Here is a 72089-nt window from a genome sequence, read left to right as displayed (position 1 = left end):
ACTTATATTGTTATGCAAAGAGAACCGATCAGATCACACCTCGTGCTTCAGCTATGAGCGGGTGTGACAGGTTGGTATCAGAGCATCGATTGTAGTGAACCAGGATTCTTTCTCGAGTCTAAGTCTACAATCACTAGGGACCTCTCACGAAAATCTCTTGTTCATGTTGAACAGATTATAAATAAAATTGGACAGGTCAAAAGGTTTTCATTGCATAAACATTTTTCATGGTCCACTACAACAGAAATTTACTTCACACAAATCAAGCGAGGACATTTCCATGGGTGAATTCTATGAGAAATAGACGCATTACATTAGCAGACTACGTGCCTACAATACATTACATTATCAGTTTACGCATTATAAACGGTTTACAAGTTCAGCTTATGCAAGATAGAAATCCTTTTTAGATAGGATTTTATGTGATTATATATAAATGATTTATATATGTGTTCTAAGGAATATTGCGGCAAGAGCAAAATGCCTTCGACTTCGAATTCCATTGTCATCCTTGACACACATAACATGGTTAAGACACGACATCTTTTACACAAGATATGATACTCTATTTTCAAACATGACATATTTTACACAATACATATTCCATGAGAATATCGACCTCATGTCTATTGCGGAGCTTATGACGAACGTGGTTCCTAAGTGAGACAACAAAGTATTGATCCCGTGGAAGATGGTTGCTTTCTCGCGGATGCTGAGATGCCTGACTTCAGTGGTGACGATGAGGTGGAGGTGGCAGCCTTGGACAACAACTCCATTAGTGGGACGAGGTCCCTGTGGCTCATACAAATCATAATTGACGACACTCTTGTCCAGACAAGGAAGATGAAGTACTCATCTTAAAGGTGCCTCTCCAGTTGTTATTTTTAAAAATTCTCTCTATTCCTATTTCATCTAACGTCGTGTCGTTCTGCGAGTAATGACAACGGACGTTGACACGTGAACTATCACGAAGTTTCCTTCTATGTTGAAGGTATATAGACAATAGTGTCCTCTCTCTGACTTATCGCCTGCTCTGAACGAGAGAATGCTAGGGTGACCATGCAAGACAATTTATTATTACGGGGGCCCACGTAATAACAACTTGTAGTGCATCGAAATTCTGGTGGACTCTGCGGGTCAAGCTAATGATCACTATCCATTCAAAATTCTTAAGTGTTCAAGTTTCTATCCAGTAGAACACTAACCGAGATGGTTACTATAACACCCTACAATACAATACAATACAATAAAATACAATACGATACGATACGATACGATACGATACGATACGATACGATACGATACGATACGATACGATACGATACGATACGATACGATACGATACGATACGATACGATACGATACGATACCATACAATACAATACAATACAATACCATACCATACAATACAATACAATACAATACAATACAATACAATACAATACAATACAATACAATACAATACAATACAATACAATACAATACAATACAATACAATACAATACAATACAATACAATACAATACAATACAATACAATACAATACAATACAATACAATACAATACAATACAATACAATACAATACAATACAATACAATACAATACAATACAATACAATACAATACAATACAATACAATACAATACAATACAATACAATACAATACAATACAATACAATACAATACAATACAATACAATACAATACAATACAATACAATACAATACAATACAATACAATACAATACAATACAATACAATACAATACAATACAATACAATACAATACAATACAATACAATACAATACAATACAATACAATACAATACAATACAATACAATACAATACAATACAATACAATACAATACAATACAATACAATACAATACAATACAATACAATACAATACGATACGATACGATACGATACGATACGATACGATACGATACGATACGATACGATACGATACGATACGATACGATACGATACGATACGATACGATACGATACGATACGATACGATACGATACGATACGATACGATACGACGATACGATACGATACGATACGATACGATACGATACGATACGATACGATACGATACGATACGATACGATACGATACGATACGATACGATACGATACGATACGATACGATACGATACGATACGATACGATACGATACGATACGATACGATACGATACGATACGATACGATACGATACGATACGATACGATACGATACGATACGATACGATACGATACGATACGATACGATACGATACGATACGATACGATACGATACGATACGATACGATACGATACAATACAATACAATACAATACAATACAATACAATACAATACAATACAATACAATACCATACAATACAATACAATACAATACAATACAATACAATACAATACAATACAATACCATATTCGTCACAAGGACAAGAACAACAAAGGAATCTCTCTACTTCGGATGATCAAAGCCTATGGAGTATGGAATGCATACAATATGGACAGAGGCCACTGGTTGGTTTCCCCTCCTCAACGAATTATTTCATTTTCCACTTAGACATATTACCAATATACGTTAGAGGCACTGCACATTTTCGTTACGCTTATCCACATTATCATTTATTTGAACATGTATGAACAATGCGATCTTGAGGTTTCCATGACCGATTGCATCCTTCATTTTTTTTGGGCACATGATAGACTATATTATCCAAATATATGTCTAAGATTCTTTTAATAGTGTATATTAAAAAGATCATGGCGCCAGGAGGAAGGTCTACACCCAAAAAGGGGTTAACTAATCAACATCTCCCTGATTAAAGTCGAACAAGAGTTCTAATGGAACAACACGAGGGTGCAGGAATTGCACAACATGAGGTTAATCGAGGAGACACTAGTGACGGTACTGGTGGTACTGGTAGTTCAAGTGATTCAAATCCCAATGGATCGGGAACGAGTAGCAATGCCACACTAGAAGATGCGACCACACAAGGCCTTAATTTTAAGACTTTTCGGACTGTAAGCGGCAAGACCTCGTTAATACGAGAGGTGCGGTAGGTTCTGTCTGCCACGTAAAGACAATGAAGTCGGTTAGTCATACTAGGAAACGCATTCCTGAGTAGACAGTTAGATACACAGAGAGTCTCCTACTGAATGTAACATTTGTGCTTGTAATCATTATGAACAGTTCAATTATCAATAAAACAATGTTATTTTATCCCAATGAATTGTTTGATTTTGTTTTACATTTTTCGTATTTTAACTTTTGTTCAATTTCAAACTCTACATCGCCTTCTAGAGAATTATACGCAAACTAGTACGTAAACGTACTCACTTTAATGCGACAAATACTCCGGAACATCAACATATACTCAACATACCTTAAATAACCTTTACATAACTTAGAAATAAGTTTTGAAGGCTTTGGTATGGCAAAAACAAGTTAATTCGCTTACAGGGACTAAACTTGACAAACTGCGAAAGTATGCCAATTCAAACTGTAACGAACATTCCGGAACATGTCCATAAGTTAAACATACCATAAATATCCTTTACATAGCTTAGAAATAGGCTTTGAGGGGTTTGGTATGCTAAAACAAACTTTTGGATCATTCAGGGGCTAAAAGTGTCAAAAAGTGCACAAGTTTGCACTTTCGCGCATAACTTACGTTCTGAATACATCCGGACATCCAAAAATTTATGTAAGCATCCTAGTATTATGCCTTAGTGTTTGGCATGAGAAAAGTCCATTCGTCGCACAATTTGGATCGTCTTTCGCGCTTATGCGCATTCCGTCGTAATTAACCGAACATCGCGACCGTACGGCCAAACGAACCGACATCCGACATATTTTTGAGCACATTTTCAGTTCCCTATACTTTAACATCATTTTAGAGCTTTGAAATGGAGTTAACGGGGCTTAAACGTGCCAAAAACGCATCAAATACCAAGTTTTGGTGCTGCAGGGACTAAAATGGTAAATCTGCCAAACTAGGGGCTTACGGACCGTAAGCCAAAGCCCATACGGTCCGTAAGGGGTCCCCAGTACAGCAGAACCCACATTTAATGCTGATTGTCTCTTCAAATCGCGAAAGGTCCGATTGCCTTTTCACCCAATGAAAGGCCAAGGGCCATATTCAGTGAATCTAGCATTGTAACACATGTACGCACAAGATCATGGCACGATATTCGATAAAACGATCCTAACGGTTCCACTTTTCCTATAAATACCCCCCCTTTGTGTAAAAATCACAAGAATCAGATCTAAAAAGCTCTAAGTTGAAGTATTGCTTCATACCTGAGTTTCTCTGATCTCGATTAGCATTCGGGGACTCTCCGTAAGTATTCTTTCATTGTTTTATCGCTTTTCAAGTCCGAAAGTCGACGTTTTGTTGACTTTCTGCGTTGACCAGCTTATGGTCGATGCGAAGTTCGTTGGAACTTCATAACGTGAGCGTGATCACGATGGTTATGGTCCATAGTGACCATACCTACTGATTACCCCGTTATCTAGGCTCAGTGACGAGTCGTAGTTTCGGCCAAAATGCGCATTCTTGCGTGTTTTGTAACCAAACTACTCGTGAGCATCAAAGCCGTTTGTTTTGATGCCAAACCTATTTTCTAAACTTAGTTAAGCATGTTCTAACATGTTTAGCTCGTCACTTTTAGTATAGTGCTTATATAGGGTCGTAAGGTAAGCGATCTAAACCATCGCTTATACTTTCGAACCCGACCTACTTGGTCGATCATTAGGTTCCGACCAAACACATTAGGTGACCATAGCTATAACCTTCCGAGGTTATACCTTGTGGTCACGATGTTAGGCGTTCCATACGCGTTCTACGCGAACGACGCGTTAGGGTAGCATAAGCTATCTAAACGGGTCGTGATGGGTCGCAAGCACTTAGGTTAGGTTTCATTTTAGTATGTAGGCTTTGTTAAACCATATTACACGAGTCCCCATACTCGTTTGGTTTACGAACCCGCATACTATCCGATCCTTCCGATTTGGTCCGGTATATTAACATAGCTACCTATTAGGTGCCGTTTGATATCCCGTGATCTTTAGCATTATCTGGTTATATTACAAGGAAGTCAAAGCAGTCTCAGGTGAGTACATTGAACTCCTCTTTTACTGTTTTCTAAATTGTTTTGGGGTGAAACACATGTGCCTATCTGTTACATTCATGCTTTCCATGTTTTCACATCATATGCCTGCTATGTTGTTAGTATATTATAGTACACGATTTCATTACATTTCATGCTATGTATGCCCATTGTGTGCGTACTTAGTACATTGATTTACATTACGTTTCTGTTGCATATGTTTACTCAGCATATGGACACATTGATTTACATGAACATTTCTGCTTCGTATGTTTACTTAGCATACTTAGTACAATTGTTTACATCACATGCCTTCATTTTGTTATGACATTTGGTTTGTTTAACATGGGACAATACATTCATTAACATTGATCACGCCGTTCGTTAGTAGGTAGTGGTACCATAGGAATTGACAACTCCCATTCCTGAAGTCCTGGGTTTGATAGGACTGGAAGGAATGACCGAATTCGATATACATAACTTAGATAAACCTTTAATTTGTTTAAGGGTTTATCGCCACAGTCTCAAGGCTTGGATGTATGCATAGTTTACAATACCGCATAGATGTTAATATCAATAAAGCATGCATTTTTTCCACAGAACATAATGTTGATTTAAACCACGTGTTACTTCAACGACTTGTTTTGTGCATTTTACATATGGTTTAAGTTGATACATTTCGCTTACCATACCTGATACATTTTGGGATACACATTACATGATTTACATTGAACATAAACACGTTGACATTGACATACACATTTGGTGGTTTTCATTGCACATAAACATTTAACATGGTTTACACAATAACACTTGACATTTGGTTTATACATGAACAAATTACATGGTGGATTGGTTTGGGTAAATGGTTTGAGTAACGTGGAGTATGTAATATGATGCAAACATGGTGGATACGCCGCTGGTACTTCCTATATATAAATGTTTGTATAATATTACATATCTTAGCGTTATCTAAATCATTTCAGTTTAGACATATAACATTTTATACCAATAACATACCTTTCATAAAACATTGTCTTACGAAACAACTTATTATATTCAACTCATTTTACTTGGTTACTCGTTTAACCTTGCACTTATCTATATATATCATTTGATGTTATCGTTTTTCAAATGGTTTACAAAGCAAAACAAATTACAAGGTTCATGACTGACTGTTATTAAACATTTCTTTAAACTCAAGTCATGAATCCCATTTTCACAAAAACTATGTATCTCACAGGCATTTTTATGCTGACGTACCTACTTTCACATGTGTTTTGAGGAGCTATTCCATAGGATGATGATCATGACACTAGGGCGGACCTGTGCCTTAGAGAATAAAAATGAAGATAGAATTAGTTTAATTATGTTCTGAACTCTTTGTTTTCCTGTTTGAAACGATGTAGCACTCATGTTTATAAATAAAATACAGCTTTGTATGCCATGGTCATGAAACCATTTAATTTTGTCCACAACACTCCCCGGCGTTTCCGCCGCGGTTGCATGTTATACGCGGCCGGGGTGTGACAGAAGAGTTGGTATCAGAGCCAATGGTTATAGGGAATTAAGTTATTAGTAATGCTTTGACCTAGACTATAAATTTCAAGCACCCTAACACAAGTTATCTTGTGTTTAGAGTTTAAAACATGCACATCACCTATCCTTAGGTGATAACCACAACGGGAACTTCGGTTCCGAATCCGCTTTGAAAATTAATCATCTGTTCTAGGATGATTGATTACTAGGTTTTGAACCCTCTGTTATATGGTTTTGAACCCTTTGGATTCTCAAAAATCTCGTCAAAGTTTTGGGTTAATAGTGTGAACACGTGCGAACTGGAAGAGTGAATGCCTGTACCCTGGGTTTTCTGTCTAAGGCTAGAGTGTTCGTACAAATCCACATAATCGGACCAGTCACTCTTACCTGGGAACTCTTGGGGTGAGTGTTCACTTATAGGCGAGCATGTCTTCGCGATACACTAATTCTGACCCATTTACTTTGACTAGACATTTCATGTCGCTTGTTTGCTTTGCGATGCATAACCGCCATCTTTGCTTTTGTTGATTTTGCTTCATCTCATTCTCTTCATCCAATCATCTCACTCGTTTCATTTCATGTTTTTCTCTTCTAGAATGCCTCCTCGACGCGACAACCAGATAGCTACTGCCGAGCTGGCAGAAATTATTGTGCAGCAGATGGCTGCTCAATTCCCAAATCTCTTCGCTCAATGGAACCAGGCCAACAACAACAACAATGGTACATGCAAATACAAGGATTTTAACTCGGCTAAGCCACTCAAGTTCAGTGGTTCTGAAGGAGCACCTGGGCTTCTTCAGTGGTTCGAGAGCATCGAGAACACTTTTCGCCACGTGCAGTGTCCGGATAATCGCAAGGTCGAGTTTTCTTCAAGCGTGTTTCAGAAGAGGGCTCTTACATGGTGGAATGGGGTTATGAGAGATCAAGGTGCAGAAGTTGCTCTAGCTCAGACATGGGCTGAACTGAGAGCTCTTATGATGAGGGAGTTTTGTCCTCGTCATGAACAACGGGCGTTGGAGAAAGAATTTGATGTTTTGAAGCAAGATAGTGGCGAGCACAGGGCATATACTGATTGGTTTGAAGAGTTGAGTCTGCTTTGCCCGACTATGGTTACCCCACTCGATAAGGCCATCGAAAGGTACATCGACGGCCTACCTGACTCAGTACAAGACATCCTTACTGGTAGCAACCCTACCACACTCCGTCAGGCAATCGAGTTATCAGCGACACTGACTGAGTCGCAGATTCGAAAGAATAAGCTACACAGGAAGGGTGACAAGGGCAAGAAACAGTCGACTGACAAGGAGGATAGCAAGAAAGGTCAAAACAAGAAGGGAAAGGATTCTGGTTCCTCAAGGGGGTCAAGGAAGCGTAAGGCTTCCCAAAACTATGCTGTCACTGCCCAAGCTAACCAGGCAGCTCCCAACCAGCCTCCAGCAAAGAAGCCCTATTCAGGAAGTGCACCTTTGTGCAATCAATGCAACAGTCACCATCAGCCGCAATATCAGTGCCGTTTCTGTACTAACTGTGGGAAGTCGGGTCATCTTGCCGATGTTTGTCGGTTTGCTCAGAACCGCGCAGTTCAGAACCCTGCTCAACAAGTTGCTCAGCAACAGGGTCAGGCTGCACGACCAAACTACCCACCAGGTGCTTGTTATAACTGTGGGGATCTGACCCACTACAGAAATCGGTGTCCAAGGCTAGCCAACCAGAACCAGAATGCAAACCAGAATCAGGCACAGGCTCGAGTCTTTAACATGAATGCACAAGAAGCACAAGCAGACAACGAAGTGGTGAACAGTACGTTCTTTAATAATAATCAGCCAGCATCTGTTCTTTTTTATTCGGGTGCCGACAAGAGTTTTGTATCATTGTCTTTTGAGACAATGCTTCGCGTGTCTAGAACGAAACTAGGTAAACCTTTGACAGTAGAGGTTGCCAGTGGAGAACACATTGTTCTTAATTCTATTCTACGCAACTGCCAGTTGAACCTTAACGACCATATTTTTCCGATTGATCTCACGCCAATGCAACTTGGAAGCTTCGACGTTATAGTGGGCATGGATTGGTTATCTAAGCATCGCGCAGAGATAGTTTGTTCTGAGAAGATTGTTCGTGTGCCGCTGTCGACAGGCGAGATCCTACGGGTTCGTGGTGAGAAGCCTGCCGGTGGTCTCAAACTCATGTCTTGTTTTAAAGCTCGGAAATATCTGCGAAAGCACTATGTGGCTTTCTTAGCACATGTTACAGCAGATAAAGGCAAGGGTAAGTCTATTTCAGATATTCCTGTCGTTCGGGATTATTCTGAAGTTTTCCCTGAAGAGTTACCTGGTCTACCTCCAGCACGCCAAGTCGAGTTCCGTATTGATCTCGTACCTGGTGCAAATCCCATTGCCAGAGCTCCATACCGTCTTGCACCATCAGAGATGCAAGAATTATTTAAGCAGCTTCAGGAGCTCTCTGACAAAGGTTTTATCCGTCCTAGCTTTTCACCTTGGGGTGCTCCCGTTCTTTTTGTTAAGAAGAAGGATGGATCTTTTAGGATGTGTATCGATTATCGTGAGCTTAACAAGCTTACCATCAAGAATCGATATCCCCTACCTCGCATTGATGATCTCTTTGATCAATTCCAAGGCGCTTCTTATTTTTCAAAGATTGATCTACGATCTGGATATCATCAGCTTCGTGTGCATGAAGAAGACATTCCCAAGACAGCGTTCCGTACTCGTTATGGACATTATGAGTTCACAGTCATGCCATTCGGTTTAACTAATGCTCCTGCTGTTTTCATGGACTTGATGAATAGGGTCTGCAAACCTTATTTGGATAAGTTCATCATCGTTTTCATCGATGACATTTTGATATATTCTAAGACGCGAGCTGATCATGAACAACATCTTCGTCTTACATTGGAACTCCTAAAGAAAGAGCAACTTTTCGCCAAATTCTCCAAGTGTGAATTCTGGCTTAAAGAAGTTCAATTCTTAGGACACATTGTCAACGAACAAGGTATTCATGTAGATCCCTCCAAGATCAGTGCGATTAAGGATTGGGGTACACCTACTACCCCTACTGAGGTTCGCTCTTTTCTTGGTCTAGCGGGTTATTACCGTCGCTTCATTGAGAACTTCTCAAAGATTGCAGTTCCTCTAACTGCTCTAACTCAGAAGAACAAGCCATTTGATTGGGGAGTCAAACAAGAGGAAGCATTTCTGACTTTGAAACAAAAGCTTTGCGACGCGCCTGTCCTAACATTGCCTGAGGGCAATGATGATTTCGTCGTTTATTGTGACGCATCTAAATTAGGTCTTGGCTGCGTCCTGATGCAAAGAAACAAAGTCATAGCATACGCATCAAGGCAGTTGAAGATACATGAGAAAAACTACACCACTCATGATCTTGAGTTGGGTGCAGTTGTCTTCGCTCTTAAGATCTGGAGACACTATTTGTACGGTACAAAATGTGTGGTTTTCACTGACCACAAAAGTCTTCAACATATCTTCAATCAAAAGGAACTCAACATGAGGCAAAGACGTTGGGTTGAACTTCTAAACGACTATGACTGCGAAATTCGCTACCATCCCGGTAAGGCGAATGTCGTAGCCGATGCATTGAGTCGTAAGGAACGTACTAAGCTTCATTGTGTACGTGTCCAATCTGTTATTCAAACCGATATCCAAGCTCGTATTTCTCAGGCTCAACAAGCTTGTGTTTCACAAGGTTTGATGGATAAGGAATTTCCTTATCACATAACACCTGCTCTTGAACTGAAGGACAATGGATCATATTACTTCATGGACCGTTTGTGGGTCCCGAGCCAAGATAATCTTCGTACCCTGCTTATGGATGAAGCCCATAAGTCTCGTTATTCTATTCATCCTGGCTCAGATAAGATGTATAAGGATCTTCGTATACAGTATTGGTGGCCTGGTATGAAGAAAGACATTGCCTTATACGTATCCAAATGCCTTACTTGTCTTAAGGTTAAGGCTGAACATCAGCGTCCTTCCGGGTTATTGGAACAACCAGAGATCCCAGTTTGGAAATGGGAAAACATTACTATGGATCTCATTACTAAACTCCCGCGCACAAAGAAAGGTCACGATGCCATCTGGGTAGTCGTTGATCGTCTTACAAAGTCAGCGCATTTCTTGCCAATCCGTGAGGATTTTTCGGCTGACAAACTTGCTCAATTCTACGTGGATGAAATTGTAGCACGACATGGTGTTCCTTTGAACATCATTTCTGACAGAGATGCTCGTTTCACTTCTCATTTTTGGAGAACCATGCAATCTGCTATGGGGTCTCAACTCAATTTGAGCACAGCTTATCATCCGCAAACGGATGGTCAATCTGAAAGAACAATCCAGACACTGGAGGATATGCTTAGAGCTTGTGTGATCGATTTTGGTGGTAGTTGGGATTCACATCTTCCATTGATTGAATTCTCCTACAACAACAGTTATCACTCCAGCATCAACATGGCTCCTTTCGAGGCTCTCTATGGTCGAAAATGTCGTTCACCGGTCTGCTGGAATGAGATTGGCGAGGCTCAGCTTACTGGACATGCCCTCATTTTAGAGACAACAGATAAGGTTAAGAAAGTTCGTGATAACCTTCAGATAGCTAGAAGCCGTCAAAAGAGTTACGCGGACCTAAAACGCAAACCCTTGGATTTTCAAGTCGGTGATCGTGTATTACTTAAGGTCTCACCTTGGAAAGGTGTGATCAGATTTGGAAAGAAAGGAAAACTTGCACCTAGATACGTTGGACCATTCAAGATCGTCGAAAGAATCGGTAAGGTAGCCTACAGACTTGAGTTACCTCCTGAACTTGGAAATGTTCATCCAACCTTTCACGTGTCCAATCTCAAGAGGTGTTTAGCTGATGAGAACCTCCACATACCGCTTGACGAAATTCGTGTTGATAAAACACTAAAATTTGTTGAGAAACCGGTGGAAATCATGGAACGTGAAGTCAAGTGGCTTAAACGCAAGCGCATTCCTTTGGTCAAGGTTCGTTGGGAATCTAAGCGTGGACCCGAGTTTACTTGGGAACGTGAAGATCAAATGAAGGCAAAATATCCGCATCTTTTTCCACGAGTTTCCCCTAAATAAATTTCGGGACGAAATTTCCACAAGTAGGGGAGACTGTAACATTTGTGCTTGTAATCATTATAAACAGTTCAATTATCAATAAAACAATGTTATTTTATCCCAATGAATTGTTTGATTTTGTTTTACATTTTTCGTATTTTAACTTTTGTTCAATTTCAAACTCTACATCGCCTTCTGGAGAATTATACGCAAACTAGTACGTAAACGTACTCAGTTTAATGCGACAAATACTCCGGAACATCAACATATACTCAACATACCTTAAATAACCTTTACATAACTTAGAAATAAGTTTTGAAGGCTTTGGTATGGCAAAAACAAGTTAATTCGCTTACAGGGACTAAACTTGACAAACTGCGAAAGTATGCCAATTCAAACTGTAACGAACATTCCAGAACATGTCCATAAGTTAAACATACCATAAATATCCTTTACATAGCTTAGAAATAGGCTTTGAGGGGTTTGGTATGCTAAAACAAACTTTTGGATCATTCAGGGGCTAAAAGTGTCAAAAAGTGCACAAGTTTGCACTTTCGCGCATAACTTACGTTCTGAATATATCCGGACATCCAAAAATTTATGTAAGCATCCTAGTATTATGCCTTAGTGTTTGGCATGAGAAAAGTCCATTCGTCGCACAATTTGGATCGTCTTTCGCGCTTATGCGCATTCCGTCGTAATTAACCGAACATCGCGACCGTACGGCCAAACGAACCGACATCCGACATATTTTTGAGCACATTTTCAGTTCCCTATACTTTAACATCATTTTAGAGCTTTGAAATGGAGTTAACGGGGCTTAAACGTGCCAAAAACGCATCAAATACCAAGTTTTGGTGCTGCAGGGACTAAAATGGTAAATCTGCCAAACTAGGGGCTTACGGACCGTAAGCCAAAGCCCATACGGTCCGTAAGGGGTCCCCAGTACAGCAGAACCCACATTTAATGCAGATTGGCTCTTCAAATCGCGAAAGGTCCGATTGCCTTTTCACCCAATGAAAGGCCAAGGGCCATATTCAGTGAATCTAGCATTGTAACACATGTACGCACAAGATCATGGCACGATATTCGATAAAGCGATCCTAACGGTTCCAATTTTCCTATAAATACCCCCCCCCCTTTTGTGTAAAAATCACAAGAATCAGATCTAAAAGGCTCGAAGTTGAAGTATTGCTTCATACCAGAGTTTCTCTGATCTCGATTAGCATTCGGGGACTCTCCGTAAGTATTCTTTCATTGTTTTATCGCTTTTCAAGTCCGAAAGTCGACGTTTTGTTGACTTTCTGCGTTGACCAGCTTATGGTCGATGCGAAGTTCGTTGGAACTTCATAACGTGAGCGTGATCACGATGGTTATGGTCCATAGTGACCATACCTACTGATTACCCCGTTATCTAGGCTCAGTGACGAGTCGTAGTTTCGGCCAAAATGCGCATTCTTGCGTGTTTTGTAACCAAACTACTCGTGAGCATCAAAGCCGTTTGTTTTGATGCCAAACCTGTTTTCTAAACTTAGTTAAGCATGTTCTAACATGCTTAGCTCGTCACTTTTAGTATAGTGCTTATATAGGGTCGTAAGGTAAGCGATCTAAACCATCGCTTATACTTTCGAACCCGACCTATTTGGTCGATCATTAGGATCCGACCAAACACATTAGGTGACCATAGCTATAACCTTCCGAGGTTATACCTTGTGGTCACGATGTTAGGCGTTCCATACGCGTTCTACGCGAACGACGCGTTAGGGTAGCATAAGCTATCTAAACGGGTCGTGATGGGTCGCAAGCACTTAGGTTAGGTTTCATTTTAGTATGTAGGCTTTGTTAAACCATATTAGACGAGTCCCCATACTCGTTTGGTTTACGAACCCGCATACTATCCGATCCTTCCGATTTGGTCCGGTATATTAACATAGCTACCTATTAGGTGCCGTTTGATATCCCGTGATCTTTAGCATTATCTGGTTATATTACAAGGAAGTCAAAGCAGTCTCAGGTGAGTACATTGAACCCCTCTTTTACTGTTTTCTAAACTGTTTTGGGGTGAAACACATGTGCCTATCTGTTACATTCATGCTTTCCATGTTTTCACATCATATGCCTGCTATGTTGTTAGTACATTATAGTACACGATTTCATTACATTTCATGCTATGTATGCCCATTATGTGCGTACTTAGTACATTGATTTACATTACGTTTCTATTGCATATGTTTACTCAGCATATGGACACATTGATTTACATGAACATTTCTGCTTCGTATATTTACTTAGCATACTTAGTACAATTGTTTACATGACATGCCTTCATTTTGTTATGACATTTGGTTTGTTTAACATGGGACAATACATTCATTAACATTGATCACGCCGTTCGTTAGTAGGTAGTGGTACCATATGAATTGACAACTCCCATTCCTGAAGTCCTGGGTTTGATAGGACTGGAAGGAATGACCGAATTCGATATACATAACTTAGATAAACCTTTAATTTGTTTAAGGGTTTATCGCCGCAGTCTCAAGGTTTGGATGTATGCATAGTTTACAATACAATAAAGCATGCATTTTTCCACAGAACATAATATTGATTTAAACCACATGTTACTTCAACGACTTGTTTTGTGCATTTTACATATGGTTTAAGTTGATACATTTCGCTTACCATACCTGATACATTTTGGGATACACATTACATGATTTACATTGAACATAAACACGTTGACATTGACATACACATTTGGTGGTTTTCATTGCACATAAACATTTAACATGGTTTACACAATAACACTTGACATTTGGTTTATACATGAACAAATTACATGGTAGATTGGTTTGGGTAAATGGTTTGAGTAACGTGGAGTATGTAATATGATGCAAACATGGTGGATACGCCGCTGGTACTTCCTATATATAAATGTTTGTATAATATTACATATCTTAGCGTTATCTAAATCATTTCAGTTTAGACATATAACATTTTATACCAATAACATACCTTTCATAAAACATTGTCTTACGAAACAACTTATTATATTCAACTCATTTTACTTGGTTACTCGTTTAACCTTGCACTTATCTATATATATCATTTGATGTTATCGTTTTTCAAATGGTTTACAAAGCAAAACAAATTACAAGGTTCATGACTGACTGTTATTAAACATTTCTTTAAACTCAAGTCATGAATCCCATTTTCACAAAAACTATGTATCTCACAGGCATTTTTATGCTGACGTGCCTACTTTCACATGTGTTTTGAGGAGCTATTCCATAGGATGATGATCATGACACTAGGGCGGACCTGTGCCTTAGAGAATAAAAATGAAGATAGAATTAGTTTAATTATGTTCTGAACTCTTTGTTTTCCTGTTTGAAACGATGTAGCACTCATGTTTATAAATAAAATACAGCTTTGTATGCCATGGTCATGAAACCATTTAATTCTGTCCACAACACTCCCCGGCGTTTCCGCCGCGGTTGCATGTTATACGCGGCCGGGGTGTGACACTGAACGCAACCTTAACTTGGTGGAATCACCAGGTACAAACGCTAGGAAGTGATACAGTGAAGAGGTTAACATGGGGAGAACTCAAGGATCTTATGCAAGAAGAGTATTGCTCGCTAATTGAAATTCGAAGGTTGGAACAAAATTCTAGAACTCGATCATGATTAGAGCCAATGTTGTTGGTTACACTCGAGGCTTTCACGATCTCTCAAGGGTTGTTCCATACTGGTAACACCCGAATTCAAATGCATTAAGCCTTACATTTGGGATTTAGCCCCTGAGATCCGAGGCATGACCGCATCATCCCACCCTACCTCGATCACTCAAACAGTAGTTACCCGACACGTTTCTTACCAATCAAACTCATGCATGTGAAATGAGTTTCATGGCTAGTGACAGGATTGTCCTAGCTACAATTAGGGACTGGATTATCCTACAACTAAACATAGGGATTAGATTATCCCATAACTAAACATAGGGATTGGGCTATCCTACATCTAAACATATGGATTGGGTTATCCTACATCTAAACATACGGATTGGGTTACCCTACATCTAAACATATGGATTGGGTTATCCTACATTTAACATAGGGATTCCTAAAACTATACAGTGAAGTCCTCGCCACACATAGAATTCAAAGTGTACTTGGCCTAGAGTCAAGTAAGCTAGACGTCCCCTCATTCTATAGAATCGGCATACGATAAACTAGTAGAGTCAGGGAAAGTTTTTAGAGAATGTTCCTTGGAACTTGGCGAGCGGAAATTCAATACCGATCTCTTACCCGTTCAGTCGGGTAGTTTCAACATAGTGGTTGGCGTGGATTGGCTATCCTATAACCGAGCCGAGGTCGTCTGTCATGAGAAGACCATTCGCCTACCACTACCGAACGAAGAGACACTTGTTATACGTGGAGAAAAGCGCGACACACCATTGCGGATCATTGATTGCATGAAGGCACACAAGTGCTTACGGAAGGGTTGTATTGCCCCTCTAGCACATATTGTCGACAAGAAGGCCGTTGAGCCACAGCTGACAGATATTCCAGTGGTAAAAGAGTTTCTTGAAGTCTTTCCTGAAGACTTGTCGGGACTATAACCATATCGACAAGTCGAGTTTCATATCGACTTGGTACCGGGAACCGCACCCGTAGCCAAATCTCCATATCGATTAGCACCTTCTAAAAAGCAAGAGTTATCCACACAACTTCAAGAGTTGTTGGATAAAGTATTCACTAGGCCAAGCTACTCACCTTGGGGAGCTCTAGTCCTATTTGTGAAGGATAAGGACGGAACATTCAGAATGTGCATAGAGTATATAGAGTTGAATAACTCACCATCAAGGATCGGTATCCACTACCGAGGATTGATGACTTATTCGATCAACTGCAAAGTTCAAGCTTCTACTCCAAGATAGACTTATGATCGAGGTATCACAAGTTACGAATACAAGAGGAAAGCATAGCAAGGACAGCTTTTCAAACTCATTATGGTCATTACGAGTTTCTCGTAATGCCCTTTGGTTTAACGAACACACCAACGGTCTTCATGGATTTAATGAACCGCGTGTGACAGCCGTGGCTTGACAAGTTCATCATAGTGTTCATTGACGACATTTTAATATACTCACGATCAGCCGACGTGCACGAACAACATTTGAGAACCATTTTAGAACTACTTATGAAGGAGACACTATACGCAAAATTTTCCAAATACGAGTTTTGGATTCGTGAAGTACAATTTCTCAGGCATATAGTGAACGAGAAAGCCATTCAAGTAGACACCTCAAAGATTGAAGCAATTAAGAACTGGGAAGCGCCCAAGACTCCAACTGAAGTCTGACAATTCTTGGGATTAGTAAGGTACTATCGGATTTCTCAACTGCTAAAATCCCTTACCCAATTGAGAAACAACAAGAATCATTTCAACTTCTCAAGGATAAGTTGTGCGATGCACCAATCTTATCACTACCCGATGGTACCGATGACTTCGTAGTTTACTGTGATGCTTCGTGTGACACCTGTGTCACCACCACCATCAAACAAATACCAAGCCAATGAAATATTGTATTTCATACTTGGGATTTTGTGTAAATATGTGTATCGTTTGCACATATTAATTCTTGTTCGATTTCAGGCTCTAAATCGCTTTCTTGAGAGTTATAAGCGCACTGATGCGTAAATATAACCAGTTTAATGCAACAAACACTCCGGAATAGTTACATAGGCTTAGCATACCTAAAATAACCCTTACATAACTTAGAAATAAGTTTTGGATGGTTTGGTATGCCGAAATCAAGTTTATTCGCTTACAGGGACTAAATTCGACAAACTGCGAACGTATGTCAATTTGTACTGTAACAGACCTTCCGGAACTTGATCATAAGTTAAGTATGCCCTAAATATTCTTTACATAGCTTAGAAATAGGCTTTGAGGTGTTTGGTGCGCAAAAATAAACTTTATGCTCATTCAGGGACTAAAAGCGTCAAAAAGTGCATAAGTTTGCATTTTCGCACATATTTTACGTTCTGAATACTTCCGGACTTCCAAAAATTTATGTAAGAATTAAAATATTTTATTTTAGTGTTTCGTATGATAAATTCCATTCGTCGCTTAGTTTGGATCGTTTTTGCGTTCGTTACGACTCCCGTCGTAATTAAGCGAATAACGCAACCGTACGACCAAACGAACCGACATCTGTGATGTCTTTGAGCATATTTTAAGTTCCCTATACTTTAATATCATTTTAGAGCCTTGAAATGAGGCTAAAGGGGTTTAAAAGTGCCAAAAAAATCAAGTTTTACAAGTGTAGGGACCATTTTTGAAATTTCTGGCAGATTCAATGAACCTAGTCTATTTTGAAGTGTTAATGGTTTTCACCCATGGTTTTGCAAAACCATGGGATGGTATTCAATGAACATATTCCACATTAGGGGCTCTCATGGTTTTTGAAAACCATGTGCCCACATGTAAGGTCTAGATCAAAGCACGTTTTTCGACGAACGATCTTAACGGTACTTGAATTCCTATAAATACCCAAACCCATTTCACTCCCAAAGCATACTTGAATCTGATTTTGGCTCTCTAAGTTGAAGTTTATGCTTCATACCTGAGAGTAAATCAGATCAAGAGCTTGCGGGGACCTTCTGTAAGTATTCTTTCGCGTTTTTCATTCGTTTTAGCGTTAAAGTCAAACTGCGTTTGACTTTCTGCATTAACCAGTTTATGGTCAATGCGAAGTTCGTTTGAACTTTATAACGTGAGCGTAATCACGATGGTTATAGTCCCTAGTAACTATACCTACTGATTACCACGTTATCTAGGCTCAGTGACGAGTCGTAGTTTCGGCCAAAATGCGTTTTCTCGCGTATTTTGTAACCAAACTACTCTAGGGTATTAAAACCGTTTGTTTTAATACCAAATCTGTTTTCTAACTTTACAAAACATGTTCTAGCATGTTTAGCTCGTCGCTTTTAGATTTGTGCTTGTTTAGGGTCGTAAAGGTAAGCGATCTAATCAATCGCTTATGCTTACGAACCCGACCCATTGGTCGATCTTTAGGATCCGACCAAACACATTAGGTGACCATAGTTGTATAGGGAATAACCTTCCGAGGTTATACCTTATGGTCACGACGTTTAGTTAGTTATATGATAGGTAGTTTATATGCCTTAGCTAAATTACCAAAATGCCCTTTTTACGCATAAATTCATTTTAAGTCTATGTAACGAAATTTTTGACATCTAAACTGATTTAACAACAATATTAAACATGTTAAGGCATATCTTGCTTGTCATAGGACTAGTTAGGAATTCCAAACGCGTTTTACGCGAACGACGCGTTAAAGTGGCGTAAGCTACCTAAACGGGTCGTAATGGGTCAAAAGCACTTAGGATAGGTTTCGTTTTAGTACGTAGGCTTTGTTAAACCATATTACATAAGTACCCATACTTATTTGGTTTACGAACCCTCGTACTACCCAATCCTCCGATAGGTCCGGTTATTAATGTAGATACCTATATAGGTGCCGTTTGATTCCGTGATCTTCTAGCTTTGCTTGGTGGTTATCCTAAGACTTCTAAGCACCCTCAAGTGAGTACATAGACCCCTCTTTTACTTTTTTCCAAACATTTTGGGGTGAAACACATGTGCCTACTTGTTACTTTCATGATTTCATGCTTTTATATCATATACTTGCTATGATTCATTAGTACACTATTAGTACATGATTTCATTATGTTTTTGCTATGTATGCCCATTGTGTGCATACTTAGTACATCGTTTTACATAACATTTCATGCTATGTATGTTCATCATACTTAGTACATTTTACATCACATGCTATGTATGCCCATTGTGTGCATACTTAGTACATCGTTTTACATAACATGTCATGCTATGTATGTTCATCATACTTAGTATATTTTACATCACATGCTATGTATGCCTATTGTGTGCATACTTAGTACATCGTTTTACAAAGACATCTTATACTTGGTATCATGCTATGTATGTCCATCCGTCGCATACTTAGTACATTGTTTGTGCATTCTTACTTATGGTTTGGTTGTTACATATTTCACTTGCCATACATGACATTTTGTTTACACAATACTTGATTGACATTTGACAACAGTTTAGACATGGGCAATTTACATTGGTGGTTTATGTGGGTAAGTGATTTGAGTAACGAGACGTGTGTAATGTGATACAAGCATGGTGGATACGCCGCTGGTACTTCCTATATATAAGTGCTTGTATTATATTACATGGCGTAGCGTTATTTAAATCATTCATTTGGATTTATACATTTTTACACAAATAACATATTTTTCACAAGACATTGTTTTACAAAACAGTTTGTTTTATACAAACTCATTTTTACTTGGTTATTCATTTAACCTTACATCATTCTTTTAACTATACATATCTATCATCGATTTTCAAACGTTTTATAAAAGCAAACACTTAAACTGGATTCATGACAAGTTTTTGGTTAAACATTTTCTTAAACATATGTCATGGATCCTATTTTTTATAAAACCTATGTACTCGCCGGCATTTTTATGCTGACATATTTTCACATGTGTTTCAGGTACGATAGTTGATGATATTTGATGATGATATTGATGCATGCTCACATAGGATTGGACGAGGCCTTAGTGACATTGAAAGATGCAAGACTAGTTAATTTTTGTTATGTTTCTTTATTGTTAAGACATTGTAACTCATTTAATTCAATAAAACGAAATTTGTTTAATCCATGGTTGTGAAACAATGATTCTGTTACAACACTCCCTGACGTTTCCGCCACGTTTTGTTGTTTTAAGTGGTCGGGGTGTGACAGAAGAGTTGGTATCAGAGCCAATGGTTATAGAGAATTAGGTTATTAGTAATGCTTTGACCTAGACTATAACCTTCCTAGGACCCTAACGCGAGTTTACTTGCGTTTAGTCATAAAACAATACCGTCACTTATCCTTAGGTGACAACCACAACAAGAACATAAATTTGATCTGCCTTGAAAACTAATCATCTATTCTAGGATGATTTATTATAAGGTTTTGAACCCTTCCAGTTTGACTCATATTTGGCTTAGTGCCTTTTGAGTTTTCAAACTCGTCAAGGTTTGGGTCTAAATAATGTGAACACGTGCAAACTAGAAGAGTGGGTGCCTGTACCCTGGGTCTTCTGTCTAAGGCTAGAGTGTTCGTACAAATCCGCAGTATCGGACCAGTCACTCTTACCTGGGAACTCTTGGGGTGAGTGTCCACTTATAGGCGAGCATGTCTTCGCGATACATTATATTGACCCGCTTACTTTGATTAGTCACTATCTCATTTGTTTGCCTTTGGTAACAAACAAATGGTCACAATCTTCATGCGTTGTCATTCTCTTTTGACTATCTTTTGCTTGTTTCCTCCTATGCCTTCCATTGTCTTCAAGATGCCTCTTCATCGCAACAATACTCAAATGTCTAAACCTAGTGCTGCAATTACCCAGCGAATAGGCGTCGTACTCCAGAGGACCGTTGATTTAGCTATCACCATGACTCGCCTCAGGGATGAAGCTGTATAAGGGAACTGCTCCTTGGTGCAACCAATGCCACCGTCATCATCCGAATCGAATACCCTGTTTCAAATGTACCCACAGTAGACGATGGGGACATTTGGTTAACATGTGCCGCTTTGCAATCCAAAGCAAAGCTATTACAAACCTTGCTGCTGCTTAACCTTCAATTTCTGCTTCATATGTTGCCTTGGAATATCTAGCGCCTCAACCTCATGAACTTTCTACCTTGTGTATCGACGTAAGCACGCCTAGTGCAAGGTGTCGGAACACCTCTCGTTACACAAACTCCAAAATCCATATAGGATCTTTCTATCCTCATAATTTGATCCTTGTGGGTGAGTGACATTCATCGGAGTCCTTAATTGAATTCTCTGTATGATTCAATACGTACATTACAATTCAATAAGGACAAAGCCGAATTCCTATTAAGATTTCTCTATCTTCATAGATAGATTCTTGAAAATGATTAAAGTGCCAAATGAAATCCACATATTGGATTCCTGGTGTACTTTAAGTATCCGCGTCCAAAGATAACAAATTAATAACTGAGTTAAGCAACTATGTGATTATGTGCTTATGTGTTCCCTTTTATGTTTTTGGTGTAATCCAAGTTTTTGTTATCCAATTCCTCGTAGAATCTTCCATATCTTCGTATAAGGGATTCATAGTAGGATATCTAAAGGTACTATATTAAATCCTCAATGGGCTTTTACGTGATAGTAAAGACCCTTGGATTATATTGTACTATTCCATAATTAGACCCCTTGAGTGGTCTAGTTAAACAGATTGATCCACAAATCTAGTTAGGAATATCATGTGATGATATAGCTGAAAGGACTCCTTGGTGGCCTAGTTAAAAAGATCATCTGTCGATCTAATTAAAAGGACCCTATGGTAGTCTAGTCACCCTCATCACAAGTTTGATATTCTTCCCCAAAACATTACAAAACAAACTGTGCGGACTGTGCAAGGAATTACGTAATTATGGATGCATACATAATTATGGAACTTCGTGCACAGAAACCACAGCAAGTTTTGTCGTGTATCTAGAGTTAACCCTGTTCATTTTCGTACCTAAAGAAATTGTGGAAAATGACTCATTCCGTTCATTTTCGTATCTGAAGAAATTGTGGAAAATGACTCATTCCGTTCATTTTCGTATCTGAAGAAATTGTAGAAAATGACTCATTCCGTTCATTTTCGTTTCTAAAGAAATTATGGAAAATGACTCATTCCGTTCATTTTCGTTTCTGAAGAAATCGTAGAAAATGACTCATTCCGTTCATTTTCGTTTCTGAAGAAATTATGGAAAATGACTCATTCCGTGCATTTTCATTTATAAAGGATACCCATTAAGGAAAATGACTCATTCCGTGCATTTTCATTTCTAAAGGATACCCATTAACGAAAATGACTCATTCCGTGCATTTTCGTTTCTAAAGGATACCCATTAAGGAAAATGACTCATTCCGTACATTTTCGTTTCTGAAGGATACCCATTAAGGAAAATGACTCATTCTGTGCATTTTTCGTTTCTGAAAAATTTCCCTCGAAGGGAAATGAATATCCCTGATTTTTCCTTCATTTCCATTTCTGAAGAGTCTCCGTTAAGGAAATGACAGGATATTGCCTTGCATATCTTTTGTGGCTTTTTTACACAAAGTCACAGATAGACTCCTACGAATAAATTTCGGGACGAAATTTCCTAAAGTAGGGGAGACTGTGACACCTGTGTCACCACCACCATCAAACAAATACCAAGCCAATGAAATATTGTATTTCATACTTGGGATTTTGTGTAAATATGTGTATCGTTTGCACATATTAATTCTTGTTCGATTTCGGGCTCTAAATCGCTTTCTGGAGAGTTATAAGCGCACTGATGCGTAAATATAACCAGTTTAATGCAACAAACACTCCGGAATAGTGACATAGGCTTAGCATACCTAAAATAACCCTTACATAACTTAGAAATAAGTTTTGGATGGTTTGGTATGCCGAAATCAAGTTTATTCGCTTACAGGGATTAAATTCGACAAACTACGAAAGTATGTCAATTTGTACTGTAACAGACCTTCCGGAACTTGATCATAAGTTAAGCATGCCCTAAATATTCTTTACATAGCTTAGAAATAGGCTTTGAGGTGTTTGGTGCGCAAAAATAAACTTTATGCTCATTCAGGGACTAAAAGCGTCAAAAAGTGCATAAGTTTGCATTTTCGCGCATATTTTACGTTCTGAATACTTCCGGACTTCCAAAAATTTATGTAAGCATTAAAATATTTTATTTTAGTGTTTGGTATGATAAATTCCATTCGTCGCTTAATTTGGATCGTTTTTGCGTTCGTTACGACTCCCGTCGTAATTAAGCGAATAACGCAACCATAGGACCAAACGAACCGACATCCGTGATGTCTTTGAGCATATTTTAAGTTCCCTATACTTTAATATCATTTTAGAGCCTTGAAATGAGGTTAAAGGGGTTTAAAAGTGCCAAAAAAATCAAGTTTTACAAGTGTAGGGACCATTTTTGAAATTTCTGGCAGATTCAATGAACCTAGTCCATTTTGAAGTGTTAATGGTTTTCACCCATGGTTTTGCAAAACCATGGGATGGTATTCAATGAACATAGTCCATATTAGGGGCTCCCATGGTTTTTGAAAACCATGTGCCCACATGTAAGGTCTAGATCAAAGCACGTTTTTCGACGAACGATCTTAACGATACTTGAATTCCTATAAATACCCAAACCCATTTCACTCCCAAAGCATACTTGAATCTGATTTTGGCTCTCTAAGTTGAAGTTTATGCTTCATACCTGAGAGTAAATCGGATCAAGAGCTTGCGGGGACCTTCAGTAAGTATTCTTTCGCGTTTTTCATTCGTTTTAGCGTTAAAGTCAAACTGCGTTTGACTTTCTGCATTAACCAGTTTATGGTCAATGCGAAGTTCGTTTGAACTTCATAACGTGAGCGTAATCACGATGTCTATAGTCCCTAGTAACTATACCTACTGATTACCACGTTATCCAGGCTCAGTGACGAGTCGTAGTTTCGGCCAAAATGTGTTTTCTCGCGTATTTTGTAACCAACTACTCTAGGGTATTAAAATCGTTTGTTTTAATACCAAATCTGTTTTCTAACTTTACAAAACATGTTCTAGCATGTTTAGCTCGTCGCTTTTAGATTTGTGCTTGTTTAGGGTCGTAAAGGTAAGCGATCTAACCAATCGCTTATGCTTATGAACCCGACCCATTGGTCGATCTTTAGGATCCGACCAAACACATTAGGTGACCATAGTTGTATAGGGAATAACCTTCCGAGGTTTTACCTTATGGTCACGACGTTTAGTTAGTTATATGATAGGTAGTTTATATGCCTTAGCTAAATTACCAAAATGCCCTTTTTACGCATAAATTCATTTTAAGTCTATGTAACGAAATTTTTGGCATCTAAACTGATTTAACAACAATATTAAACATGTTAAGGCATATCTTGCTTGTCATAGGACTAGTTAGGCATTCCAAACGCGTTTTACGCAAACGACGCGTTAAAGTGGCGTAAGCTACCTAAACGGGTCGTAATGGGTCAAAAGCACTTAGGATAGGTTTCGTTTTAGTACGTAGGCTTTGTTAAACCATATTACATAAGTTCCCATACTTATTTGGTTTACGAACCCTCGTACTACCCAATCCTCCGATAGGTCCGGTTATTAATGTAGATACCTATATAGGTGTCGTTTGATTCCGTGAGCTTCTAGCTTTGCTTGGTGGTTATCCTAATACTTCTAAGCACCCTCAAGTGAGTACATAGACCCCTCTTTTACTGTTTTCCAAACATTTTGGGGTGAAACACATGTGCCTACTTGTTACTTTCATGATTTCATGCTTTTATATCATATACTTGCTATGATTCATTAGTACACTATTAGTACATGATTTCATTATGTTTTTGCTATGTATGCCCATTGTGTGCATACTTAGTACATCGTTTTACATAACATTTCATGCTATGTATGCCCATTGTGTGCATACTTAGTACATCGTTTTACATAACATTTCATGCTATGTATGTTCATCATACTTAGTACATTTTACATCACATGCTATGTATGCCCATTGTGTGCATACTTAGTACATCGTTTTACAAAGACATCTTATACTTGGTATCATGCTATGTATGTCCATCCGTCGCATACTTAGTACATTGTTTGTGCATTCTTACTTATGGTTTGTTTGTTACATATTTCACTTGCCATACATGACATTTTGTTTACACAATACTTGATTGACATTTGACAACGGTTTAGACATGGGCAATTTACATTGGTGGTTTATGTGGGTAAGTGATTTGAGTAACGAGACGTGTGTAATGTGATACAAGCATGGTGGATACGCCGCTGGTACTTCCTATATATAAGTGCTTGTATTATATTACATGGCGTAGCGTTATTTAAATCATTCATTTGGATTTATATATTTTTACACAAATAACATATTTTTCACAAGACATTGTTTTACAAAACAGTTTGTTTTATACAAACTCATTTTTACTTGGTTATTCATTTAACCTTACATCATTCTTTTAACTATACATATCTATCATCGATTTTCAAACGTTTTATAAAAGCAAACACTTAAACTGGATTAATGACAAGTTTTTGGTTAAACATTTTCTTAAACCTAAGTCATGGATCCTATTTTTTATAAAACCTATGTACTCGCCGGCATTTTTATGCTGACGTATTTTCACATGTGTTTCAGGTACGATAGTTGATGATATTTGATGATGATATTGATGCATGCTCACATAGGATTGGACGAGGCCTTAGTGACATTAAAAGATGCAAGACTAGTTAATTTTTGTTATGTTTCTTTATTGTTAAGACATTGTAACTCATTTAATTCAATAAAACGAAATTTGTTTAATCCATGGTTGTGAAACAATGATTTTGTTACAACACTCCCTGACGTTTCCGCCACGTTTTGTTGTTTTACGTGGTCGGGGTGTGACACTTCGCATCAAGGATTGGGTTGCGTACTTATGCAACGGGAGAAAGTTATCGCGTACGCATCACGTCAACTGAAAGTTCATGAAAGGAACTATACCACTCACGACCTCGAGTTAGGTACGGTGGTATTCGCTTTGAAAATATGGCGATGTTACTTATATGGTACTCAATGTACAATTTTCATGGATCATAAAACTCTTCAACATATATTCAATCAAAGAGAATTAAATATGCGTCAACGATATTGGATTGAATTGTTGAACGACTATGATTGTGAAATAAAGTACCATTCGGGCAAGGCGAACGTGTAGCAGACGCCTTGAGCCGCAAGGAACAAGTTAGAACTTTGAGAGTTCGAGCATTAGAGATGACGATTCACACGGATCTTACCACACGAATTCATGATGCACAACAAGAAGCGCTCAAGGAAGAGCATAGTCGAGCAGAAAACTTTGAGTCACAGAAAAACAATTAGTACCAAAAGAAGATGGAACTTTATACTATGTGGGTAGAATTTGAGTTCCACTCTTTGGCGGCCTTCGAGATGTTATTTTGAGGAAGCACATAGGCCCAAGACTTGAAAGAGTACTCTTGGTGGCCTAACCTCAAAAAGGATATCGCGACTTATGTCGGGAATGCTTGACCTGCGCAATGGTCAAGGCAGTATATCCGAAACCCTCGGGTTTTCTACAACAACCCGAGATTCCCGTCTGGAAATGGGAACAAATATCGATGGACATCGTTACGAAGTTACCCAGGACCTCAAGAGGCCACGACATGATATGGGTAATCGTCGATAGATTGACAAAGTACGCACACTTCTTGCTGATTCGGGAGAAGGATACCACAGAGAAACTAGCAGAACTCTATCTCAAAGAAATAGTGACTCGTCATGGAGTGCCTATTTCAATCATTTCAGACCGAGACGGTCGCTTTGTTTCAAGAATTTGAAAGTCATTCCAACAGGCCTTTGGATCTCATTTAAATCTAAGCACGACCTTTCATCCATAAAACTGACGGCCAGAGCGAACGGACAATCCAAACACTCGAAGATATGCTTCGTGCATGTGTTATGGAGTCGGGCGGCAACTGGGATACTCATTTTCCTTTGGTTGAGTTTTCCTACAACAACAGCTACCATACAAGTATACAAGTTGCACCATTTGAAGCTCTCTAAGGTCGAAAGTGTCGCTCTCCGCTATGTTGGGCGGAAGCGGGCGATAAACAACTAATCGGTCTAGTGTTAGTCCAAGAGACTACAGATAAAATCTTTCAGATCAGAGACCGTATCAAGGCGGCTCGCAATCAACAAAAGAGCTACGCAGACAAGAGACGGAAGCCGTTATCTTTTGAGGTCGGAGACAAAGTCTTATTGAAAGTCTCGACTTGGAAGGGCGTAGCAAGGTTCGGTAAGCGTGGAAAGCTTAACCCACGATATGTAGGACCATTTGAAATCTTAGAGAAGATTGGCACCGTTTCCTACAAACTGAAGTTACTAGAAGAACTAAGTAGTGTACACGACACATTTCATGTGTCGAATCTTAAGAAGAGTCCAACACAAGAAACGGTTATCATCCCGGCGGATGAAGTTCACATTGATGACAAACTCCAATTCATAAAGCACCTGTTAAGGTCATGGACCAGAAGGTCCAGAAAATACGAAGGAGTCGTAGCATATTAAGTAAAAATTCGTTGTAACTCTTGACACGGACCTGAATATACTTGGGAACGTGCAGATCAAATCAAAACTAAAATACCCCCGCCTGTTCAAGAATACTCCTGCAAAGGATGACTCAGCTTGAATTTCAGGACGAAATTCTCAATAACAGGGGGGAGAATGTGACAACTGCCACTTTTTGGTAACTTTCTTACACTTAAAGTACTCATTTTAGCTACATTTTTATGCATTTTGAACACCCGAACTGCGTATTTCGTGACATACACTTAGAATACTCATGGAATACTTACTTAGGGTGCATATGATTCATTTTTATTAAGTGCATTTGAAACAGTTTAAACAATGCATCGAAACTACTAGAAAAGCACCTAGTAAACTAGTATTCTGACGAAAACGCAGGATCCGCAGAAACCATCTAAACGACATCTTTATGACTCAGATAAAAGTCCAACATCTAATATACATTAAACCCTAACTAGGAATGCAAGGGTTTGATTTAAAACCTTCCTGAAGTCCGATAACACTAAAAACTACCCGAAAAGCAATAAAAGTTACGATTTCAACACTTTTTTACAGAAATTCTGCAGAAATCAGCCATTTAATATTTTTGCAACATGTAAAAGTGCTATTTAACATAGAATTCATATGAGGATACATTCGGGTATCATCCGAACCAATAACTACATCAATTCACACAAGTTACACAACTTAGCGTTCAAATAACGTCTAACCGAAACAATTCGAAACGAATATCCGAACAATATCAAATCTTTTTTTTAGTGACCATCTAACATTATTTGGATCATTTTGGTCTAGTAATGGTCACTTAACACATTGATACACTTAAATCCCTAATGCATCTAAGTTTCCTAATCAATTTCTACAAAAATCTAACATTAAATACTTAACAGTTTTTTCACCAAACAAGACCCCCCCCCCCATGTTGCAACCATCGCCAAGTGGGACCCACACAAGTTGGCCACTTGGTGAAATATCTAGATATTTCACCAAGCCTTTCAAGTGGATGGTGTTGGAGACTTTTAACAACTAGTTACTATGATTCACTAACCATTTCATCTCACATTTACACCATACATTTTAGACACTTAAGAACTCTCTCAACATTCATCATTTAGCCAAGAACACGCACCAAAAACCTTCACTTTTTAGCATTTCTTTAATGATCAAGATGGAGTTACATGGATCTTAGGAGGATCTAAAGCAACCACAAAATGAAGCAAGTCTTTCCTTCCATTCAATAGCTTTCAAGCATCAAGATCATCACTTTCCTTTTCTTTGATCATCATCTAGATCATCCCTAGCCACAAGTGCTAAAAGTGAGCCTTCTAAATCCCTTTTCATACTTATTTATGTATTTATTGTTTAAAGAACAAGTATTAACTAAACAATCATACAAAATAATATGAAAATACAAAGAAACAAACTAAAAAAAAATCATGATATAAAAGATTGTTTATGTTATGATTTAAAGCTTATTACTTGCATATTTGATCTAGTTATGACGAATATCATATGAATAACTTGTTAGATGATATCTAAAAACATGATCCAACAAGTGTACATGAAAATGTTAAAAGGGTTATGTTAAACATAATGTTTAATGGGTGATCATAATCTTTGATATTATTAAAGTGAATAAGGTTTTTTCACTAAAAATAATGTTTTTACAAGATTTATAAAAAGAAACATACAAGATGGGTTTTGTATAAAAGTTCAACAAACTAGAAGTAAAGTATGGTTTTTGAACTAGTAAACATATGTATAGCTCATACCAAAACCCTACATGATTATGAGTTCATCTTGTTAAGTTTATGTTATAAATCTCATGTGCTTTTTCTTAGAAATAAGATCAGTAAATTGTTGGTGATTTTGAAAAAAAAAAAGATATGTTTTATTAAACATGGAAAGCTTATATTCAAAGGAAATATTGCCAATTTTTCTTAGAAATCATATGTTATAAAAACTATCATTTTTGACAAAATCTTTACTACAATGAAAGATTTGAAAGAATAGTTTTTATACAAACAAAACTAGATATAAATATGTATTTTTGAGAAAAATATATATTTAGAGATCTTAACAACTTATGTGCTATGTGTTATTTGATTGTATTAGTTATATACATGAAAGTTAGGAACTTGAATACAATGATACAAATAAACACAAGACACATTACAACTAAAGTCTTACAAGACTACACATAAATACATCTTAAAAGCAAATTACGGACGATCCGGGTATTCGGACTCAACTTATGGACAAATCGGACTTACGGACAAATAAATGGACTATATAAATATTTCGGACTACAATTTATACCATATCAAAGACTTGGTAAACTAAGTTTTCTAAACCGAACATGTAACCATATATTTTCTACAATTATACAAAATATATTACTTATGGTTTAACTTAAAAAGGTATTGTTTTGAAATATATAAAGATATATATATATATATATATATATATATATATATATATATATATATATATATATATATATATTTCGTAACATCTAAAATATATTATTTTAGTGAAAGACTATAATTATATTTTTAGAACAAATCTTAAAAATAGATTATTTTTAAGATGATTTTTATACCTTTTTACCAAGTATAGATTATATATTCTTATGGAATATATCTTAGAATATATAGGTATATATATTCTAAGAATACAAGATCACGTATAATAAACACGAGAACAAACGTATTCCTATAAGTGCAACTATATATTCACTCACATCACCTAACACTAGGTGAAAGTACAATTATACAAGTATGAAACTTAATCAAAGGTACATAGTTATGTATACAAGTACTCATAATACAAGTATGCCCATACATGGGGATTATTCATACACATACAGTTCATTCATACGAGACACATTTATACACATACAATTCACCCATACGAGACACATTCATACATATACAATTTATTCATACGAGACACGAAGTCAAGAAGTATACACATACAATTTATTCATACGAAACACGAAGTCAAGAAGACTTGATCCGGTACTACAACTCACGAGATACAAGAATACATATATTTGGTGAAATATATATACACTAAACAGTTATCAGTTAATACATCTAAAACACAGTTCAACGAATAACAAAGACATAAAAGTCTTAACACATATTCAAGATAAAAGACTTGTACTTAAGTCATTACAAGACCGAAGTGTCTAACAAATATAGAACGTTTGTAGGTCGTGACACTATTCAAGATGACCGCATGTGATATCACAGTTACTTACAATTCACGGACGCAATTCTGTAAGTTCATGTCCCCTATTCATTTTAAATGTTTTACAACTTTACAACTATCGGGGAAAATACATTTTTATAGTAAGATAACTCATGGAATGAAACACCTTAGATCATGTGCGATTAGGGTTATACATCTAAGCACCATTAATCCAGTTTGGACCTAGGTACAGAGGGTTAGATCTAATAGGTATTGGCGAGCCCCACTCTTGGTCGTGGACCCATACAGAAGAGTGCGTTTGTGTCCCAGTCGATAGTAGTTGCCACGAAATCATCTAGGTTTGGATTGCTTCCTAATTCGTCACACATATTAATGTCCTCGCGAAACATTAATGATCAACGATTTCATTGACGCTTTACATACTACATCATTACATACAGATACATTTTATACAACTCACATTTTATGGATACATTTTATACAACTCCCATTTTATGGATACGTTATATACAACTCACATTTTACAGATACATTTTATACAACTCACATTTTACAGATACATCTCATACAACTAAACTGCATGAACTCGCCAACTTTTGTTGATGTTTTCAAACTTAACATGTATTTCAGGAAATTAGTGGATCATGCAGACATTTCAGTCAAGGAAAGCAAGTATCAAGACTCCATGCCACCATTTTAAGGGTTTGCCCGTTATATACCGCCTCTTTGCGGTGATATAGTGGTCAAAGCCTTGACATTTTAAGACTTACATTTTGATGTATAAAACAATGACAACTTATTTTCATTTTATAGTTTGTAACCAATACGTTTAACTTATGTTGCGTTCTTTTGAAACGATTATAACAATGTCATTGGAGCTTGTTTTTATTCATTTAGTATGTTCACTTATATTGTTATGCAATGAGAACCGATCAAATCACGCCTCGCGCTTCCGCTATGAGCGGGTGTGACATCGACCAGCTAAGAAGGCTCCTGTTATTGATGAGGATGGGTACATAGGGGTTTATGGTAAGAAGGTCGCGAGAAAGACTGGGATTCGGGTGAATAAAGAAAAAACGAAGTTCAAATGTAGACCAGTGGGGTCAAAGCCAAAGGGTGAGCTTAATAAGGTGTCGACTATAAAACTATCATGTCTTGTAATCCTTTTGATGTGCTGAACGAAGTTGATGTGGATAAGGGTAGGAGTAAAATTGGTTCGGATATTGGTCATGAGGATACGGATGAATAGGAGATTATGGAGGTATATAATGAAATGGATGATTTTATGGTTAAAGGTTCTCATAATACAAATAGCAAAAAAGGGGCAAGCACTCCTATCCAGGTGGTTACTGATGATTAGTCTGGCGGCCTGGAATATAAGGGGGTTGAACCGCCCTCTAAAACAAACGGAGGTTCGGCAGGTTGTGAAAGAAAATAGTCTTAGTTTTTGTGCTATTTTAGAATCTCATGTTGATGTAGGTAATCTTGGTAAAGTCTGTCAGTCTGTCTTTCGGAATTGGGATTGGGCGTCTAATGGAGGCCAATGTGATAAACTAGAATTATTATTGGTTAGAATCCAGCTGTGTTCGATGTTATGGTCTTGAACCAGACCTCTCAGATGATGCATATTCAGATTATATTTAAGATTGATAAGAGTATGTTCTTTTGTTCGATAGTGTATGCGGCTAATTATTATGTATCCAGAAGAGAGTTGTGGTAACAACTCTCTATGCATAAAGTGCTTGTAGGTAACCAACCTTGGGTCATTATGGGTGATTTCAATTCGGCCTTAAACCTTGAAGACAAATCTATGGGAGCTTCATCGATTTCGGTTGGCATGAGGGAGTTTCAGGCTTGTATTGATGACATTAAGATGTTTGACATTAACCGTTCGGGTTTTCACTTTAGGTGGAACCAAAAACCCAAGAAGGGTATTGGTTTGCTAAAGAAGATTGATCGGGTGTTGGGGAACACGCCGTTTGTGGTTAAGTATCCGAGCTCGGTTGCTATATTCCATCCATATAGGCTTTCGGATCACTGCCCATGCATTCTAAAATCCCGAAAGTTGGGGAGTTGGAGCACAGATCATTTAAATTCGCCAATTTTTGGTTCATAAACCAGAGTTTCTAGATATTGTCAAAAGGACATAGGAATCGAGTATAAATGGAGTGTATCAGTTCCGTGTTGTTAAAAGGCTCCGTATGTTAAAAGCTCCCCTCAGAGCTCTTCTTTTCCAACAAGGAAATCTTCATCGAAAGGTTGAGGATCTTCGAGCAAAGCTAGATGTTATTCAGAATAATATTGATGCGGACCCGCGGAATCTGGAGTTTCGGGCCGAAGAGTCGAATCTCACCCGTGCTTACCAGGAAGCTTGTTTAGACGAGGAACGTTTTCTTAAATAGAAGTCTAAGGTGGATTGGTTGCGAGTGGGGGATAGGCGGTTTTTCATTCGTCGTTAAAGAATAGGAATCATAGGAGTCGGATTGATGTAATCAAGGACTCCAATGGTATCATGTAGGAAGGGGACAAGGTTCATCTGGCGTTAGTTCAGCATTATGAGAAATTTTTTGGATGTCATGGTGATGTTTCGCTTGTTCCCTCACTTGAATTGTTTACTAACATTTTGAATCCGGATGTTGCTAGTCATATGGTTCGTCAGGTTACGATAGATGAGGTTAGAAAGGCTATGTTTTCGATTGGTATTGATAATGTCCTAGGTCCTGATGGGTATACATCAGCATTTTTCAAAAGTGCTTGGCCGATTATAGGGCAGGATGTGTCTAATGCTATTATTGATTTCTTTTCCACTGGTAGAATGTTGCATGAATTAAATCATACACTTATTGTTCTCGTGCCTAAGATCGCCAATCTGTCAAGTGTCATGGATTATCGTCCAATCATGTGTTGCAATGTTTTCTACAAGTGCATTAGTAAGATTATTGCGGATCGTATTAAAGTGGCTCTGAATGAGATCGTCAGTGTCAACCAGTCTGCATTTGTTTCGGGAAGGAAAATATCAGACAATATTCTTCTTACTCAAGAAATAATGCACAATTATCATAAGAATGTTGGCCCCCCTCGGTGTGCTTTTAAAGTGGACATCCAAAAAGCGTATGACACTGTTGACTGGAGATTTCTAAAAAGTGTGTTGCTTGGATCGGCTTTAATAGTAAGATGGTGGACTGGATTATGGTTTGCATGTCTACTCCGTCGTATTCAGTGTGTGTTAACGGAAATGTGCATGGGTCAGTCATATAGACTGAGGGGCCAATCTGAGAGATTGGGAAGGTCCTGGTCTGGGAGGCCAGGGAGTCAGTCTGGGAGGCTGGGAGGTTAGTCTAGTGGGACTAGGGAGTCAGTCTGGGAGGCTAGGAGGTTAATCTAGTAAGACTAGGAGGTTCAGTCTGGCAGGCTGGGAGGTTAATCTAGTGGGACTAGGAAGTTCAGTCTGAGAGACTGGGAGGGTAGTCTGAGAGACTAGGAGATTCAGTCTGAGAGGCTGGGAGGTTAGACTTGTGGGACTAGGAAGAAATGCTTGCTTATTTATTGGTGACTAACATGCTTATTTGATAATATGATTGATTATTTGTGCATGTATGTGTTTGTGTTACAAACATCATGCCTTCATCAGATACTGGAGAGTCGGACACTACAGACCCCATGGCCATAGTATCAGACGACATAGTTTCATCAGAGCACGAGGTGTATACTTCAGATACTACCAGCACGGACGATGACGACTTCCAGCCCTTTGCGCTGCCTGATGTCGTAGCAGAGCCTGCTGATGGCCATCTTGTCGGGGATTTGCCACTCGCGGTGATCCCTGCTCCTGTGCCCCTTGCCGCTTATCCTATTGTTGATATGCCCCTCGACGTAGTCTCTGACGATGATGTCGATCTATTTGAGGAGGATCCACTCGAGGGCGAGGCCCATATTGCTGCTGGTGATATTCTACTTCTTGCGGATGCCCCTGCAGGTGAGACTCCCGTTCATTCGCCAGTCCCAGACTCATTTGAGTCTGTGGCATCTGCACCTTCGCACACGCAGGGAGTGCAGCACCATTCGCACGACACAGACCCTGATATGGCGTCATCCGCTGCACCTGCACCTGCCCATAGTTTTGAGTTCGATCATGATATTGATGATGATTCAGATCCTATTTTCCCACCTGGTTTTGATCCAGACCATGATACTGAGTTCGTCCACTTAGACCAGCCCATGGAGGATACTGTCGCCCCTGTTGATCCCTTGTTTGCTGATTCAGCTGATTTTGAGATGGAGTTTGTTGATCTGGAGCCTGTTGTGGCCCCTGAGCCAGTTGTTGCTCCTGACCCCGCGTTAGAGCATGACCCTATTCATGCTGATGCACCTGCTGTTGCTCCTTTGGTTGATGATATACCTGTTGATGATCATCCTGTTGTTGCTCCACCATTGGTGGATAATCATGCTGTCGTGCTCATGTTGATGCTCCTCATGTTGCTGACATTCCTACTGATCCTGTTGTCGCACCACATCCAGATCCCATGCCAGTGATGTTCGACCGTGCACCTTTCGCGACCTATATTGATCCCAGATACGCGCACACCCGCAATGGGTGGATAGACGATGATGATGATTTCCCACCTTTCGTGGTACCTGTTACACCACCTGTAGCCCTATTGCAGCCCCTGTTTCAGCTCCCATCGATGTACCCTTGCTACCCACACATACTACGGATGTTCACCGCACCGACTTACCTGTCACATTTCTTCAGGACATACCTCCACCACGTCCTGGGGAGGGTTCATCCCGTCAGCCTTTTGGTCATATACCTTTCATGTCAGGAGGAGATCAGTTTGTACCCCAGATTTCTCATCCTACTTTTGTTCCCCCTGTTACACCATCTGTTGTACCATCCTTCGCTCCATCTAGTGAGCCGTTCCTCTGGACTTCGCCACCCATTATGCCACCATCAGATCCGTATCATCCATACCACGTGGGGTATTCTACAGAGGATATTTTCAGATCTTTCATGATACAGCAGGAGGCGCTGACCCGTCGCGTGCAGGAGCTGGAGAGAGCTCAGCGACTCCCGTGCAAGTGCCAGACTCCACCTGCAGTATCACACCCTCCTCGTCCGTTATCTCCTGATTTTGTCGCTCGTTTTTGGACTCCTGAGCAGCAGATAGCATATCTGATGCGCTCTCATCGCGCTATGGAGGAGGATTGGCTTCATATGCGACGTTTACTCTTTTCTCGTTTTCCCCCTCCTCCACCGCCATCAGCTTAGGCTATTTTGTACGACACGGGTAGACTGTTGATGAGAGGACTGCGATTGCACAAATTGCACAACTTTTGGAGACTGCATTTTGATTATGACTTTTGTTGTTTTGTATATTGGATGTTGTTGACTTTGATTAGATAGATTGGACTAGGGCGGTGTGGCCCTTAGTCATTGATGATGTACGATACAGTTATGTACTTGTAAACCTTACATTGTGGTCTTGATTTATGATAGTGCAATCGCAGTATTCTCATTGTATGTGATGTTTGATTGATTGTTTATGTTCTATAAAATGAGATGTTATGTGGTTGATTTATATATAACATGAGATGTTATGTGTTTGATTTATTTGTAACATGAGATGTTATGTGTTTGATAAAAGGCATACGTATGATCCTTTACTTACTATGACCTGACCAACGTGAACCATCTTTTAGAAGATGCCTCCAAGATGCCAGACACGCATGCCTACCAACGAGGCAGAACTTCAGCAGGTCATCGCTGCCGCCATTGCGCAGTATGCGGCCTCACAAGGAGGAACTAGCGGGAGTAATTCGAACAACAACGACAATAACAATCCACCTCATGGGTGCACTTACAAGCAGTTCCTCGACTACAAGCCTGTAAACTTTGACGGCACCTGAGGTGCTGTTGCTTTTGTAAGATGTGCGGAAAAGACGGAATCTGTTCTCAGAATGAGCAAGTGCGCTCCAGACCAACAAGTTACCTACATTTCTAGGCTATTCCTGGACGGAGCCCTGTCCTGGTGGAACTTACAAGTACAAACTCTTGGTGAAGCCGCAGCTTATGCGATGACATGGGCTGAGTTGAAAGAGCTCATGCGAAGAAAGTATTGTTCTCGTGCGGAGATTCAGAAGCTGGAAACGGAATTCTGGCACTTGAAAATGGAAGGACCCAAAATCGCGGAGTATGTTCAGAGATTCCACGACCTGTCTCATGTGGTACCTTATATGGTTACACCAGAATTCAAACGAATCGAGCGCTTTATTTGGGGTTTAGCTCCACAGATCATGAGTATGGTGACAACTTCCAAACCTGCAACAATCACAGAGGCCATCGATCTGAGTGTGGCCCTTACAGAGGAAGCCATCTGCCTGAACAAGTTTTCAAATGTTGAGCCAAAGAAGAAGGAGACTCACGTAGAGTCATCTGGCGAGAACAAAAGGAAGTTCTCGAACTTCAAACAAGGAACAAGCGGTGTTGGTAAGAAAGGAGAAGCAAGCACACCGGTCCAAGCTGCAACCGGTGCTGGAAAGAAAGGAAAAGGGTATATGGGTTCACATCCCAAGTGTAACACCTGCCAGCGTCACCATTCTGGCTGGTGTGGGCCAAAAGTATGTGAAGCTTGTGGAAAGGTTGGCCACTCGAAGGATTCATGCTGGGCTAATGCTGGCGGGGGAGGCCAAGGAGGTTTTGGTAATAGGAACAATAATCGTGGTGGTAATGGAAATCGTGCACAAGGAAACAATGGAGGAAATGGAAATCGAGGGAACAATGCAAATCAAGCTGGGGACGCGAATCGAAATCAAAACAACAATCAAGCTGGGAACGGAGGAGGTAATTGTCAAAAATTGGGTTGTTTTAACTGCGGTGACGTTGGGCATTTTAAAAGGAACTGCCCAGAATTGAATCAAGCACGTGGAAGAGTCTTTAACATTGAGGCGAGGGAAGCCCGCCAGGATCCCAATGTTGTTACTGGTACGTTCCCTATAAACCAACGCTTTGCATCCGTTTTATTTGATACTGGTGCCGATTATAGCTTCGTGTCGTTAGAATTTAAGAAGATGCTTGGGTTAGCCGCTAGTAAATTAGATATCCCGTACTCAATTGAGCTGGCTAATGGAAAGCTAGTTGAAGTAAATTAAGTTGTCAGAGGTTGTGTGATCGAGTTGGGAGAGCGTGAGTTCACTTTGGATCTACTACCAGTCAAGTTGGGAAGCTTCGACGTAGTAGTAGGGATGGATTGGTTGTCAAGAAACAAGGCTGAGATTATTTGTCGCGAAAAGATCATTCGCATCCCAACCGAAGATGGAGAAACGATCGTGGTTCACGGAGAGAAGCGTGATACGCCTTTGAGAATCATCAGCTGCCTAAAAGCTCGAAAGTGTTTACATAAGGGATGCGTTGCCTTCCTGGCACACATCATGGATAAAGAAGCTGCTGAGCCAAAGATCAAAGACATCCCTGTTGTGAGGGAATATCCTGAAGTCTTTCCAGAGGACTTGCCAGGATTGCCACCCCAAAGGCAAGTGGAGTTCCGTATTGACTTAGTTCCAGGCGCCGCGCCTGTGGCTAAGGCACCTTATCGACTTGCCCCATCTGAGATGTAGGAGTTGTCGACACAACTCCAGGAGCTACTAGACATAGGATTCATTAGACCAAGCTTCTCATCTTGGGGAGCTCCAGTTTTATTTGTCAAGAAGAAAGACGGTAGTTTCCGTATGCGCATTGATTACTGGGAGTTGAACAAGTTGACTGTCAAGAATAGGTATCCTCTGCCAAGGATTGATGATCTATTTGACCAGCTGCAAGGTTCAAGCTTTTACTGTAAGATCGAACTGCGAGATCAAGTACCATCCAGGGAAGGTGAATGTGGTCGCCGATGCCCTAAGTCGAAAAGAGAGGATCAAGCCTATAAGGGTTAGGGCTTTAGAGATGATTATTCAGACACATCTTTCCCTGCGCATTCGTGCCGCACAGAAAGAAGCACTTAAGGAGAGAAACATTGAAGAAGAATACCTCCGGGGGATGGCGAAGCAGTTAATACCAAACGAGGAAGGAACGTTATGCTTCATGAAAAGGATTTGGGTTCCTCTATTTGGTGGTTTGAGAAAAGTTATTTTTGATGAAGCTCATAAGTCACGGTACTCTATCCATCCAGGAGCGGATAAGATGTACCAGAACCTTAAAGATTATTATTGGTGGCCTAGGATGAAAGGCGATGTTGTTGTTTACATTAGCAAGTGTTTGACGTGCGCCAAATTAAAAGCGGAATACCAGAAGCCTTCGGGACTTCTGCAACAACATGAGATTCCCAAGTGGAAATGGGAACAAATTTCAATGGATTTTATAACGAAGTTGCCAAGAACGCCAAGAGGTCATGACACTGTTTGGGTAATAGTGGACCGATTAACGAAATCTGCGCACTTCTTTCCTATCAGAGAGAAAGATAACACGAGCAAATTAGCTGAAATTTACATGAGAGAAATCGTTGCACGCCATGGAGTGCCTCTCTCGATCATCTCTGATAGGGACGGAAGGTTTGTGTCACCGATTTAGCAGTCCTTCCAAGAAGCTTTTGGCTCACAATTGAATCTGAGCACTGCATTTCACCCACATACCGATGGACAAAGCGAACGGATGATACAGACTTTGGAAGATATGCTGAGAGCATGTGTTATGGATTTGGGTGGTAGCTAGGATAAACATTTACCAATGGTCGAGTTTTCATACAACAACAGCTACCACACCAGTATTGGTGCCGCGCCATTTGAAGCTCTATATGGCCGCAAGTGCAGATCACCGCTTTGTTGGTATGATGCAGGTGATAGGCAATTGGTTGGTCCTGATGTGGTACAGGAAACCACAGACAAAATTGCACAGATCCGAGATCGCATCAAGGCGGCTCGCGATCGACAAAAATGCTATGCGGACCGAAGAAGGAAACCTCTAGAGTTTGAGATAGGTGACATGGTATTGTTGAAAGTATCACCCTGGAAGGGTGTGGCACGCTTCGGGAAGCGTGGAAAGTTGAACCCGCGATATATTGGTCCATTCAAGATATTGGAGAGAATTGGGTTAGTAGCATACAAGTTGGATTTACCTGCCGAGCTGAATGGTGTTCACGATACATTTCATGTATCAAACCTGAAAAAGAGTCCAACGTAAGATACTGTTGTCATTCCCACAGACGAGATTCATATTGACGACACGCTCCATTTTGTTGAAGAACCCGTTGAGATTACGGATTGGAAGGTAAACAAAACCCGCAGGAGCAGTGTTAAACTCGTCAAGGTTCGTTGGAATGCAAAACATGGTCCAGAATACACCTGGGAGCGTGAGGACCGAATGAAAGAGAAGTACCCCCACTTATTTCCTAAGACCCCTGCAACTAGAAGCAGAGCCTAAAATTTCGGGACGAAATTTTCTTAACGGGGGGAGAATGTGACAACCCTCACCAAAACAGGTATCCGTACGAATTAGTTAATATTTAATTACTGCTTAATCACTGTTCTTGCTTACAATTGTGGTTAAACTGCTACATGATTTCTGATACATACATATCCATGCATCATGCATTATTACTGTCACTCCAGTTATTACAGAGAACTATAGTGACAAACTTGATGCACAATAGCACAGTGAACGGATAACCCAGTAAACATGCTGACATAGCCAACACTAAACAGACATTGTCTCTGAGGCAAGTACGAGCCGGGAATAGATAACTACACTAGTAGGGAGTGTAGGGAGGTGAGGATTGTAGAATTACACTTTAAACAAAAATTCAGCATTTAACTCAACTAGTAAAGTGCAAAAACATGGGAAAATAATACTAGACACTTTCCAAAGTGTCGGGAAATCATTGTGTCACTAAAAATAATATTAAAGACACTTTAAATGCTTATTAAGCACTTTTGTAGGATCGTGATCTGACCCGAATGAGTCGTTAAGAGGAGTTTTACTCTGTTTCAGGTGCGGAAAACAAGAAACAAAGCTAGAAACAGCTGATTCTTCACTTTAACCACTGATTGTATTGATCTGAAAGCAATTACATTCAGTCTTCACACCGGCAGCACTTCGGCGTGGAATACAAGGCAACAGTTACTTGATTTCGCTCAGGATGACCTATTTATAGGTTCCTGATTTCGCCCGAACATGCACAGACCATCAGGAGCGAAATCACCCCCATATGATTTCGCCCGAAATCACCTAACTGACACTTTGAGGCGAAATCACCTCTAAAACAACCCTAGGAGCGAAATTAGCATATAACTATCTAACAACTTCCTATTTTCTCGTAAAAATGTGCCCTAATCTATACAATGCAATCTAAGACTCGATACAAGATGAAGTCGACAGATGTAGTGCACCAACAGACTCCCCCTCAGATGTTGACGAGTCATCCATCGAGTCTTTGACAATGTCATGTCTTCACTTCTTCAGTCTTGATCAGTCTCTAGGCTTTTCTCTCTCTATCTTCACCAACAGACTCCCCTTTAGCAATATGCTGGCATTTCTTTGTTCTTCAACATCATCTGCTTCAGGATCGTTGTCTAGCTTTCATAGGACCAAGATTCTTGCCTGGCTCCAACTTTCCTCACAAGATCGAAACCTAGCTCTAGTTCTGCCTACAATCAATGGCCTGGTTCATGCTTTGACTTCAGAGTCTACAGGAATCAGAAACCTGGCTTTCTTCAATCAGAGTCCTCAGGTATCGTAACCTGGCTCTCGTTCAGCTTAGATCTCAGGATTGAATTGTGACACCTGTGTCACCGCGACCATCAAACAAATACCAAGCCGACGAAATATCGTATTTCATACTTGGGATCTTGTATAAATATGTGTATCTATTGCACATATCAATTCTTGTTCAATTTCAAACTTTACATCGCTTTCTAGAGAATTATACACAACCTGGTGCGTAAACGTACTCAGTTTAATGCGACAAATACTCCGGGACATCAACATATACTTAACATACCTTAAATAACCTTTACATAACCTAGGAATAAGCTTTGAAGGCTTTGGTATGGCAAAAACAAGTTAATTCGCTTACAGGGACTAAACTTGACAAACTGTGAAAGTATGCCAATTTGAACTGTAACGAACATTCCGGAACATGTCCATAAGTTAAACATACCATAAATATCCTTTACATAGCTTAGAAATAGGCTTTGAAGGGTTTGGTATGCTAAAACAAACTTTTGGATCATTCAGGGACTAAAAGTGTCAAAAAGTGCATAAGTTTGCACTTTCGCGCATAACTTACGTTCTGAATACATCCGGACATCCAAAAATTTTTGTAAGCATACTTATATTATGCCTTAGTGTTTGGCATGAGAAAAATCCGTTCGTTGCGTAATTTGGACCGTCTTTCGCGCTTATGCGCATTTCGTCGTAATTAAGCGAATATCGCGATCGTACGGCCAAACGAACCAACATCCGGCATATTTTTGAGCATGTTTCATGTCCAAAATGTTTAGGCATCATTTTAGGGCCTTAAAGTTGGCTTTACGGGCCTTAGAAGTGTCGGAAATGGCTTAAATACACAATAGGGACCAAAACTGCCATTTCTGAAAGTATGTGCAGATCAGAGAGGCCCAGGCGGCCCGCCTGAGTTTGTGCATATCCTGATGCGGGCCGCATGGCCCCTTCAGTAACAAAAAAGTTTTTTTCTTGCTAAGATTGGCCTTTCAAACACTCCAAAGGGCAATGCCCTTTCACCATCTCAGGAGCTAAGGGTCACATTAAGCCACCACAACATCTTGACAAGTGTAAGGCTTGGATCGTGGCACGATATTCAAGAAACGATCCTAACGGCTTTACTTTTCCTATAAATACCCCCCTCCCTTTAGGTGAATACCCACAAAAATCTGATCAAAAGCTCCAAGTTGGAACCTTTGTTTCATACCTGAGCCATTTTGATCTAGATTAGCATTCGGGGACCCTTCGTAAGTGTTCTTTCGTTCTTTTATTCGCTTTTCGAGTCCGAAAGTCAATGTTTTGTTGACTTTCTGCATTGACCAGCCTATGGTCAACACGAAGTTCATTGGAACTTCATAACGTGAGCGTGATCACGATGGTTATAGTCCATGGCGACTATACCTACTGATTACCACGTTATCTAAGCTCAGTGACGAGTCGTAGTTTCGGCCAAAATATTCTTACGTATTTTGTAACCAAACTACTCGTGAGAATCAAAGTCGTTTGTTTTGATGCCAAACCTGTTTTCTAAACTTAGTTAAGCATGTTCTAACATGCTTAGCTCGTCACTTTTAGTATAGTGCTTATATAGAGTCGTAAGGTAAGCGATCTAAACCATCGCTTATACTTTCAAACCCAACCCATTTGGTCGATCATTAGGATCCGACCAAACACATTAGGTGACCAAAGCTGTAACCTTCCGAGGTTATATCTTGTGGTCACGATGTTAGGCGTTCCAAACGCGTTATACACGAACGACGCGTTAAGGTAGCATAAGCTACCTAAACGGGTCGTAATGGGTCGCAAGCACTTAGGTTAGGTTTCATTTTAGTATGTAGGCTTTGTTAAACCATATTTCATGAGTCTCCATACTCGTTTGGTTTACGAACCCGCATACTATCCGATCCTTCCGATTTAGGTCCGGTATATTAACATAGCTACCTATTAGGTGCCGTTTGATATTCCGAGATCTCTAGCATTATTTGGTTATTATACAAGAACTTCAAAGCAATCTCAGGTGAGAACATTGAACCCCTCATTTACTATTTTCCAAACTGTTTTGGGGTGAAACGCATGTGCCTACTTGTTACTTTCATGCTTCCCGGTATTCACATCATATACTTGCTATGTTCGATAGTACATATATAGTACATGATTTCATTGTGTTTATGCTATGTATGTCCATTGTGTGCATACTTAGTACATCACTTTACAATACATTTCATGCTATGTATGCCCATTATGTGCGTACTTAGTACATTGCTTTACATTACATGCTATGTATGCCAATTGTGTGTGTACTTAGTACATTGCTTTACATTACATGCTATGTATGCCCATTGTGTGCGTACTTAGTACATTGCTTCACATTACATGCTATGTATGCCCATTGTGTGGGTACTTAGTACATTGCTTTACATTACATGCTATATATGCCCATTGTGTGCGTACTTAGTACATTGCTTCACATTACATGCTATGTATGCCCATTGCGTGCGTACTTAGTACATTGCTTTACCTTACATGCTATGTATGCCCATTGTGTGCGTACTTAGTACATTGTTTTACATTGCATTTCTGTTGCATATGCTCATCCAACATATGAACACATTATACTACATTTTGAACCGTTGTAACCATTTGACTATGTGAACCGTCTTAACCCTTCGATTATATGAACCGTTTGTAACCATTGAACTGTGCAAACTAGTTGTATCCGTTGACATGATTTACATTTGACAATAGACATTTGACTATACATAAACATTTCCACAATTGTTAAACATTTCATCTTGATGGTTTGGTTTGAGTAAGTGATTAAGAAACGAGGCGTGTGTAATAGGTTACAAGCATGGTGGATACGCCGCTGTTACTTCCTATATATAAGTGTTTGTGTGGTATTATATATCGTAGCGTTATTTGAATCATTTCCATTTGAGACATATGGCATTTTATACAAATAACACACTTTTCACGAGACATTGTTTTACAAACAACATATCTTATACAAACTCATTTTACAGGGTTATCCGTTTAACCATACAGTGTTCTGTTATTTATACATATCATCTGATCTTATCATTTTTCAAATGATTTATACAAGACAAAGCAAATTACAAGGTTCATGACTAAACATTTTCTCAAACATAAGTCATGAATTCCGTTTTCACAAAACCAATGTATCTCACAGGCATTTTTATGCTGACGTACCTATTTTCACATGTGTTTTCAGGAGATGATGCATAGGACTTATTAAGACATACTTAGGCGGACCTGTGCCTTAGTGACTTAAAACGAGACAAGAACTAGTTAAATTATGATATGTACTCTTTGGTTCTTGTTTAAAACAATGTAAACTTTCATGTTTGATTAATAAAACGAAACTTCAGTTGCCATGGATTTGAAACAATTGATTCTGGTACAACACTCCTCGACGTTTCCGCCACGTTTTGTATGTTCTACGTGGTCGGGGTGTGACAGAAAAGTTGGTATCAGAGCCAATGGTTATAGGGAATTAGGTTATTAGTAATGCTTTGACCTAGTCTATAACCTTCCTAGGACCCTAACGCGAGTTTACTTGCGTTTAGTCACAAAACAATACCGTCACCTATCCTTAGGCGACGACCACAACAAGAACATAAATTTCAAAACCACTTTGAAAACTAATCATCTGTTCTAGGATGATTGATTACTAGGTTTTGAACCCTCTGTTATAAGGTTTTGAACCCCTTTAAGTTTTCAAAACTCTCGTCAAAGTCTTGGGTCCTAAATAGTGTGAACACGTGCAAACTGGAAGAGTGAATGCCTGTACTCTGGGTTTTCTGTCTAAGGCAAGAGTGTTCGTACAAATCCACATAAACGGACCAGTCACTCTTACCTGGGAACTCTTGGGGTGAGTGTCCACTTATCGGCGAGCATGTCTTCGCGATACACTATGAGGATCTATTTGCCTTGATTCAGCCTTGGTGATGTTTGTTTGCTTCGTGGTTCAAACAAATGACCATCAACCATGATTATGGTAGGTAATTGTAACATCCTATTCTTACCCAATGCCATTACATTTGTTTTCTTTCTTGTTCCTCTTTTAGAATGCCTCCTCGACGCGAAAACCAGATAGCGACTGCCGAACTGGCAGAGATCATTGCGCAACAAATGGCTGCTCAATTCCCAAACCTCTTTGCTCAATGGAACCAAGCCAACAACAACAATAATGCCCACTGCAACTTCAAGACGTTCAACTCGGCTAAGCCATCAAAGTTAGACCCTCTTAAGGAGCGATTGCACTGCTACAATGGTTCGAGAGTTTAGAGAACACCTTCAGACATGTTCAATGTCCAAACGAGCGAAAGGTAGAATTCGCATCTAGCGTCTTTGAGAAACGAGCTTTGACATGGTGGAATGGTGTGATTAGAGATAGGGGTGCCGATGTGGCACTAGCTCAAACATGGCAAGAGCTTCGAGCTCTGATGATGAAGGAATTTTGTCCTCGTCACGAGATCAGGGCCTTGGAAACGGAGTTCGACAATCTTAAGCAAGTTAGCGGTGAGCATCGAGCCTACACGGATCGTTATGAGGAGTTAAGTTTGTTATGCCCGGATATGGTTACATCTTTGGATAAAGCAATCGAAAAGTACATTGATGGCCTCCCTGACTCAATACAAGACATTGTGACTGGTAGCAACCCTACTACAGTTAGACAGGCCATTGAGCTATCTGCAACCTTGACTGAATCAAAGATCAGGAAAGGTAAACTTTTATGAAAAGGTGACCAGAAACCGGTCAGGGAATCGAACCCAATCGAGGAATCAAAGACCATGGATGAACAGACTGAATCCCCTAAGAAGTCAAAGAAGCGAAAGGCTTCTTAGAACTTCGCCGTGGTCGCTCACAATAGTCAAGCCATCCCCAACCAACCAGCTCAGCCCCCTGCTAGAAAACCATACAATGGAACTGCACCCTTGTGCAACCAATGTAGCCTCCATCATCACGCCAACGTACAGTGCCGCAAATGCCAAACTTGTGGGCTTATAGGCCACACAGCAAGAGTCTGCCCAGCTGCAGCTGCACCAAATCAAGCTGGCAACAATCCTGCACACGGTCGTTTTCTACCAGGCTCTTGTTTGAATTGTGGCGAGATGGGTCATTTCCGAAGAAATTGCCCAAGGCTTGCTAATGCAAATCCAGCACAGGGATAAGCATCTGACTGACTAGAAGACAACATCGTTTAGAAATAATCACGTCTTATGTATTATTTTCTTTTGTTGTCAAGGTCCAAGAAACAGTTGTTATCGTTGTTTATAAATAAATTTTTGATTTACATTGCAATGTATTTCTGTGGTTGCATGTATAAACAACATATCCCTTACAATACCGACAATCAAAAGAAACCGTATTCCTTGAAGAACAAACTACCCCCAAATTTCTCCCATTCTATAATCGCTTGCGTCTTCCACGAAATTCCTAAGTACCCGTTTATTCTAAGGAAACGAAGTACAAGGCGCAGGTTACAACACAAGACGAATACCCAAAGTACCACTATAAATCCTTAATAGGGTACCTAAGGATTTCCCGTAAGTCCTTACTTGTTGTATACCTAAATTCGAATGTGATAATTCCTTGTAATCAAAAAAATCGAATTTTGGGAGATCTTTCTATCTTCTCAGATTGATTCCAGTGAACATTGAGACCCGTCGGTTGGTTTCCATATCCGTATTCAATCAATAACAAGTCAATAACAAATTATAATCAAGTTAAACAATTATGTGACTTTGTGCTTATGTGTTCCCTTATGTGTTGTTGTATGATCCAAATTATGTTATCCAAATCTTCGTAGAATCTTACATATCCTTGTACAAGAGATTCATAGTAGGATACCCAAAGGTATTACTTAAAATCCTCAATGGACTTCTATGTTATAGTTAAGTCCCTCGGATTATAAAGTACTACTTCATAATTAGACCCCTTGAGTGGTCTAGTTAAACAGATTGATCCACAAATCTGGCTAGGGATATCATGTGATGATATAGCTGAAAGGACTCCTTGGTGGCCTAACTAAGAAGATCCCCTATAGATCTAATTAAAAGGAACTGATGGAAGTCTAGTCACCCTCATCACAAGTTTGATATCCTTCCCCAAAACATTACAAAACAAACTATGCGGACTGTGTAAGGGATTACGTAATTATGGATGCATACATAATTATGGAATCTAGTGCACAGAAATCACAGCAAGTTTTGTCACGTGTCTAGAGTTAACCCTATTCATTTCCAACTTTGAGGAAGAAACCGTTGAAAATGACTCTGTTAGTTCATTTTTGTTTCTGAAGATTTACCCGTTGAGGAAATGAATATCCGTTGTATAATCCTTCATTTCCAACTCTGATGAAGCAACCGTTGAAAATGACTCCGTTAGTTCATTTTCGTTTCTAACGATTTATCCGTTGGGGAAATGAATATCCGTTGTGTAATCCTTCATTTCCAACTCTGATGAAGCAACCGTTGAAAATGACTCCGTTAGTTCATTTTTCGTTTCTGAAGATTTACCCATTGAGGAAATGAATATCCGTTGTGTAATCCTTCATTTCCAACTCTGATGAAGCAACCGTTGAAAATGACTCCGTTAATTCATTTTCGTTTCTAAAGATTTACCCATTGAGGAAATGAATATCCGTTGTGTAATCCCTCATTTCCAACTCTGAGGAAGCAACCATTGAAAATGACTCCGTTAGTTCATTTTCGTTTCTGAAGATTTACCCGTTGAGGAAATGAATATCCGTTGTGTAATCCTTCATTTCCAACTCTGATGAAGCAACCGTTGAAAATGACTCCGCTAGTTCATTTTCGTTTCTGAAGATTCACCCATTGAGGAAATGAATATCCGTTCTGTAATCCTTCATTTCCAACTCTGATGAAGCAACCGTTGAAAATGACTCCGTTAGTTCATTTTCGTTTCTGACGATTTATCCGTTGGGGAAATGAATATTCGTTGTGTAATCCTTCATTTCCAACTCTGATGAGGCAACCATTGAAAATGACTCCATTAGTTCATTTTCGTTTCTGACGATTTATCCGTTGGGGAAATGAATATCCGTTGTGTAATCCTTCATTTCCAACTAAGATGAAGCAACCGTTGAAAATGACTCCGTTAATTCATTTTCATTTCTAAAGATTTACCCATTGAGGAAATGAATATCCGTTGTGTAATCCCTCATTTCCAACTCTGAGGAAGCAACCATTGAAAATGACTCCGTTAGTTCGTTTTCGTTTATGAAGATTTACCCGTTAAGGAAACGAATATCCGTTGTGTAATCCCTCATTTCCAACTCTGAGGAAGCAACCATTGAAAATGACTCCGTTAGTTCATTTTCGTTTATGAAGATTTATCTGTTGAGGTAATGAATAACCGTTGTGTAATCCTTCATTTCCATTTCTGATGAAGCAACCATTGAAAATGACTTCGTCTGTTCATTTTGTTTCTGAAGAATGACCGTTAAGGAAATGACAGGACATTACTTTGCATATCGCTGATGGTTATTTGGCAGAGTCACAAATAGACTCCTACGAATAAATTTCGGGACGAAATTTCCTAAAGTAGGGGAGACTGTGACACCTGTGTCACCGCGACCATCAAACAAATACCAAGCCGATGAAATATCGTATTTCATACTTGGTATCTTGTATAAATATGTGTATCTATTGCACATATCAATTCTTGTTCAATTTCAAACTTTACATCGCTTTCTAGAGAATTATACGCAACCTGGTCCGTAAACGTACTCAGTTTAATGCGACAAATACTCCGGGACATCAACATATACTTAACATACCTTAAATAACCTTTACATAACTTAGGAATAAGTTTTGAAGGCTTTGGTATGGCAAAAACAAGTTAATTCGCTTACAGGGACTAAACTTGACAAACTGCGAAAGTATGCCAATTTGAACTGTAACGAACATTCCGGAACATGTCCATAAGTTAAACATACAATATCCTTTACATAGCTTAGAAATAGGCTTTGAAGGGTTTGGTATGCTAAAACAAACTTTTGGATCATTTAGGGACTAAAAGTGTCAAAAAGTGCATAAGTTTGCACTTTCGCGCATAACTTACGTTCTGAATACATCCGGACATCCAAAAATTTATGTAAGCATACTTATATTATGCCTTAGTGTTTGGCATGAGAAAAATCCGTTCGTCGCGTCATTTGGATCGTCTTTCGCGCTTATGCGCATTTCGTCGTAATTAAGCGAACATCGCGATCGTACGGCCAAACGAACCAACATCCGGCATATTTTTGAGCATGTTTCATGTCCACAATGTTTAGGCATCATTTTAGGGCCTTAAAGTTGGATTTACGGGCCTTAGAAGTGTCGGAAATGGCTTAAATACGCAATAGGGATATGTGCCGATCAGACAGGCCCAGGCGGCCCGCCTGAGTTTGTGCATATCCTGATGCGGGCCGCATGGCCCCTTCAGAAACAGAAAAGTTTTTTTCTTGCTAAGATTGGCCTTTCAAGCACTCCAAAGGGCAATGCCCTTTCACAATCTCAGGAGCTAAGGGTCACATTAAGCCACCACAACATCTTGACAAGTGTAAGGCTTGGATCGTGTCACGATATTCAAGAAACGATCCTAACGGCTTTACTTTTCCTATAAATACCCCCCCCCCTTTTGGTGAAAACCCACAAAAATCTGATCAAAAGCTCTAAGTTGGAACCTTTGTTTCATACCTGAGCCATTTTGATCTAGATTAGCATTCGGGGACCCTTCGTAAGTGTTCTTTCGTTCTTTTATTCGCTTTTCGAGTCCGATAGTCAATGTTTTGTTGACTTTCTGCATTGACCAGCCTATGGTCAACACGAAGTTCATTGGAACCTCAAAACGTGAGTGTGATCACGATGGTTATAGTCCATGGCGACTATACCTACTGATTACCACGTTATCTAGGCTCAGTGACGAGTCGTAGTTTCGGCCAAAATGCGCATTCTTGCGTGTTTTGTAACCAAACTACTCGTGAGCATCAAAGCCCTTTGTTTTGATACCAAACCTGTTTTCTAAACTTAGTTAAGCATGTTCTAACATGCTTAGCTCGTCACTTTTAGTATAGTGCTTATATAGAGTCGTAAGGTAAGCGATCTAAACCATCGCTTATACTTTCGAACCCGACCAATTTGGTCGATCATTAGGATCTGACCAAACACATTAGGTGACCATAGCTGTAACCTTCTGAGGTTATACCTTGTGGTCACGATGTTAGGCGTTCCAAACGCGTTATACGCGAACGACGCGTTAAGGTAGCGTAAGCTACCTAAACGGGTCGTAATGGGTCGCAAGCACTTAGGTTAGGTTTCATTTTAGTATGTAGGCTTTGTTAAACCATATTTCACGAGTCTCCATACTCGTTTGGTTTACGAACCCGCATACTATCCGATCCTTCCGATTTAGGTCCGGTATATTAACATAGCTACCTATTAGGTGCCGTTTGATATTCCGTGATCTCTAGCATTATTTGGTTATTATACAAGAACTTCAAAGCAATCTCAGGTGAGTACATTGAACCCCTCTTTTACTATTTTCCAAACTGTTTTGGGGTGAAACGCATGTGCCTACTTGTTACTTTCATGCTTTCCGGTTTTCACATCATATACTTGCTATGTTTGATAGTACATATATAGTACATGATTTCATTGTGTTTATGCTATGTATGTCCATTGTGTGCATACTTAGTACATCACTTTACAATACATTTCATGCTATGTATGCCCATTGTGTGCGTACTTAGTACATTGCTTTACATTACATGCTATGTATGCCCATTGTGTGCGTACTTAGTACATTGCTTTACATTACATGCTATGTATGCCCATTGTGTGCGTACTTAGTACATTGCTTCACATTACATGCTATGTATGCCCATTGTGTGCGTACTTAGTACATTGCTTTACATTACATGCTATGTATGCCCATTGTGTGCGTACTTAGTACATTGCTTCACATTACATGCTATGTATGCCCATTGCGTGCGTACTTAGTACATTGCTTTACCTTACATGCTATGTATGCCCATTGTGTGCGTACTTAGTACATTGTTTTACATTGCATTTCTGTTGCATATGCTCATCCAGCATATGAACACATTATACTACATTTTGAACCGTTGTAACCATTTGACTATGTGAACCGTCTGAACCCTTCGATTATATGAACCGTTTGTAACCATTGAACCGTGCAAACCAGTTGTATCCGTTGACATGATTTACATTTGACAATAGACATTTGACTATACATAAACATTTCCACAATTGTTAAACATTTCATCTTGATAGTTTGGTTTGAGTAAGTGATTAAGTAACGAGGCGTGTGTAATAGGATACAAGCATGGTGGATACGCCACTGGTACTTCCTATATATAAGTGTTTGTATGGTATTACATATCCTAGCGTTATTTGAATCATTTCCATTTGAGACATATGGCATTTTATACAAATAACACACTTTTCACGAGACATTATTTTACAAACAATTTATCTTATACAAACTCATTTTACAGGGTTATCCGTTTAACCATACAGTGTTCTCTTATTTATACATATCATCTGATCTTATCGTTTTTCAAATGATTTACAAGACAAAGCAAATTACAAGGTTCATGACTAAACATTTTCTCAAACATAAGTCATGAATTCCGTTTTCATAAAACCAATGTATCTCATAGGCATTTTTATGCTGACGTACCTATTTTCACATGTGTTTTCAGGAGATGATGCATAGGACTTATCAAGACATACTTAGGCGGACCTGTGCCTTAGTGACTTAAAACGAGACAAGAACTAGTTAAATTATGATATGTACTCTTTGGTTCTTGTTTAAAACAATGTAAACTTTCATGTTTAATTAATAAAACGAAACTTCAATTGCCATGGATTTGAAACAACTGATTCTGTTACAACACTCCCCGACGTTTCCGCCACGTTTTGTATGTTCTACGTGGTCGGGGTGTGACAGAAAAGTTGGTATCAGAGCCAATGGTTATAGGGAATTAGGTTATTAGTAATGCTTTGACCTAGTCTATAACCTTCCTAGGACCCTAACGCGAGTTTACTTGCGTTTAGTCACAAAACAATACCGTCACCTATCCTTAGGCGACGACCACAACAAGAACATAAATTTCAAAACCACTTTGAAAACTAATCATCTGTTCTAGGATGATTGATTACAAGGTTTTGAACCCTCTGTTATAAGGTTTTGAACCCCTTTAAGTTTTCAAAACTCTCGTCAAAGTCTTGGGTCCTAAATAGTGTGAACACGTGCAAACTGGAAGAGTGAATGCCTGTACGCTGGGTTTTCTGTCTAAGGCAAGAGTGTTCGTACAAATCCACATAATCGGACCAGTCACTCTTACCTGGGAACTCTTGGGGTGAGTGTCCACTTATAGGCGAGCATGTCTTCGCGATATACTATGAGGATCTATTTGCCTTGATTCAGCCTTGGTGTTGTTTGTTTGTTTCGTGGTTCAAACAAATGACCATCAACCATGATTGTTTGTTTGTTTGTTTGTAATCTAAGCATACCACGAGCAAAGTTCTATGTAGTTCTAGCAAGCAGGTAATAAACATAAACCTTATTACCTAGGATGTTGAGTCTTGCACGTGGAGCGAGGCGTCGTTGTGGATCGTTGAGAGCACTGTTCTGGTTATAGTCTGGTTTTAATAAAACGTTTTTCCCATATTAAAACCAAGTTCTCTATAACCAATGGCTCTGATACCAATCTGTCACACCCCCAAAATCCACCTGCGGAGTATCACCGCTTGGGAGCGTGACTGACCAGGATCAAGCCACCAATCATATTGAACATGTAATTAATATATAAAAGTAAATGCCATTCAACCACCAATATGAAAGGTGTTCAAAATATAAGTATGTTATCACTGTTTAGCAGAAGCGTATAAATAAAACCCAATATAATAAAGTATGAAATGTCATAAAGTGTTTAACAAAACATTCACGATCCGTACCCACAACGACCAGCTCCTCCCTGTGCAAGCTCCATGTACCTAACGACCTGCAAGGCATGTAACAGAGGATCAACAACTAGTTGAGCGAGTTCACAGAAAGTAAATGCGTAATAGTAAGTTCGTTTGTAACATGTGGCTCTACTGGGCCGATATTATGTTCTATTGGTGGGGGCTTCCCATGTTGTATATCCACTAGACTATTCGTAACCATAAGTGTTCTTCACAACCGAGAACAGTAGTACGTACAAGCATTACGTAGGTTTTACGTAAGTATCCTTCTTTACCCGAGGACAGTGGTACGCGTGGGGTTTACGTAGGTTTTACGTAAGTGTCCTTCCTGACTCCGGAAGACAGTAGCATGTTATTGTTTACGTAGGTTTTACGTAAGTGTCCTTCCTGACTCCGGAAGACAGTAGCATATTCCTGTTTACGTAGGTTTTACGTAAGTGTCCTGCTTAACCCGAGGACCATGGTAGATAGTCTAGTAACCGTGTATGTACGCGTAATTGTTCAATTCCATCATTCAACCCATTCCCTATCCCCGGGAAATCCCATGCCTTAGTAAGAGTGTGAACTTACCTTGGTTTGCTCGGTATGTTATTGCTTCTAGGGTTAATTAAATGTCTAAGTCGGTTACACACGACCTAGGATACATTGCACATGATTCGATGTAAGTGTTACATTCAAGTAGGGTTTACATGTCCTTGATATTCAAGCAATTGTGTTATGTGTGTTCATTGTGTACAGAATGATATGAAGAGATTGTTCACACATACAGGACATACAGTTGCATTCAGTAGCATACAATCATATATAACATCATACAGCAAGCTTTGATACACACAGCACTTGTAAAGTTCGGACTATTAGCATGCAATCAAGGTAACATCATGTTTAATTCACAAAGGTTAGACATAACAACACAATAGAAGGTCAGACAATGTTTCAAGGCCAGAAATTCAGACTCAGGGTTCCCTCCTTTAAAATTCGGACCCATGAAAGCCTCAACAAAACTCTGACAATTGTTCCCCCTTTAAAATTCGGACATCCTAGGGTTTCATTCACAAAATTCGGACAAAAGGGGAGGGGTTTGGGGCCATAAAACTCGGACAGGAACAAGGGGGCTTCCCCTTTCAAAAGTCGAACCAAGGGTGGGGGTTTTCCCCTTCAAAAAGTCAGACAAGGGGGGTAGACCCTTTCACAAACTCGGACCAAAAGGGAAGGGGGCTTCCCTGGCATAAAATTCGGACAAGGGTTTTTAAAACCCTGACTCCCATTCTTCCCTAGGATAAAACTTGGACTTTCTTCCCTTGGATAAAACTTGGACTTTCTTCCCTAGGATAAAACTTGGACTTTCTTCCCTAGGATAAAGCTTGGACTTTCTTCCCTAGGATAAAACTTGGACCTCATGCAACAACAAGAAAAACTCTGACAATCTTATTAATCCAAAACTCAGACAATCATGCGAATCAAAACTCTGACTTCATTCAATAGCAAAAGCTCTGACAAACACACAAATCAAAACTCTGACCTTTGTGACTTCACAAAGCCCTGACCTAATCCACGGACTATCAACATACGTAATTTCCAAGGCAAATTCACAGAATCAAAACAACAGTTACATTCTAACATTCATACGATCAAAACCCTAATTTCATTGCATCTGTATTGCAGTAATCCAATTATCAATCAATCATTCTACAATTCTTGTATCTTACATGTAACGCTCCGCTTTTTCGTAGATTTCCATTTTTAGAATGGCTGACCCAATTTATCTATATTTAACAAAAAAAAATCATTTAATTGTTTCAACTAAAAAGGTTAAGAAAACCTTATCAAGATTATAAATAATAAAATTACTATTTGTTTGAAAAAAAAAATCAATTCTTTCAACTAACGTTTTCAAAGACTAGAGTTATTTCAAAGACTAGAGTTATTAAATTCTTGAAAGATTCAGTACAGACAAGCAGATAGGATTTAATTTTTGTAAAATGCTATCTAAGGACATGTTAAATATATTCTTAAATGGTAGTCATTGAAAAAGGTTATTTCATCAATATTAATAAGGTGATTCACAGTATGCTTGGATCATATCCATTTTATGTGTCAACAAAAAAAAAATAATAAAATATAAATATAAATATAAAAAAAAGACTGATTACACAGCCCGATTGGACAACCTTTATGGCTTGTTTATGTAGGATCGTATTCTGACCTGAACGAGTCAATCAGAGGCTTTCTCCTTGGTTTCAGGTGCGGAATAACAAGAAACTAAGGTAGAAACAGCACAAATATCACTTTAACTACTTGTTGTATTGATTTGACGCTGGTTACAACTTAAATCTCGCACCGGCAGAACCTCGGCACGATTTCACCAAAACGTTACCCCCTCTTCAAGTCAGATCGCTCATAGGTATTTATAGACAGCTGAGACCGCTTATTGGACAGGCCCAATAAGCGGTCCATGTAGTTGACACATAAGCGGTCCAACTAACATGCAACTCGAGCGGTTCAGACCTTTGTCACTCGAGCGGACCAACATGTCCGTTCGAGCGGCCCATGTTCCTAAGAGCGATCCAATCATTATACAACTATACAATTTCACTTTCTCATATTTACAATCATTTACAATCATTCCTATTCTAAAACTCTAAGACTTGAACGAAGATGTAGTCGACAGACAACTGCACCAACAGACTCCCCCTTGAATGTTGACGGAATCTTCAGTGAGAGTCTTCAACAAGACATTCTCGGATATAGTTCGGTCTTCTTCAAGAATTCTGCCTGGATCTAACTTTCTTTGGCTATAACCTTCATCAGACTCCCCCTATTACTCTGCTAGGATAGTTGTCTGGGATTTTGTTACCACCATCGAAATTATCTCCTGGCTTCTCTCTGTTCAGTTCATCATCTCTGGTTCTGATATATCTCCTGGCTATCTATAGCAACAGGATCAGAAACCTGCAAAACTCAACCATACTATTACAAACTAATACAATTTGAAATTCAACTTAATGAATCAACAAATCATATAAGAAAAATTATGAAGATCAAACTGTAGGTTACCATTCAACTTATTCATCAAGTTAATGAACCAAATTTGCATTTCAAATCTTCATAATTTAACACTCTCTCCCAAACCAAACTGTCTGTTCATCAAGTTTAGCCTTTGAGATTTCGAAAATCAGCTCTTCACCATCAGTTGTCGAAAATCTTTTTGGATTTTTGAAAATATGAAACATAAATGCAAAGACAGAAATTAAGTGCAAAACAAACATATTTTTGTGAGTTTGTGCAAGAGGATCATATCAGTCTTTGAGACATAACACAAGCACCGTTAAGCTTTTAATCGTTTTAAGTTCTAAACGATTCACGTTGATTGACGATATTGTTGTCCACTTAAGCTCAATCTAAAAACTTTCGAAATGCTTACCGATACGTTAAGGTATATTAATTATGCACTAAGTTCTTATGGACCCCACGATCTCAGCATATCCCCTCATCATGCAATACACTAACTCAAGTAATGCCTTTAAACTTTCATCAACTGTGATATGTGCGAAAACAAAGCAGAATGTTTAAACATTAACAATCAGGTCGATACTTCCGTATACGCAGAGAAAGTCCAATGTTTAAACAAAATAAGAAAATAAAACAAGTTGAAGTTGTTTAGGCTTTAACCACCAGGTCGATACTTCCGTATACGCAGAGGAGGTCCAAAGCTTAAACGAAACACCAAAGAAAATAAAGCAGAACGTTTAGGCAACAACATCCAGGTCGATACTCCCGTATACGCAGAGGATGTCCGATGCTTAAAAAAAATAAAGAAATCAAACAAGTTTAAATCTTTGCAAAATGAAATGCACAATCACAGCGATTTTTCAGCAAAGTAGTGAAAGTTCACAAACTTAACCAGTTTTATGTCTTTCGACAATCAGCGATTACTGAGCAGGCACACAGTCAAGAAGGACAAAACTAAGTACTATGCTTTCAACCATGTTTCCCACTAGAACTAGGCTTTTACTTTTAAGTTTGTATCGTTATCGCAAATCTACTAGTCTAGCTGAGCCTATCGTCACATCTTTAGTGAGACCGTTTATCACATTTTACATTACATTTCTTTAGCATGCTGTGATAGTCCACTGATTTACAATCATTTCCTCTTTTTCACAACAAAACTCATTTTGACTTTTTCAATGTTTTTGACATTTTCAAATTTTCTAATTTTTTTTAAAATTTTTCTCCCCCTAAAATCAAAATATGTTTCAATTTTGATTTTCTGGGAAAATTTGAAACAAACTGTACAAACTTGACAACCTGATGAGAATCACTTCAATTCTCTATCCACCTGGCATAAACAATCAGAACTCCCCCTCACAACAAACTATTTTCCCATTGTGATTTCAAAACACTCAAGTTTGTTTTAATCAAAATGGCTTTTCCGGAAAATATAAGTTTGTTTACCAAACAATTTAGGTACGGGGTTACTTCATCATCTTGTTTTCTACACAAAAGTAGGAAAATCCAAGTACAAGTTAATGTCCTTGATTTACCATATGCAGTCCAGAATCCTCTGTACCACTTGTAAAACATTCACAAAACACAATCAAACCTCTTTACCGTTTGCATGATTGACGTTACCGAATAAAATTCAAGAAAGATGCCGATTCATGATCCACGATACCATCTTGGGATCTCCGGCAATTCCTGCAAAATCTTCAAACACAGATTTAAAAAGATGCCGATTCATGCTCCACTCTTACAAACCTGGGAGCTCCGACAAATCAGGTTTTATCTATTTGAAAAGTTTCACCCAAGCCTGACCAGCCTTGGGTGATTTTGAATTCTTGTTCAACAATGGTGGAAAATTTTTCTCATCCATTGTTAAACTAGAATTCTCGACCTTTACCTCAACACATGGCTCTTCTGGTTTTACCATACCAGAATCATTGCCTGAATGTGGCTTGTCTGACTTTAATGAGTCAGATTCATCGCCGACATGTGGCTCCTTTGTTTTCGAAGAAACAAATTCATCGCCAGGAAGTGAAAACCTCACTTTCTTCTTTTTCTCCTCTTTTGTCCTCAGATTTGCATCTGATGAATTCGACTTGCTTGACTTTGCAGTTGAGGGAGTTGATTCATCAGCACTCTTCTTCGATCTGTCGGGTGAACCCGAGGACAAAATCTTTTCGAGATATTCTCTCGCTTTCTTTCTCTTTTTCCTCAGTCGATCTTTCTGCCCCTGAGAAAGCTTCATTTTTGTTTCTTGAACTTTAGGTTCTTTGACATTTTGACCCGAAGCTTTCAATTCTCTGGGCTTGACAACGACTGGTTTCTTCTTTGCCATTTTCTGAGAATTAGCCCTCAATCTTTCATGCGATCTCTTTGGGCAGTCTTTGGCAATGTGACCTTTGATATTGCAATTGTAGCACCTCCTGGTCTCATAACTCCAGTATTGGCAGTTAACAGCAATATGCCCCTGATATCCGCAGCTGTAGCACACCCTGTTATCATACCAGTTACCACCTTTTTCACACCAAATGCTCAGATCATAGCATTGTCTGGCTTGGTGATATTCCTTCCTCAAATGTGCTGGTTTTGACGCTTTTGCACTGTGGTTTGTTCTGCACACAACAAATTTTGAATTTTCATTTTCAATTTTTTGTAATTTTTTCTTTTGATTGGATGATCGTACTGATGAGTTTTTTCTTTCATTTTTAAAGTTTTGATTCTGTTTTACAATCTTCTTCACAGGTTTTTGCTTAGAGCATTCACCTTTTTCAGTTGATTGCAGAACAGTTTTCTGAAATTTTTCTTTCAACTTTAAAAACAATTTTTGTTTTTCTTTCTTAACATTTTCATCATCAGACTCTGTCACAGACTCATCTGCTGAATAAAAATTCTCATTTTCCTCATCCGTTTTATCATCACAATCTTTGACTTTGACTTTGTCAAAGTTCGTAGCCTTTTCACTCATCGGAACTGAATTGATCGGTTTTGGACAAGGAATATTCAACTTGTCAGATTTAGTCGCAAAACTAATCAATTTCTTCTCAAGTTTATCTATCTTGGTCCTGGAATTCTTAGCTTCTTCCTCAAGCTGAGATATTCTCTCAAGATGAGACTTGATGGAATTGTCATTCTCAACCTTCAAACTTTCAAGAACAGACTTTTCATTTATCAAAATTTTGATCTGTTCCTGAAATTTTGATTCATTTGCTTTCAGGTTTTTGTTTTCAAGCTTTATCCAGAAATCCTCATCTTCTGACGATTTCTTTTTGCTTTCAAGCTCTTTTACCAACTCTTTGATTCTCTTTTGAGCGCTTTCACCTTCTTTTTCAAGTTCGACAATTTTCTGAAGATGGGAATTTATCATCTTTTGTTTTTCAATGTTGTTTTTACTAAACACATTTTTCCCATCTTCAAGAATTTTCACTTGCCCCTCAAATTCTTGATTTTTCAAAGTCAAACTGTTAGAATCAATCAACAGTTTGTCGTTTTCGGCTTTCAACTTCTCACAATCTTTTTCCAAAGAAAGAATCTGTATTTCAGCAACGTGCTTCTCGTCTTTCAACTTTTTGACTTCAGATGCTAAACTTTCTATGTCTCTCACGAGTTTGTCATTATCAGTCTTAAAGTTATTGCATGTTGAGCACATTGTTTCATTCTTCACCGATTCTTCAGCTTTTGGAACTTTTTCTTCATTTTCCATAAATTTACCTGCACAAAAGAGTTTAACGAAATCAAGAGGATTACCAACATTATCAATATAACAACCTCGTTTGAAATCGTATTTTAGCACGTTTTTTGCTCTGACACATTTAGCAGCTCTTTTGTACATTTCCTCAATCACATCTGTATCCAAATCTAGCATGTTATACTCCAAAACCTTAATCATCTCTTTCTTTTTCTTACTGACTTCAAGTTCATGAGCTTTAAGTTTGCTGATGAATTGATTTAGAGGTAGTTTTGAAAAATTTGAGTCCTCTCTTAAATTTTTCAAACATTCACTCCATTCAATTGGTAATGCATCTGCAAATTTCTCCAATTTTTCAGCAGTTGACGGATATATCTCATGATCTTTCAGATAATTCAGTAAAACATCATATCGGTCTTTAAGATCATCCAACGTTTCATCTTTCAGACACACGAAATATTTGAACCTTTTTGCCCAACCATCTTTGCTCACTTTTCTATATCCCTCATTTAGAAATCCGTTATTCTAGTTATTAAATCTTTCGAAATAATAATTCTCCTGTTCATCGAACATCATTGCCATGTTTCGCAAAACAGAACGGCACGTGTTTGTTGACGAATACGCGATCTAAATGTGACAGAAAAGCGAATCAAACAGCAGTTGATCCAAATAAGCGGTCCAGATACACAAACTGGATGACAAATAAACGGTCCAGAAATTGTCTGAAAAAGCGATCCAGAAATGATCCAATAAGCGATTCAAATCAGTTCTAATAAGCGATCCAGGAACAATTCGTCCGTATGAGCGGTTCTAACCGACCGAATAAGCGGTTCCAAACTATGTTCGAATAAGCGATTCACAATGTCCGGATAAGCGATTCAAGGTCGATCCGACCAAATGAGCGGTTCCTGATTCGTCCGGATAAGCGGTCCAAGAGCTGTTCGAACGAGCGGTTCAACTTCAATTCTAATTTTGATCCACTAAAACTTTGAATTTAGATCTGAAACTTTCTAGGGTTTATCTCGATACTATTTCGCACAATCTGTGAAAAATTGAGCAAATTCCGACCGTGAAATCTTCTCGAATCTGAAAAAGAAGGTGTAGAAGTAAGAAAAAGTGATGAAATCCGGCTAATTTCTGCAGAGAACCTCCTCCTGAGCTCTGATACCACTTGTAGGATCGTATTCTGACCTGAACGAGTCAATCAGAGGCTTTCTCCTTGGTTTCAGGTGCGGAATAACAAGAAACTAAGGTAGAAACAGCACAAATATCACTTTAACTACTTGTTGTATTGATTTGACGCTGGTTACAACTTAAATCTCGCACCGGCAGAACCTCGGCACGATTTCACCAAAACGTTACCACCTCTTCAAGTCAGATCGCTCATAGGTATTTATAGACAGCTGGGACCGCTTATTGGACAGGCCCAATAAGCGGTCCATGTAGTTGACACATAAGCGGTCCAACTAACATGCAACTCGAGCGGTTCAGACCTTTGTCACTCGAGCGGACCAACATGTCCGTTCGAGCGGCCCATGTTCCTAAGAGCGATCCAATCATTATACAACTATACAATTTCACTTTCTCATATTTACAATCATTTACAATCATTCCTATTCTAAAACTCTAAGACTTGAACGAAGATGTAGTCGACAGACAACTGCACCAACAGTTTACTTGTCTTTTTTTTCTTTTGTTTCAATACTTAACCACCTAATACATGGGGAATTTAATGAATAGCCATATATAATATATGATGTTCAATGCCTAAACCTAGGGTATCTACACAAAATACACAAAAGAAAAAGATATTCAAGGGCTATTCCAGCCACTTTATCGCAGACCATTAGGGAGTGGTTAATTGTTTTTTTTTTTTTTGAAAGTTCCACCTCCATTTACTCTACTTAATGCCAACCAACACCAACCCATATCCCTTCTCTAGATAATGAACATCACCACCATTAGCATACATAGCCATTCTGTTTCCACTCTCGACACCTCTCTCATCCTCTCGGTTGCGATATCACACCTCCACAACCTTTTTCGAATCACCTCTGCAAACCGAAGCCGGAATTACGTCGCCGGAGTGTTGGAGAAGATGACCGGAAATTCACGACGGAGTTCCGTTCCTTGTCATTGCGTTCATGCGTAAACGCGAACAAGGAAGTAGAAGAAGTCACCGTTTAGCGTACTCGGAAACGTTCGGACCCTCATCATTTCTTTTGTTCGGTATACTTCTTCTCTTTAAATATCGTTCATAAGAAATCTTATCTTCTCTATAGTTGTCCATTAAGAAAAATAGTTAATTCTCATATATACTCTATGATTTACATATCAGGTCATCATACAAATAAATCTTTTTTTTTTCTTCTTGTTCAAAGTTAAATTCAATGTGATCCATGTTAAAAATGAAAAATATCTAAACTATTATTATTAAAGAGTAAACTGTTAATGATTTTTATTATGAAGATGATGATGATGTTTTATATTGAAGTAAAATAAACCTCTAACCCTTCTGATCGTTGATGATTTTAATATGTATTAGGGAGTAGGTTTGTTTCTGTTAAATTCTAAACATAGAAGATGACATTCAACCCACTCTGGTTTTAGGCCTTTTTTTTAGTATGTTTTAATTTTTATTCTAAGTAATCATTTCCTAAAATCCACAATAAATTATTAATTTTAAATATTAGGAATTATAAATTACCCTATCGGTCTTAAATATATCGTTTAATGTGGCATTTTAATCATCTAGGATAATCACTCTCGTGTATTTGAATTTCCTATCTTCCACTCGTCCGTTATTTCAAGAAATCTCCAAACGCAATCAATGTGAGTACACTCGACCCATTTACATTTTAAACCACTTTTGGGTTGTAACATGTTACCATACAAAATTACACTTACACACACATAAACATGCTTTATGAACTCAATCCGTTATACATGCTACTTGTTATGCTAGATGATACATGCTTTATGCCATTACTATGTTATACCCTCGCTTAACAATTATAGCGCTATAGGAGTAGCACACCACCCGACGGGGGATTGTTATGTCTTTATACTATACGGTCTCGTCACTTTTGTGGCGAGGGATGCTAAATACTAGTGGACACTTTGGGTTTAGACGTAATGATATGCATGCTAATTACCTTGCTTACAAATTGCCATGTGGATTCGAGTAAAATGCTTTTATACTTATTCTATACTTATTCAAACCTTGTGTACTCGCCTTTGCTTTTGCATTGAAATTTATTTTAACATGTTACAGGTTGATGATGACGATGCTATGAAATGAAGTAGCAATGATGCCTAGACACACATATAGACGTTTAGGTTTAAATGTTGTATCAATTTTGATTATCTTGCTATGTATTTCTTTTGGAACTTGTTATTTGAATTCCCTTGTATTGTTGACAGTTTAATTATGAAATGAAATCGGTTTATTAAATATTGACACAAATAGTGTTATGAAGTCTCTAGCAATCTTCACACTTCGTCTCATCCCGATGTTTCCGCCATTGGTTGGGGTGTGACAGATTGGTATCAGAGCCATAACTATAGGGAATTAGGAAAAGTAGGAATGCTTTAACCTAGTCTATAGTTTTAGAGCTTTATTCTTGTGTTTTGCTTGAAACTACATTGCATGCTACTTTATTTGCCTTTATTCATTCTCTTTTGATCTTTTAAGCATATATGTCACTTATTTGTTAACGCTTGACATGCTACACTTGTCTTATTACGTGCTAATACTTGTTTCCTCGTTCTATCCTTTATGTGTCATTCTTGACATACTTTTTATGCGTTAATAATTGTTTCATTATTCCATTCCTTATGTGCTATTCTTGACATGTTTATACTTATTCGTCTAATCTTTAACATACACTTTTCCTCGTACATATTACTCGATTAATCTAAATCCGACAACACTCATATTGTACAAAAGAGACGAGTTTACCAAAATAGGCGTGAAACCCACAATTTGGTAAACAACTCTCATCCCGCTTGATTTCATTTTTTTTTTTTACACGAAATTACACCATTAAGTTAGGAGTGAAATCCACATCTTAATGGAAATTTCAAATTTCAAATTTCAATTTCTAGTGGACCCTCGTTAACGTGTCGAAATTAAATTTTGACCCAACGAGTACCAACCACACATAGGGTACGAACTCGTCAAGCTAGGGGTGAAACCCGCATCTATTCGACTAGTCCCACTCATTGATTTTTACATAAATCTCGCCAAGTCTCGAATTTTCGATTGAATTGTGGCATGTAGTAACCGGAAGGGTGAATACTGTTAATCGACTTGTCGGCAAGAGTATACCACCTATTAGGCCAAAACATGCTTTTCAATTTCAAAAGACCTTTCGACCACTTTGGTTAGTCAACGTTCCGTTTTGGAACCATCCAAATTTTAATCGAACTTACGCTTTATTATTTTCGATCTTTTATGATGAAATTCTCTATTGACAATTTTGAACCATTTTGAGATATCACTTTTGCGCATATATCATACTATTACTTTTCATACGGTTATACATCATTAGCATGCATAATTTCTCGTAATTTTATTTACATTTTTTTGTTACTACAAGTGGAGATATATCAACAAGATAGGAGTGATTTCCTTACCTTGACGATTAACTTCACTTCTTTTTCTTATCTTACAACGACCTCGCCAACGAGTTAGGGGTGATTCCCTTACATAGATGATCGTTACCTAAACTTTCTTTAATAGACTATATTATATAAACACGATTATGTTTATGTCTAAATCGTTTATCTTTAGTCAAATCTCTAGTTATTTCAAAATGCATTGTTTATATAAACAAATTTCTTACACTACAATCTATTTTCATATAGCTCACACACAAAATTCTTAACTTTTACCATGAACGCTTATTCCTCGATTTTCAAAATTCACGAAATGCTACTTATCAACTTAGCCGGTCTAATAAATCCATTGCCTGCGAAATTTTGTATGCCACGTAATTACTAAAACACACCCATCTCACATCATTATATTAAATATTGCATTTTTTTATATTGAGAATCAAACCAACTTATCATACAAAATATTACAAATATTACTCGATCGTTTACCAATTTTTTTTTTTTTTACAAAATCAACAAAATATTTTATTAAGAACACCTTTCACGATCACTAAGCGCATATGCCAAATTTTTTTTTCTAAGGATCAACGTTTTCACAATAATCTCTAAACTTCGAATTCCTTCGTTAATGGAAAGTTATTTAAAACAATGTAACCTCATTAACTTCTAGAACCTTTTCAAACATTACTCGGTACGTCAATTAAATTCAAACACGTGGGCAAGGGAACTTCGTAAGGACCGACAAATTTTCAACATATATAATTTTTTTTAAAACCATAGTAACATTTCCATTCTTTTTACAAAGCACGTTTCACGTAACCAATAGCTGTTTTATATTCCCTTACATTCACAAACTAGATTCTACATTCCATGACAACTCAGTCTATTTTAACTTCACGTTTTGCGTAAACAAATATATATATGCATATCATTTTACACGTTTCAGTCAATATCTCACAACAATCTCACGCGCGTCACTCATCCCCTTTCTCTTTCATACTCAAAACTTTTAATATTTTACGCGCATAAACTCGAGCATTTCAATTTATACTATAAACAAAATCATTATTTCCTACATTCATACTTATACATTCTATGCCTTTACATATGTTCACACTTACACATTTATGCTATACTCATGATTCAAAATTCATACGTTTTACGTTTATACATACACTCACAATTTTACACTTACGTTGTCCTTACATTCATGTCTATACTACATTCGTATTCATATTCATACACTTATACAACTTTGTTACACTTATATTCATACACTTATATTCATACACATATATTTTATTCATACTTAACCTTCATGTTTTACACCTATATTCACAATCATATCTATGCTCATGCATCTTATGTTCATACTTATACTCGTATTCATACTCATCCGATTGTGCTTAACTTAAACTCATGTTTGCACTTACATTTTATACTCACTTTCATACATGTTATACTTATACTTATGCTCGTGCTTGCATTCATACTCATGATTCATACATTCGTACCCGTATGTGAGCGGAATCCGAGGGATTGGCTTACGTGTCCCGTACATACTTAAGCATGGACTTGCTTATATACTATATTCTTATACGTACACGCTCCTCTTTTTTTTAATTAATTATGTATACCCTAATTCATACACAACTAGTACAAGCTATGCGGATCATGCGACGATTGATATAATCGTGGGTGCACACGGGATTATAGTAATCGGCGTACGAGAACCATAGAGTGTACTACTAGGTATGGTAAGACATAGAACGTAACATGACACCGAATACGAAACAGACGTAATATGGTCAAAACATGGTTGATACGCCGCTGGCACTTCCTATATCTAAGTGTTTTCACAATGCTGCCAAACTTTCGTAAAACGCGCCATGAGAAATTCGGTGTTTTGCAGACCTTTTGGACCTAATACAAACTTTAAACAACTCACAAACGCATTATATTCGATTACCCACGACGAGACTTCATTCTTAACACGCTACTTTCATCTATCCGACACTTATGCTATTCTTATACTCATAATCGTTATTACATCAATTGTTCACCCGAATACCCCAATTATTCTTTGTTATCTCAAACTCCAAAGCCTTAATTTTAAACAAACCTCTTATGTTTGCCAAAACCCTTTCAAGTCTTCCTTTTGAATAAATTTCGGGACGAAATTTCCTAAAGGAGGGGAGACTGTAACGCTCCGCTTTTTCGTAGATTTCCATTTTTAGAATGGCTGACCCAATTTATCTATATTTAACAAAAAAAAAAAAAATCATTTAATTGTTTCAACTAAAAAGGTTAAGAAAACCTTATCAAGATTATAAATAATAAAATTACTATTTGTTTGAAAAAAAAAATATCAATTCTTTCAACTAACGTTTTCAAAGACTAGAGTTATTTCAAAGACTAGAGTTATTAAATTCTTGAAAGATTCAGTACAGACAAGCAGATAGGATTTAATTTTTGTAAAATGCTATCTAAGGACATGTTAAATATATTCTTAAATGGTAGTCATTGAAAAAGGTTATTTCATCAATATTAATAAGGTGATTCACAGTATGCTTGGATCATATCCATTTTATGTGTCAACAAAAAAAAATAATAAAATAAAAATATAAATATAAAAAAAAAGACTGATTACACAGCCCGATTGGACAACCTTTATGGCTTGTTTACTTGTCTTTTTTTTCTTTTCTTTCAATACTTAACCACCTAATACATGGGGAATTTAATGAATAGCCATATATAATATATGATGTCCAATGCCTAAACCTAGGGTATCTACACAAAATGCACAAAAGAAAAAGATATTCAAGGGCTATTCCAGCCACTTTATCGCAGACCATTAGGGAGTGGTTAATTGTTTTTTTTTTTTTTGAAAGTTCCACCTCCATTTACTCTACTTAATGCCAACCAACACCAACCCATATCCCTTCTCTAGATAATGAACATCACCACCATTAGCATACATAGCCATTCTGTTTCCACTCTCGACACCTCTCTCATCCTCTCGGTTGCGATATCACACCTCCACAACCTTTTTCGAATCACCTCTGCAAACCGAAGCCGGAATTACGTCGCCGGAGTATTGGAGAAGATGACCGGAAATTCACGACGGAGTTCCGTTCCTTGTCATTGCGTTCATGCGTAAACGCGAACAAGGAAATAGAAGAAGTCACCGTTTAGCGTACTCGGAAACGTTCGGACCCTCATCATTTCTTTTGTTCGGTATACTTCTTCTCTTTAAATATCGTTCATAAGAAATCTTATCTTCTCTATAGTTGTCCATTAAGAAAAATAGTTAATTCTCATATATACTCTATGATTTACATATCAGATCATCATACAAATAAATCGTTTTTTTTCTTCTTGTTCAAAGTTAAATTCAATGTGATCCATGTTAAAAATGAAAAATATCTAAACTATTATTATTAAAGAGTAAACTGTTAATGATTTTTATTATGAAGATGATGATGATGTTTTATATTGAAGTAAAATAAACCTCTAACCCTTCTGATCGTTGATGATTTTAATATGTATTAGGGAGTAGGTTTGTTTCTGTTTTAGGCCTTTTTTTTAGTATGTTTTAATTTTTATTCTAAGTAATCATTTCCTAAAATCCACAATAAATTATTAATTTTAAATATTAGGAATTATAAATTACCCTATCGATCTTAAATATATCGTTTAATGTGGCATTTTAATCATCTAGGATAATCACTCTCGTGTATTTGAATTTCCTATCTTCCACTCGTCCGTTATTTCAAGAAATCTCCAAACGCAATCAATGTGAGTACACTCGACCCATTTACATTTTAAACCACTTTTGGGTTGTAACATGTTACCATACAAAATTACACTTACACATACATAAACATGCTTTATGAACTCAATCCGTTATACATGCTACTTGTTATGCTAGATGATACATGCTTTATGCCATTACTATGTTATACCCTCGCTTAACAATTATAGCGCTATAGGAGTAGCACACCACCCGACGGGGGATTGTTAGGTCTTTATACTATACGGTCTCGTCACATTTGTGGCGAGGGATGCTAAATACTAGTGGACACTTTGGGTTTAGACGTAATGATATGCATGCTAATTACCTTGCTTACAAATTGCCATGTGGGTTCGAGTAAAATGCTTTTATACTTATTCTATACTTACTCAAACCTTGTGTACTCGCCTTTACTTTTGCATTGAATTTTCTTTTAACATGTTACAGGTTGATGATGACGATGCTATGAAATGAAGTAGCAATGATGCCTAGACACACATATAGACGTTTAGGTTTAAATGTTGTATCAATTTTGATTATCTTGCTATGTATTTCTTTTGGAACTTGTTATTTGAATTCCCTTGTATTGTTGACAGTTTAATTATGAAATGAAATCGGTTTATTAAATATTGACACAAATAGTGTTATGAAGTCTCTAGCAATCTTCACACTTCGTCTCATCCCGATGTTTCCACCATTGGTTGGGGTGTGACATTACATCAGGCAATGATTACACAACAATCAACATCAATTCACAATAATCAGAATTCAATAACACAGAATCATTACATGTGGAACTAGGGTTTACATGAATCACATAATCAAAAATCAGTGACAACAAACAATCATTAACAATTACCTTGAATTGATTCTAAATAGATTGAAAGATCAAGATTGATGCAGAAGACTTGTGCCAATGATGGAGATGATGATTGCCAGAGAAGATCAGAGAAGTGCAAGTACGTGTTTAGATTTCTTGGGTGATGATTAGTGAAAGGGATTAGGGTTAAGAATGATTAGAGTTTCACTAATAACTCTATACATCCCTAAGTATCATATTTTACATAAGTACACCATCTCAAAACAGTTTCACAGTTTCACCACCAAGTTCATACATTTGACAAATCTTTCATAATTAACACATAACCATGCTCAATATACAATATACTTAACTGAATCAAAACGTTACAGTTTCACAGCAAACTAATTGTGCAAGTAAACAACTAAACAAACAATGAACGTGCAATAAATGCGAAAATGGAATCTTGGAAACTCGAGTTGTCACAATTGAGACCCGTCGATTGGTTTCCATATCCGTATTCAATCAATAACAAGTCAATAACAAATTATAATCAAGTTAAACAATTATGTGACTTTGTGCTTATGTGTTCCCTTATGTGTTGTTGTATTATCCAAATTATGTTATCCAAATCTTCGTAGAATCTTACATATCCTTGTACAAGAGATTCATAGTAGGATACCCAAAGGTATTACTTAAAATCCTCAATGGACTTCTATGTTATAGTTAAGTCCCTCGGATTATAAAGTACTACTTCATAATTAGACCCCTTGAGTGGTCTAGTTAAACAGATTGATCCACAAATCTGGCTAGGGATATCATGTGATGATATAGCTGAAAGGACTCCTTGGTGGCCTAACTAAGAAGATCCCCTGCAGATCTAATTAAAAGGAACCGATGGAAGTCTAGTCACCCTCATCACAAGTTTGATATCCTTCCCTAACACATTACAAAACAAACTGTGCGGACTGTGCAAGGGATTACGTAATTATGGATGCATACATAATTATGGAATCTAGTGCACAGAAATCACAGCAAGTTCTGTCATGTGTCTAGAGTTAACCCTATTCATTTCTGTTGGACCGATCTTTGACCCGAAAAGTCAGTCAGAGTAGCTCATCCTCACATATAAAGGCGGAATCAGAATATGCAAGGTTACAACAGCTTGTCCTATTAATTTCCTGGCTTTTATTAGCTTTCTGATTGAATTTTGACAGAGTTTCACTCCAGCATACAAACACACGACTGAGGACCGCTCGGATGACCACTCTATATATAGACATCCTGGTTCGCTTATATGACAGGCCATATAAGCGGACCTACATCACTGCACTATAAGCGGACCACATTAAGTACCTATGAGCGGACCACTATGTAACTGTGAAAAATAAGCGAACCTACTTCTATTTTTCATAATATTTACAGGTTGACCCCCTGTTGACCAATCTTGACTTCAGACTTCTTGTAGACGCAGTCAACAGATATTCCGTGCATCAACAGACTCCCCCTTGGATGTTGACGTAGTCTTTATCAGTCTTCAGTTCCATAGTCTCCAGTCTTAGTCTTTTCCTCAACTCGTCTCCAGTCTTAGTCTTTTCCTCAACTCTGTCTATTCTCACAAGCATTCTTCACAAGTTTCAAAATTAACACCTGGCTCTAACTTCAACTTCCCAATAGCTGTTGATCCAAACTCCCCCTTTCACAGACTCCCCCTCTCAGTATGCTGGGATCTGAGATATCTGGCTCAAACCTTAACAGTTTGCCTCCATGGGAATAATGAAGTCTCCAAATCTGTTACTCAACCAATAACGTTACAATCTATCTTTTCAAACAATAAGACACAAACTCAATCAGTTAAAAACATCCACTCAAGTATTCAGGTTCAAGTTAATGACCCTGATCACCTGATTAATCTACCAAGTTCAATTTAATGACCCTGGTTGATCTTTTTGACGAATCAAACTGATTTAATAAAATCATTTTCAACTTTTTCTGAAAATAACAAGTATCAAGTTAATGAACTTGTTTGTGACTTTGAAAACACTCAATCTTCCAACAATGTAAGCTCTCCTCATTCTTCAGCTCAGAATCTCCTGCATCTGCTTCATCTTTCTAGAATCCGAAAATCAACTTTCCACTTTGGTTTGTCTAAAATAAAGTAGAAATAAAAATCTTTTTGGAT

The sequence above is a fragment of the Helianthus annuus genome, chromosome 2 (assembly GCF_002127325.2).
Source record: "Helianthus annuus cultivar XRQ/B chromosome 2, HanXRQr2.0-SUNRISE, whole genome shotgun sequence".
Taxonomy (NCBI): Eukaryota; Viridiplantae; Streptophyta; class Magnoliopsida; order Asterales; family Asteraceae; genus Helianthus; species Helianthus annuus.
The sequence above is the reverse complement of the archived record's forward strand: the minus strand, read 5'-3'. Positions refer to the sequence as shown.